The 72,089-nt window shown below is 43.0% G+C and overlaps 1 protein-coding gene across 24 annotated transcripts; it reads right to left on the bottom strand.

Annotated features, from left to right (window-relative positions):
• Positions 1 to 38,372: 38,372 nt before the first annotated feature.
• Positions 38,373 to 57,461, bottom strand: LOC310888741 (heterogeneous nuclear ribonucleoprotein K). 24 transcript variants are annotated; one of them, XM_083815749.1, is made up of 16 exons: positions 57,383 to 57,450; positions 54,125 to 54,204; positions 53,936 to 54,015; positions 52,990 to 53,087; positions 51,642 to 51,698; positions 50,188 to 50,231; positions 49,210 to 49,282; positions 48,535 to 48,648; positions 46,967 to 47,095; positions 46,274 to 46,581; positions 45,873 to 45,927; positions 42,866 to 42,916; positions 41,105 to 41,126; positions 40,945 to 41,027; positions 40,329 to 40,498; positions 38,373 to 39,557 (listed from the first exon to the last, which is right to left on the bottom strand). In XM_083815749.1, the coding sequence occupies exons 3-16, from the start codon at positions 53,982 to 53,984 to the stop codon at positions 39,524 to 39,526; spliced, it is 1,287 nt and encodes a 428-aa protein (XP_083671875.1). In that variant the 5' UTR covers positions 53,985 to 54,015; positions 54,125 to 54,204; positions 57,383 to 57,450; the 3' UTR covers positions 38,373 to 39,523. The 24 variants fall into 24 exon arrangements, 15 of the variants coding, with proteins under 15 accessions (XP_083671875.1, XP_083671882.1, XP_083671868.1 ...); XM_083815756.1 differs by lacking the exon at positions 57,383 to 57,450 and adding an exon at positions 56,742 to 56,898 and having other exon boundaries at positions 38,373 to 39,496; XM_083815742.1 differs by lacking the exon at positions 57,383 to 57,450 and adding an exon at positions 56,742 to 56,898.
• Between the last annotated feature and the right edge of the window lie 14,628 nt (positions 57,462 to 72,089).

Below are 72,089 nucleotides of genomic sequence, written 5' to 3' on the forward strand. Positions count from 1 at the left end.
GCACCCTACTGATTTCAGCAGTCCTGTCAGGGGTGGTGGGTTGTCTCGGGATGGCTGACAAAGAACCGAGACTGTTAAACTGAAGACAGGTTCTGTGAAACACTAGGGAGAAGGGAGAACTGTAGGTACAGGCACAATTATTGAAATAGACATGGTAATTCCGTGCAAGGATTAAGGTAAGACGAGCTTTACTGTATTGCCTTGGGTGGTCAAGGAGACTCTTGTGTGGAGTGTGAATGAGAAGTACTTTTAGTGCGAACTGAGTGTGAAGTCCTGATCCGCAGTTCCATAGTTCCGCGAGGGGTACAGCCGGAGATGGACGAAGCGAAGGATAGATGAGCAAAAGAGAGTCTCGGGGAATTAGGAGCCTTTAGGTGTACGGTACCCCAGGCACGGTATAGTGTTCGGCAGTACAACCCACCTCTCTCCTTATCCTAGGTACAAGCGTGTGGTACCCCTGTGGGTGGCTGTTGTGGTTTAACCCAGCTGGCAGCTAAACACCACACAGCCGTTCGCTCACCCTCACCCCTCCCTCTCTGGGATGGGGGAGAGAAACAGGAAAGTGAAGCCTGTGAGTTGAGATAAAGACAGTTAATTAAGAAAGGAAAATAATAATAACAATAATAATAATAATAATAGTATTAATAATAATAATGTGTACGAAACAAGTGATGCACAATGCAATTGCTCCCCACCCGCTGACCGATGCCCAGCCTATCCCCGAGCAGCCGGCCCCCCCACCCTGGCCAGCCACCCCTATATATTGTTTACCATGACGTCAGATGGTATGGAATACCACTTTGGCCAGTTTGGGTCAGCTGTCCTGGGTCTGTCCCCTCCCAGCTCCTGCTGCACCCCTAGCCTGCTCGCTGGCAGGACAGAGCGAGAACCTGGAAAGTCCTTGGCCTGGTGTAAACACTGCTCTGCAACAATTAAAACATCAGCATGTTATCAGCACTCCTCTCATCCTAATCCAAAACATAGCACCCTAGCAGCTACTAGGAGGAAAATTAACTCTGTCCTAACTGGAACCAGGACATATATCCACCCCTTATTCCATACCATTTATGTCATGCTCAGGTTACACTCTTTCCAATACCTAGTAATTAATCACCATTTTCATCTATGATATATAGCAATCATGGTAGTGATGACATACAGTATTATATAATAATTAACATACTACAATTCAACTCATGGGCTATTCTCACCCAGTATTAAATCCCCTTGAGGTACACACCGGACCTCCCCATTCTTTTGCATTACCCACCAAGTGCATCCAGGTCCCTGAGCAAAAGCAATTCCACGAATGGGTTTGCCTTTTCCTGAGGCAAGAGTAGCCCAGACTCTTTTACCCAGCATGTTTCTTACGTGCACTACAGGAACTTTATCCCCTTCTACAGTGCGTAACAGGTTTGATGGGGCAGGTCCAGCTCGGTTGGCAGATCCCCTAGTATTGACTAACCAGGTGGCCTTTGCCAAATGTGTATCCCAATTTTTGAATGTCCCAACACCCATTGCTTTCAGTGTAGTCTTCAACAGTCCATTGTATCGTTCAACTTTCCCAGAGGCTGGTGCATGATAGGGGATGTGATACACCCACTCAATACTGTGTTCTTTGGCCCAAGTGTCTGTAAGGTTGTTTTGGAAATGAGTCCCATTGTCTGACTCAATTCTTTCTGGGGTGCCATGTCGCAATAGGACTTGCTTTTCAAGGCCCAGGATAGTGTTCCGGGCAGTGGCATGGGGCACAGGATATGTTTCCAGCCATCCGGTGGTTGCTTCCACCATTGTAAGTATGTGGCGCTTGCCGTTGCGGGTTTGAGGGAGTGTGATGTAATCAATCTGCCAGGCCTCTCCATATTTATATTTCTGCCATCGTCCTCCACACCAAAGAGGCTTTGACCGTTTGGCTTGCTTGATTGCAGCACATGTTTCACAATCATGAATAACCTGTGCTATAGTGTCCATGATCAGGTCCACCCCTCGATCGCGAGCCCATCTGTATGTTGCATCTCTACCTTGATGGCCTGAGGTGTCATGGGCCCATCAAGCTATAAATAATTCACCCTTATGTTGCCAGTCCAGGTCCACCTGAGCCACTTCAATCTTAGCAGCCTGATCCACCTGCTGGTTGTTTTGATGTTCTTCAGTAGCCCGATTCTTGGGCACATGAGCATCTACATGGCGTACCTTTTCAACCAGGTTCTCTCCCCGGGCAGCAATATCTTGCCACAATGCAGCAGCCCAGATGGGCTTGCCCCTGCGCTCCCAGTTATTCTGCTGCCATTGCTGTAACCACCCCCACAGGGCATTTGTTACTATCCATGAATCAGTATAGAGATAGAGAACTGGCCACTTTTCTCGTTCAGCAATGTCTAAGGCCAGCTGGATGGCTTACACTTCTGCAAACTGACTCGATTCACCTTCTCCCTCAGCAGCTTCTGCAACTCGTCGTGTAGGACTCCATACAGCAGCCTTCCTTCTCTGATGCTTTCCCACAATACGACAGGACCCATCAGTGAACAGGGCATATTTCTTCTCATTTTCTGGTAGCTTGTTGTACAGTGGGGCTTCTTCAGCACGGACCACCTCCTCCTCTGGTGATATCCCAAAATATTTGCCTTCTGGCCAGTCCATAATCACTTCCAAGATTCCTGGGCGACTGAGGTTTCCTATTCGAGCCCGCTGAGTAATCAGTGCAACCCACTTGCTCCATGTAGCATCAGTTGCATGATGTGTAGAGGGGACCCTTCCTTTGAACATCCAGCCTAGTACCGGCAGTCGGGGTGCCAGGAGGAGCTGCGCTTCAGTACCGACCACTTCCGAAGCAGATCGAACTCCTTCATATGCTGCCAATATCTCCTTTTCAGTTGGAGTATAGCGGGCCTCAGATCCTCTGTATCCCCGACTCCAAAACCCCAGGGGTCGACCTCGAGTTTCCCCAGGTTCTTTCTGCCAGAGGCTCCAGGTGGGACCATTCTCCCCGGCTGCAGTGTAGAGCACATTCTTTACATCTGGCCCTGTTTGGACTGGCCCAAGGGCTACTGCATGGACTATTTCCTGCTTAATTTGTTCAAAGGCTTGTCGTTGCTCAGGGCCCCATTCAAAAGCATTCTTCTTACGGGTTACTTGGTAGAGCGGGTTTACAATCAGACTGTAATTTGGAATGTGCATTCTCCAAAACCCCACGACACCTAGGAAAGTTTGTGTTTCTTTTTTGCTAGTTGGTGGAGACATAGCTGTTATTTTGTTGATCACATCCATTGGGATTTGACGACGTCCATCTTGCCATTTTATTCCTAAAAACTGGATCTCTCGTGCAGGTCATTTGACTTTATTTTTTTTTATGGCAAAACCAGCCTTCAAAAGGATTTGGACTATTTTCTTCCCTTTTCTCCCAGCTCCTGCTGCACCCCTAGCCTGCTCGCTGGCAGGACAGAGCGAGAACCTGGAAAGTCCTTGGCCTGGTGTAAACACTGCTCTGCAACAATTAAAACATCAGCATGTTATCAGCACTCTTCTCATCCTAATCCAAAACATAGCACCCTAGCAGCTACTAGGAGGAAGATTAACTCTGCCCTAACTGGAACCAGGACAGTGGTGAAGTCCACAACAGCATGTCAGGAAGAGATGGGGAATAAGGGCTCCAAGTATAAGTAGAATGGGGATGGAGACCCCAAAACTGTGCCTAAATATAGTACTTTGCAAAGAATGATAAGGAATTGGAAACACAACCAAAAACCAGGGGAAAAGGTAAGAAAACAATGCTTAGATGTTGTGTAATTGTGTGGCCTAAAAAGCCAATAAAAGGAACTTCAGTATTTTGACCAAAATACGGGTCTGATTGAAATTCAGGCTTTAAATTTATAAGTAAACAATAAGACTCCTTTTTCAGGGGAGGAATCAAGTTATACTCCCTCTAATCTTAATATTGCACCAGTGGTGGCAGCAACCGCTCCAGGAAGGGAGACAGGGACTGCAATTGACGCTGTCCCTGGAGAAGGAGTGCACTCTAGGTTCTGGCAAGAATTAGAACAATGTAGAAGAGATATTGAGAATTTCGCCTTCCCTGATGCTAACAGTACTGACACTAACTGTGTATCCTCTTAGGGAGGTTCCAGTGGGACAAGGACAAATACATTATGTGGACTCTCCCCCTTACCAGCAGAGAGTTTAGGAGTTTTAAGAAGGAAATTAAGTCTTTAACTGAGGACCCTATAGGACTCGCAGAACAGTTAGATCAGTTTCTAAGGCCTAATTTATATTCGGGGGGGGAGGGGGATAAATCTTGAGTATGTTATTCGCTGGAGAAGAATGTTTAGGAGGGGAATGATTCAGAGGCAGCTATTCAAGAATGGGAAAAAAACTAACACCCCCCCCCCCCCCCCCCCCCCGCCAAGACCAGGAGTAATTCTGATAGAGCAGTAATACCTGCTTATCCAACTGGGATAACAACTCACAACACAGAAATCATAAGATAGACTTAGGGTCAGAATGAGTAAATACTCGGGGATGAATCCTGAGGACCCAGTAGTGCAAGGGCTTTTGAAAGTTCATTTTGTGATTAAAGCCTGGCCGGATATACAGAAAAAGCTCCAGAAGGTAGAAGGATAGAGTGAACGGTCACTGGAGGCCCTCCTGTGGGAGGCCCAGAAGGTGTATGTCAGGAGGGGAGATGAGAAGGAAAAGCAAAGAGCGAAACAAATGGTCTTCACAGTGGACCAGGTAGTGAGGCAGAGGGTTGGAGACAGAGGAAGAAAACTTTCAGGGGAAGTCAGGCCCAGGATGGGAGAGGAAGAGAGCTGAGGAATGGCAGGCAAGGAAAGCTACCTGTGCTGCAGCCTAAATTCTAGTAAGGACAGGCTTTGAGAAGATGTTTTAAGTATGGCCATGCTGGCCTCTTCAAATAGGAGTATCCGGAGAGGAAGAAGGAGGAGAGATTGTTTGCTGTTACAAATTCAGAACAGGGGAGTCAGGGCTTCTCAGAAACCTAGTCCCACTGAGAGCCCTTGAAAAATGAAAAAGGACTCAAGAGCTGAGATAAGGACATGGGGATCACTCTACGATTATCGTCGCAAGCAAAACAGACTTAGCATAAGAAGACTAATAAAATTTATTACCTATTGCTGATGGGCTGGAGTGGTGAGAAACAAAGAAACAAGCTGGGGGCACCTTCCCCCATCCACTCTCTTCCACCTCCTCCCCACCCTGAGTGGCACGGGGCGGGGGTGGGAGTGGGGGCTGCAGTCAGTCCGTGGTGTTATAAATGACTGAGTCCCAAATAGGATTACAATCAAAGTTTACAATTTATTAAACGAATAGAGGCAAGCAAACAGCGCTAGGTGCGCCGGGAGTCTCTGCTCCACCAGGACGCACACCTGTTACATAAGGCGGCTGGTTTTTGTGCTCCTAGGCTAATACATATTCATTACTACTTCTAGAAGAGGCAGGGTTATTATAATTGGTTTCCCGAATCCGAAGTCCTCCCAGGTGCGCCTGCTTATCAGTCTCTGTTAGTCTCTCCGGGGGCCGCTCGGACGGGGAGGCTCATATTCTTCCTCCTTATCTAGTGGTCTCTTGGCCGGATGTCAGAAGTTACTGCACGTCCGTGCAGAGTCAGCAGTTTTTCTCTGAAGAAATCCCTTTGTTCTCTTCTCACCTAAACCCAGGCCTCAATGTTAACCCTTCACACCCCTTAGTGGCACGAATTGCTGGACCATTCCTTACAATTCCTCCCCTTCTTTTTAATATCATCAATTCGTGTCTCTTCTTCAACCTTTGTTAGTAGCAATTGGATTTCATCAGTCAGTTCTCGGGATGTCCATTTCTTAAGCATCATTATCGACACATCACCTTTTCTCTCCCAAAGTCATCACAAATTGGGTGCTATTTATTATTCGCGATATCAACAACGTAAAGCAAGGTATCATACAAGGTATAAACAATAATGTCATTACACCACATAAAAATAAAAATAGCATCCTTTTAACCCATGGTCCACCGGGCAACCATGAAAAGAAATCCCAATCCATACCCTTCCAAGTTTGTACTGGGATGTGGGCTAGCTTTTTAATTTCCTTTGTTATCTGCTTAACCACTTTTCCATTATCATCAATTTGTAAACAACAATTAGAATCGTTCAGTTTTCCACACGCTCCCCCTTCTTCTGCTAGTAAATAGTCTAAGACCATTCTACGTTGAAAGATAGCATTCCTCATCTGAGTGGATTGATCAGCCAGAAGATCCAAGGTCGTCGCTGTTTGATTGGTTACAACTTCGAGGATAGCTTGCGACCTAATTATTCGGTTCAAATTATAAATAGGTTCTCGGGCTCCTGATACCAACTCATTTGGGTTCCAGGTAGCTGGCCCATAATGCTGTATGATTCTTTCAGGAGGCCATTCATCCTTTCCCCATTTTTGGGCACTACCCCCGGCTAAGGAAGTATCAATAGATCATTTTACTCTGTTCAGGTCATCATATAATCTTATTCCTAAATGATTTCCTTGTGTTCGTGACAATAAAAAGAACAAGGGTCTTATGTACCCCACATAGCATATTCCCGACCAGTTTCTGGGTAGCCTCTTCTAAGCATGTTTGCCACACACCCAATAATGTCCCTTTAGGGCCCACGTCCCGTTTGGAAAAGGACCATCCCATCCCTCTTTACCCTTTGGGGCGTGATAATACAGAGTGTCCTTGTTACCGAGTGGTCCTGTTACCATGTCTGCCCCGTTTGTACTCGTATATGTGCACTTCCAAGCTCCCACGTTGGGTTTCCACTTACAGTCACAATTCAGTTCTCTTTGGCGGCCTGTCATATTATAAGCTGACCAGAAATGTTTAAAGAACACTCGCCTCCCATTCTCATCCTGCCATTTCCAGCGATAGACCCGCACCACATGCTATTCCTTAGAGGTGTTATCACGCTGACAGCTCAAGATTTGACCATCGAATTGTCCCCCCGCTTGTGCTCTTGCCACAGTTTCACATCCGGATCCAAAAAATTCTCAATATGAGCATTTCAGCCAAGTCCCGTTTCTCAGCTGAACATGCGTGGTGTTCCATTTCCCACTACGTGCTGTACAGCTTACAGGACTACATCCAGGATCGGTACAATCATATCCGGGGGACAGAGTCCAATTGCAAATGCTTTTTCCCACCGCCACTGTTCCTGTTCTGTTCAAGCAGTATACACCCCGAGCTGACGAGTGCAACTGCCATGGGCCTCCTTCCTCTTTCCAAAATTGCGTCCCATTATGAACTTCGCTCAAATTACTGACCCACCACTTGGGTTCGACCGGGCCTGCTACCCAGGGCCAACTTTCACTTCCCCCCCGGTCCTCCACAAATCCAGCAGTTACTAAGGTTAAAGGCCCTAGCCACTTCCTCCCCCAAAGTGAAAAAGTTATTCCTCCATTCCTGCCCATGGCCCAAGTGACCCTGTAAAAACAATACCAGGAAGTATAGCATTTCTTATCCTTTTTCGCTGTCCAATCTTGAGAGTGTGGGAAGTGCCTTCAATCATGGGGTTGGGCCCGCTTTCAGAGCTTGTGTTACCATTCAGCCCTTCGGGGTGATCCAGCTCCTGGAAAAACTAATCACAATTTTATTATGGGTTTAAAAGGTCCTCATGTTATTTTTCTCAGGACAACCTGATCTTAGCGCGGGAGAAGTCCGGTCGAGGCCCTCTCACTCGGCGGTCAATACCCATAGGGGTTGCCTCCCTCGGTAGACCATACACACCGCAGTGGAGGGTCCTACCCCGGTCTTGCCTTCTCCCTTTCCTCCCTTCAGCCTTGTCCTCTTTATCCAGTGCCCTTAATTCATGCAGAACCTCATTGCTGGGATATCAGTTCCTCTTTAGTCTCAGTTTCAGTTCCCCAGGAGTGGACTCAACCCTCCAGGCTTCGGTAGTTATTGGTCCTTTTATTCTGGATGCGTGGGTCCAACCCCTTTCTGCTGTTCTCACAGCTGTTTCAGTAGTAAGTAAAACAAGGTACGGTCCCTCCCATCGGGGGTTCAATGATTCTTCTCTCCAGGTTTTTATTAAGACCTTGTCTCCTGGTTGTATTTTATGAATAGCAAATCCTAAAGGTGGTGTCTGAGTCATCATCCCAATTTCTCTTAGCTCCTGTAATCTCCTTCCAATGGTAATTATGTATTTCTGGATACTATGATCCTCAACTACATTGTTCCCTAGGGGCATCCCTTGAGAATAAGGCATACCATATAACGTTTCATATGATGATAATCCAGTCTCACTGTGTGGTTTAGTTCTTATGTTTAAAAGTGCCAATGGTAAGCATTTCGTCCAGGGCAGCTGTGTCTCGATCATTAACTTAGCCAATTGTTGTTTTATTGTTTGATTCATCCTTTCTACTTTCCCTGAGCTTTGTGGGTGCCACGGAGTGTGGTATTCCCACTGAATACCTTTCAAGGGGTACATCCTTCAAATCTTTGTGGCTGGCGTATGTTCGATTATTTCCACACAATTGTCTTCCAATGGTCCTTCTTCTGGAACGGTTCCTAGAAATACTGCTGGATATAACAGGTTAGTCGTTTTCAAGGTTATGTCATCTTGTTCAGTTAGTATTGCCTGATATTTCATCATCCGGCTGGGTGATAACCAGTGCCCCCCCCCCCCCCTTTTGTTCCAAAACGGTTGTTACCATATGTGGTCCAAAAACTTCAATATGTTTTCCCATTTGAAGGCAAATAATTTTCTACTATCTTTATCAAGAGGTATGCAAAAGAAGTCATCCTTTAAATCTATCACGGTAAACCATTTATATTTCTCTTTCACAGATGGTAACAATGTGTAAGGATTAGCTACTACCGGGTGAATGTCCTTTGTTATTTCATTTATTGCTCTAAGATCTTGTACAAATCTATACTCGCCATTCGGCTTTACTGGAAAAATTGGAGTGTTGTATTCCGATTTACATTCTTCCAGAATCTGATATTTGAGAAATTTGTCAATAATTTTCACTATCCCCTGCCTAGCTTCTATCTTAAGTGGATATTGTTTGATTCAAACAGGTTTGGCTCCTTCCTTTAATTCCACCTTTACCGGTTGTGCCAGTTTCGACTTCCCTGGTACATCTGTTTCCCATACTGTTGGTATAACTGCATTTTCTACTTCTCTTGGAATATTAACAAAGGGTTTATCTTTGATCATTAGGATTTGGCCTACTTTGGACTCAGGTACCTTCATTATTAATTCTCCATCCTCAAAGGTTATTGTTGCATCTAAGTTGGCTAATAGATCCCGTCCCAAGAGTGGAATCGGGCATTCTGGTACATACAAAAATTCATGGGTTAGTTCCTTACCCCCAAAACGCAAATCAAGGGGTTGTAAGAATGGCCGTTCCTCCTCTTTCCCTGTGGCTCCAATTATTGTAGTTGTCTTAGCTCCTAATCGTCCTTTTAAACTATTTAACACTGAATGTGTTGCTCCTATTACATTTACAGCCTAATTAACACAGAGAAAGAAGCTCCCATAACCAACAAAAAATTCAAGCCTCTGTCTTCGTTTCCTAGCTTTATTTCAACTAGTGGACCTGCTAGGGTAGATGCCCCAGGTCCCCGTCATTCCTGACTGTTGTAAGTTTGTCCTGCAGCCTAAGACAATTTCTTTCTGATATCAGGGGCCGATTGCCCTGGAAAGAGGCTAGCCAATTGCCTCTGTATTTATTTTTTTTTAAGCCAGGTCCATTTTTTTTTCTCATTGCATTTCAAAGTTGGTCCAAAAATTCAAAAATTCCATAAATTCCATAGGGGTTTCTTTTGGACCTTGTTGGAACAGATTCTCAATTTCCAATAGCCAATTTAACCAGTTTTTGGTATTTACATAATTTCCGGGGTGATTAGGGTCTCAGTGAGGGGGTCGGTCAGGGGAATGCAATCGTTGAAAGTTCCCTGAGCGGTCCCATTGGCAATCTGAGCTCACACATGAACTCAGGTTGTTTTAAGAGTTAGCTGCTTTTCTGTTTCCACGACAACTCTCTCGGACCCATCACGGTCCCTCTGCCCCAGAGGGCTCACACCCGCGATTTAGAGATCTCAGCCTCGGGTTGAGGCGGAACTATTAACATTCCTACATCCTCTTTCCCTGCTCATTTAGCTTCAAACAGCTCTGTTAAATACTACATGCCACACAACCTTTAACACCTTCAACAACCCTTTTAACACTTCCTTTATCTTTCTCCAGCCTGTACTTTTCTAATGCCAACACCAAAGGCTCAGTCAGGGGCCAACTTAATTCCATACCCTTTTCCCTCCAAGATGCTGAAACAACATATCAGTATACAACATTTCATCCTATTTTCCTTCTCTCCTCAAAAACAGCATTAATTGCAAGACACTGTTATAGTCGATTGATCCATAAAGTGGCCATTTAGCTTATATAGTGGCCACCATTGATTGCAATACTTAGTGAAAGTCCTCTTGCTTTCTGTGCCCCCATTTCTAACAATATCCTTCCAATGTGCCAATATGCACCCAAGGAGGCTTTTTTTTTTTTTTTTAGGACGTCTTTGTTTTGGATTTTACCCATTTCCTCGATTTCCCATTCCCTTTTATTTATTTATATTAGTTACTGTCCCTTGTTTCAATTTCCACGCAAACCTTTTTATTGAAGGTTTTTACTATCTTTTCCTAATCTTCTTCCCAAATGTCCCAGTTCTCTGGGATTAAACTCTTCTTTCCACACACAAACTTCACTATTTCAGATTATTAATGAGCCCCGTTCCAATCATAAATCCACAGGACTTCGGAAAAACACCAGAAGCACTCAGCCTTCTGTCTTCTAGACAAACAATACCACCTTTTCCACAAAATTTACATTTCAACAAGACCGAATTTCAAGCCGAATGCTAATTTTTCTCATGCACTTTGTTAGTAAGCCTACACAAAACAAGGAATCACTCCTGTGTATCCGTCAAGATGGGGGTTTAAAAGGTACTGAGGCCTAAATAAATTCGCTCTCCCCCTTCTTACCAAATTCCCAGGGCTCAGGCCCGAACCACCAAAGAAGTGACTCTCCGTTCTACCACTTTGATAATCAGTCAGCCCCCCTCCCCCGATACTTGGGAAACTGACCAAACACCACCGGGAATATACCAAAACTTCTAAACTGTTACTTAGATAATGCTCCCACCTTCCTCCTTGACACAGTCAAAACATTTAAGAACAAAATAGGATTACAAGATGCACCACCGGGGGTGGATTGTTAGGATATAGAGGTGGTAGGTTATCCAATGACTCCCATTCATCATCTTTTTCTTTTTCCTTTGTTTTTATTTTTTATTTTTTTGTTCTCTTCTTCTTCAAACTTCTCGTCTGCTTTTAGTGTAAATATTGAGGCTGGAAAAGGACGTGAAGTCCTGATCCATAATCCTGCATAATCACTTTCCTCCTGGCTAAAGGGTTCCTTTGGATTAACATGTATATTTAAGGCCTGGCAAACCCAGTCTTCAAAGGATCCGAAAACGGGCCAAAAGACATGTGGTCTTAAAGGCTCCTTTGGCCATTCTCTCATACAATACCGAACCATTTTTAATTTACTTTTTTCCTTTTCTGGGGCCCCTATCATTCCAATTTCTAATCATTATCCCTAATGGACTTTCTGGTGGTATGTCTGGTAATTTGCTCCCTTTTCTCTGGTCCCGGGTCTTCAATTTTGTCTGACCCATCTAGGAATTTTACTGTGGCAATTCCTACAGCCCTTGGTTGCCTTAGTGAGAGTGTCTTGCAGGGGGTTTAGGACCTATCACCCACCCACCAATCCTATAGGAATCGCTTCGGTCCTTCACCGGCCAAGTCCCTCGCGGGAGATTGGAACCGCGGTTAGAAGACCTCCACAATCGCTTCGGAACTACGTTCCGTCTCAGTCACACTCACACACACACAGGCAACCGAATCCCACCCAACCAAACGGTATATGGTTAAATACTTATGACTCCGTCGTCTTCGTTCGGATCTTCGCGCGCAGAATTACGGGCAAAATATAGTGCTGCAGCCGGCAAAGGGAGCTCATAAAAAAATCTAAATCTTTGCTTGCCCTTATTCAGGTTCAAGATGGTGTTAGTCCCGACCTGACTCGAACAGGAGCCACCAAATGGTGGGGGCGCCCCTCCTAGATCAAGTCAGAATTCAGGAAGCAAGACCATCCCGGACGAGCCCCCAATTGTTATAAATGACTGAGTCCCAAATAGGATTACAATCAAAGTTTACAATTTATTAAACGAATAGAGGCAAGCAAACAGCTCTGGGTGTGCCGGGAGTCTCTGCTCCACCAGGACGCACACCTGTTACATAAGGCGGCTGGTTTTTGTGCTCCTAGGCTAATACATATTCATTACTACTTCTAGAAGAGGCAGGGTTATTATAATTGGTTTCCCGAATCCGAAGTCCTCCCAGGTGCGCCTGCTTATCAGTCTCTGTTAGTCTCTCCGGGGGCCGCTCGGACGGGGAGGCTCATATTCTTCCTCCTTATCTAGTGGTCTCTTGGCCGGATGTCAGAAGTTACTGCACGTCCGTGCAGAGTCAGCAGTTTTTCTCTGAAGAAATCCCTTTGTTCTCTTCTCACCTAAACCCAGGCCTCAATGTTAACCCTTCAAATCCCTTAGTGGCACGAATTGCTGGACCATTCCTTACAGTGGTGCTTCATTTCCACTGCTCCTTCACGGTCGCTCTCTCCCCTGCTCTGGTGTGGGGTCCCCCCTGCAGGGTGCCGACCTTCCAGGGCTGCTCCCGTGTGGGTTTCTCCATGAGCAGCAGCTCTTCGGGAGCTGCTCCTGGTGTAGGTCTGTGCCACAGGGTCCATCCATCAGGAGCGGGTTGCTCCTGCTTGGGACCCCCATGGGCAGCAGATCCCCCCACAGGCTACAGTGCGGATATCTGCTCCGCTGTGGTACACCATGAGCCTCTCCACAGGCCGCGGAGGACGGGGGGGAGGCGGTTCGGCTCCAGCAACTGGAGCACCTCCTCCCCCTCCTTCTTCACTGACCTTGGTGTCTGCAAGGCTGTTTCTCACTCCTCGCTCTCCCACCTGCTGTTGTGCAGCAGGTGTTTGTTTGTTGTTGGGTTTTTTTCCCTTTTCTTGGATGTGCTCTCACACAGTGTTGTGGTTTAACCCGACCGGCAGCTAAGCACCACACAGCCGTTCGCTCACCCTCCCCCCTCCCTCTCTGGGATAGGGGAGAGAAACAGGAAAGTGAAGCCTGTGGGTTGAGATAAAGACAGTTTATTAAGACAGTAAAATAATAATAACAATAATAATAATGATAATAGTACTACTAATAATAATGTGTATGAAACAAGTGATGCACAATGCAATTGCTCACCACCCACTGACCGATGCCCAGCCTATCCCTGAGCAGCTGGTCCCCCCACCCCGGCTAGCCACCCCTATATATTGTTTAGCATGACGTCAGATGGTATGGAATACCCCTTTGGCCAGTTTGGGTCAGCTGTCCTGGGTCTGTCCCCTCCCAGCTCCTGCTGCACCCCCAGCCTGCCCGCTGGCAGGACAGCGTGAGAATCTGAAAAGTCCTTGGCCTGGTGTAAGCACTGCTCTGCAACAATTAAAACATCGGCATGTTATCAGCACTCTTCTCATCCTAATCCAAAACATAGCACCCTACCAGATAACAGGAGGAAAATTAACTCTGTCCTGACTGAAACCAGGACACAGAGGCACAAACAGCATCGCTCATGGCTCGGGTCTGGGCAGTGGTGGAGCTGGCTGAAACTGGGCCTTATCTAACATGGGGCAGCTGCTGGATTCTTCTCACAGGGGCCACCCCTGCAGCCTCCCCTCTACCAGAACCTTACCACATAAACCTAATTCACTGGGGCAACTAGGTCATTACTGGCCTGTAAAGTATCAGGGATTAAATTAACTAATGAAACCCCTAAATGGAATTGGGGTAGAAGGGGCTGGGATAACAGTGCCACTTTTTGGGGACACCAAGCTGAGACTAGGTGATAAAACGATCACTGGGCAATTATTGTATGTACCCAAGGCAGGGACTAACTTGTTGGCAAGGGATTTGATGATGAAATTGGGCATTCAAATAGTAAATTGTTAGACTGGAATAACGGTGTTATTAATGGGATGCTCTCAGACCCCGAAAGCAAAGACATATTTGCCTTTGAGTGGCAAGACCCTGAAATGGGGCGGAAGCAACAATACAGATGGACAGTTTTACCTCAGGGGTTTACAGGGCCACCAATTTATTTGGGCAAGTTCTAGAAGAAATTTTGGAGCAATTCCAACCTCCAAAGGAGATGTTACTGTCACAATATGTGGATGATCGTTTATTGTCAGGACAGGAGAAAACAGTTGTGAAGGAAGCCACTAACAAGCTATTCGACTTTCTGGGAAAACAGGGCTTGAAAGTAATTACAATACGTAGAAAGAGAAGTCAAGTATTTAGGGCATCTAGTGTCTGAGGGGGAATGAAGAATAAACACAGAGAGGGTTCAGGGAATTGTTGAGCTATCCCTACCCAAAACTAAAAAGAACTAAAAGGTTTTAAGAGAAAAAGTTTTTTAAGGAATTAGGAGTCACGAAGTTCAAAGGAAAACAGATACTCCCTGAGGGGAGAGAAATGCTGAGTAAAGTGCTAATGAGGTAAATATTAACTGTTTTACATCAAGAGGGTCATTGGGGAATTCAAGCAATGTGTGATGCTGTGCTATGGAAATATGTATGTGTAGGAATATATATTCTCTGGCTAAACAAGTATGCAGGAGTTGTGTAGTATGTCAAAAGGTAAATAGGAAAATTATCCGCAGTCAGCACAAAGGGGGGGGCGAGAACCAGGAATTCAACGCTTCCAAAATGTATGGGTAGATTTTACAGAACTCCCTAGAGTAGATAGATTTAAATACTTATTAGTCTTGGTCGATCACTTGTCAGGGTGGGTGGAAGCTTTCCCTTCAGTATCTGCTACTGCGAACATAGTAACTAAAGTAATTCTAGAACAAATAACTCCCAGGTATGGAATTGTTGAAAATATTGACTCTGATCAAGGAAGTCACTTTACCTCACAAATATTGCAAGGGCTAATGCGGACTCTAGGAATTAAATGGGAATTTCACACTCCTTGGCATCCTTCCTCTTCTGGAAGGGTGGAGCAGATCAGAGAGTAAAGAAGCAATTGACTACATTAGTTCTGGAAACTCAGCTCCCCTGGACAAAGTGCTTACCTTTGGCACTTCTCCGAATTCAAACTGCACCAAGAAAAGATGTGGGAGTTTCACCATATGAAATATTATTTTTATTGCCGTACCTGGGCAAAGGGAATGAATTACCTCAATTCAAGACAAAAGATGCTTTTCTTAAAAACTATATATTTGGGCTGCCATCCTCTTTGTCATCTCTCAGGACGTGTGGATTGTTAGCCCAGACCCCACCCTTGGTAGCCCCAATCCATCAATTTCAAGCAGGAGATTGGATTCTGATATGAACGTGGAGGGAATCGAAGCTACAACCTGAGTAGGACGGACCATTCCAGGTACTCCTGACAACTGAGATGACAGTAAGAACAGCTGAGAAATGGTGGACTCGTTACACTCATTACAGCCAGGTGAAGGCATCAGTTGACATTGAGACCTGAGAGACTGTTCCTGCAGGAGAACCTTTAAAATTAAAATTAGGAGGAGGTGTGAATCATAGCTGTAAAATAACCTTTAACTTCTCCTTAGGAAAAAATAATGAATACCATGTGTAATTGGGGAAAAGAGTTGGATTACACAGAATTAGAGTGTCCCCAGGGGATTCTGTTTTTTATATTAGTATGTATATCATTCTTCACACTGATGGAAATTCAGGGGGCAATAATACTGACCCTGGGTGTGGAAATGTTACCTGTGAGGTAAGGAATTACCTATACTGTACTAAATATTGTAATTATGGCAGTGCTAATATATATAATGCACACCAAACACAGTACGGGAATCATTTGGTAACCGGGTGGCCAGTCCCAAATGGCAAAGGGTGGTATTGGCTATGTGGCAATAGGGCCAGGAAAGTGTTGCCCCTAGGATGGAAGGGAGCATGTGCCCTGAGGGCAATAATTCCAAACATAACCATTATTGAGGATATGCAAAACCAAAGCCCAGGCCTCCTTGAGACCCACCTATGCAGAATCAAGAGGACTTCAATTAATCCTCTAGTGGAGAGAGGAACAAGATTTCACGGGTTCACAAGGTGGTTTATCCCTTGGTTAGGGGTGAGTGAATAAGAAAAAGCTATTGTGAATATCTCAGATATAGTTGAAAAATTAGAAAATAACACTCTAAATGTGATCTGGGCACTGCAAGAGGAGGTGACAAGTCTGTCAAAGATGGTGTTCTAGAATCTAATGGTACTGGATTTATTACTAGCCTTGCAAGGAGGGGGTTGCACTATAATTAATGCCAGTTGCTCTATGTATGTAGAGCAAACGGGGCGAACTGAGACTGATCTCAGAAATATTTGGGAGAAAACCAAGATCTTACGTGAGGTGGCCCAAGACAATACTTCCTGGAGATTTAGAGACATTTGGGAAAAATTGACCTCATGGTTGCCTGGATGGCACTGGTTCAAGCAACTATTTGTTAGTATTCTAGTATTAATGGCATTGTGTATCTGTCATCCCCCATGACATCTGAAGAAAAATATTGCACCCTAGTGTTGGAAAAACTCAAGAGTGGGGGATATGAAGAGGTACAGAAACAACCATAGTAATAAGAAAAGAAGAGGGGGGAACTGTGAGAAACAAAGCTGTGTTTTTGCAGTAGAATGTGTTTTTGCAGTGGAAAATTCCACTAACCTTGTGTATTCAAAAGTGATTGTGCAGGCATGACAGTGGCGTAGCAGTGGGGAGTATGTTAAGCAGATAAGGGGAAGGTCCCACTGTCCCAAAATAAGAAGGATAGCTAAGAAAAACAGGATGAGCAGTGCAAAATCAGTAAAAAACAAAAAAAATCACAGGCCCTCTAGTCACAAGAGAAGACGGAAAAATAAAAAAGGAAAATTAGAAATTAAAGGTTGGTCAAATACAATTGTACATATATGGTACAGTAATAAGCATTGAGTAGTTTGTGAACCTGTAGTGCTCAGCCAGTGAGGAAACAGGGAAGGAATCAAGCATCAGGTAATAGGAGATATAAGGTTATAATATACTTGTGCTAGGCACTCCTGCTTGCAGGATGCCCGTCATTGCAATCGCGAATAAAATAACTTCACAAAAGACCCTGTCTGAGAAAATTATTAAGGTATTTCTCAGACTTGTTAAATAATTTACACTACAGATTACTTATCCCGTCGTATTTATTAACAATTCTAGAGTGCTTTATATAACTGCATTTGAAATTTACATTGTGGTTTTGAAAAGTGTGCAGTACACAATCACCTCTCTCTTTTTACAAAGGAAGAGCTAGTCACCTACTCTTTTGCTGAGAAGCAGTTCTCCCTGAAACACAGCAAAAAATTTCAAACCTCATTCACCTGAATAATCTTAAAACAACATATTAATGACTTGATACTAGAGTTGCTAAAATAGGCCAGGAATATACTTGCACTGCAAGAAGATACTTTGATAGCAAGGACTATTAAGAATCATATACACTGAGATTAACAGGACTATTAAGAATCATATACACTGAGATTAACAGTATGTTTTACTTAAAAGAGAAAAATATTATATTACAAATAGGGTATGGAATTGCCACTCAGTACAAAAAGGACATTGAGGCCCTGGAGCATGTCCAGAGAAGGGCTACAAAGCTGGTGAAGGGTCTGGAACACAAGTCTTCTGAGGAACGGCTGAGGGAACTGGGGTTGTTTAGTCTGGAGAAGAGGAGGCTCAGGGGAGACCTTATTGCTCTCTACAACTACCTGAAAGGCAGTCGTGGGGAGCTGGGGGGTCGGCCCTTTCTCACAGATAAGTAGCGATAGGACTAGAGGGAATGGCTTCAAGTTGCGCCAGGGGAGGTTTAGGTTGGAAATTAGGAGACATTTCTTCTCAGAAAGAGTAGTCAGGCATTGGAACGGGTTGCCCAGGGAGGTGGTGGCATCACCATCCCTGGAGGTGTTTAAGGAGAGATTGGACTTGGTGCTTAGGGACATAGTCTAGTGGATGATATTGGTGGTACGGATATGGTTGGACCAGATGATCTTGGAGGTCTTTTCCAACCTTAATGATTCTATGATTCTATGATTTAACAATGCTTATATATCAATTTTATTCTCACCATTCTTGCTCCTTAGTGCTCAGTTTGAGCTTCATTGGCTTATTTTTTAATTCCTCACTTTGGAGTTCAGTTTATCTCTAATAACATCAATACTACAAAACAATTATTATGATTAAGCTGTTATGATAAACAACTTTAGCATGGGCACATGCTTTCCAGACTGAGACCAGCACGTCACTGCCCTTCAGCAACAGAACAAAAATCCAATATTATTAGAGGCACAGGTTTTGAAAATCTATCTTTTACATATCAGAATAGAAAACTGCAAGAACAACTAAGAAGGGAAAGTGAGGAAGATGACTAAGAAAATCATCAGGCAGAAGTACTCCTATGTCCTCCCATACAATGTTTCAGCAGCTGAGGCTCACAGCGCTCATGAAAAAGTGCTCTGCAGATCTTTCTGCTGATTTCAGTATATTTGGACAGTGATCCAAGTAGGAATAAAGCAATACCTGGAGTGGGAAGGGAGTGATTATTAAGCGCTTAGGTGCCATTTATTTATGGGCCAATATAGCGCCAAGGCACCTAGGTACCAAGTGGTGGAGGCTGTTCAATGTATGGTGTACTGCAGCTCTGTTACTCAGTACTCTGTTAAACAGTACCACCCCAGCTTTCTCTCACACTGCTTGGAGCCAAGTGGAAACGCTGCCCACCCATGCCCTGCCTGCTCAGTGTCATCCACCCAGCCCACAGCCAGACCTTTGCACCACCATGGGTTTCACCATGCCTGGGGGGAGAATGGATTGAGAGCAGCCCTGAGGAGAAGGACCTGGGGGTGTTGGATGATGAAAAGTTCAACATGAGCCTGCAATGTGCACTTGCAGCCCAGAAAGCCAATCGTATCCCGGGCTGCATCAAAAGAAGCGTGGCCATCAGGTTGAGGGAGGTGATTCTTCTTCTCTTCTCTGCTCTCGTGAGACCCCACCTGGAATACTGCATTCAGCTCTGGGGACCCCAACATAAGAAGGACATGAACCTATTAGAGCAAGTCCAGAGGAGGGCCACAAGGATGATCAGAGGGCTAGAGCACCTCTCCTACGAAAACAGGCTGAGAGAGTTGGGGTTGTTCAGCCTGGAGAAGAGAAAGCTCTGGGAGACCTCATTGCAGCCTTACAGTGCCTAAAGGGGGGCCTACAGGACAGCTGGAGAGGATCTCTTTATCAAGGAATGTAATGATAGGAAAAGAGGTAGCGGTTTTAAACTAAAAGAGGGTAGACTTAGATTAGACATTAGGAAGAAATTCTTTACTGTGAGGGTGGTGAGGCACCGGAACAGGTTGCTCAGAGAAGTTGTGGATGCCCCGTCCCTGGAAGTGTTCAAGGCCAGGTTGGATGGGGCTTTGAGCAACCTGGTCTAGTGGAAGGTGTCCCTGCCCATGGCAGGGGTTTTGGAACCAGATGATCATTAAAATCCCTTCCAATCCAAACTATTCTATGATTCTATGCCTGACCTAACCATGCAGTATCCCACCTGCAAAATTCCCAGTGCACATGGTCTTCTTCCTAGATGAGAATCTTTACTCAGGCAACATTCCCAAGGAGTCAGTGGATGTTTTGCCTAGGACTGCATGACACACTCCAATCAAGAGCAGGACATAAGCAGTAAGTGAAGGATTGGTCTCAAAAAACATTCAGAAAATACAAATTACTAAAAATTAAGTCCCTTATGCTCTTCTCATTCGTACCAGGAGTAATTTCACCAGAGATCAATGGAATTGTGCTCCTGTAGCTACAGAGAATGTTTTCACATTCTGTATCTACCATATTAGAATGCTTCCTTACATATTTATTATTTGCTGTGTTCCCACAATGAAATAATGTGGCAGCTACAGGAGTCCAATTTTTAATTTATTTCTACAATTTAATTAAAGGGCCTTCATGCTTTATGTTAAAAAAAGACCATCTTAAATACATGCAAGAGCATCTCCTGAGAAATCCAGTACTAAACATTATTTTTAGATCATCAAACAAAACATGCAATGTCACAGTATAATACAGTAAAAAATGAAAAAGAAATGTAAAGATAAACAATGATGCTGAAAAAAATAAATAAATAAAAGAAGAAAACCTAAAAGCATCAATGCAAAATGGCTGGATATGTTTTAAGTTTATTGTGTCTGTCATACATGTTTACATATGCATTTTTTTCTCTGGTCTTTTAAATAGAGCTTAAGTTCTAGGGTGAAATTGCTAAGTTACTTCTAAATTAAACATACCGGATAACAAGGCTAGCAAAACTTAGCAGTGCTTGAAGCTTTTTTTTTTTAAAAGAAATAATCTACGGAATATTAAGCAAACATCTGAAAAGATAACTGTGGTAACATCTTTAAAAGATTGCTTCATTCTCTTAAGTCCTAAAAATCTATGAGCACTAGAAATGAATGTCTCCAGCTTTTTCCTCACAAATAGATGGGGAAATGCAGCAAACTGACTATAAGAAAATGCAGAAAGGTAGCTCAACACTAGAATTAATCTGAAATCACACCAAATTTAATGGCATTTTAACATTGATTCTAAAGGAAACTGAAAAAGAGGATAAAGAAGAAGAAGGGAGAGAGTTAGAAATCTATAGATTTGGGAGAAAATATTCTGGTATCTTTTATATTTAAAATGTCATGGGAAACTGCAGAAACAGCAAGGGCTGGGGAAGATGGAAACAGACAAAACAACTTTAGAGGGATTTTTTTCCCATATCTATCATCTACAAATCCAGTATGCAAAATTTTTGCTCAGCAAGTGTTTTCAGCTTTTCTCAGGCAAAGTATGTGGATTCGACAGAGCTGCTAAAGGATGCAGGACTGAACACAAAAAGTTACTGAATTCCTTTACTGAAATCATTTGCAGTCAAACAAGGTTGGAAATGACACTTGGGTAAAAAAGAAAAACAAAAACAACTTCTTCCACTTTCCTCTCTATTAATGAGAGTTTCCTAATGCTTTAACACTTGCTGAGAGACAGCACAATGCTCATTCTCCTACACACTCAGTGTTTTCTCCTTCCAGCCACCTTATAGGGAATGGCAAAGAAAGTTTGCATGCCTATGGTCAAAGCAGGGAAGCTAGTTTGTTCTCCTTTCTATCAGAATGTGCTGCATCCCTTCCTTTATTCCCACCCCCTCCCTTTTTTAAATAGAAAAGAATATAAGGTGGAGAGACCTGAGAGATGGGACAGCCACCCACCAAAGCTCTCCATTCACAGAAATAAATGGAGGGAGCAAAAGTAAAAAGTAAACGAATTTAAAATATATATAAAAATTCCAAATCTGCTGCTGACACAGAAGTGAGATTTGGGTACTGTGCACCCCACCCCCGGCAGATGCAGGGGCTGGAGGCAGCAGCTCAGCTGAGTGCTTCTGCAGTCCCAAGTATTTCCGTGGTCCCATGACCTCTGCACCACTTCACTGCCTACTCTGCTCCCAGGAAATCACATCGTGATCAACTAGGATTTATCATCTAAATGGGTTTGAAATTATATGTCGGGGAAGTCAAGTCCAAATGAAATCACACCGGACTTTCAGGCTTCTAGCCATAACATCCACCTGTGGAACAAGTGCATTTCGGCGCTGCCCCCCCATCGCTCCGGTGGCTCCATCACCACAACCCCCCATGTCCAGGGCTGGGGCCGGGTCATACTCACATCTCAATGACAGTGTCACCTTTGACACTCCGCTGCGGCACAGGGAAGGAAGCTATGCCTGGTGCTGGCTCTGCACACCAGATCCTCCAGGAGCCGTCGGCACAGCACATCACAGTACAGCGCAGCCCGGCCCCGGTACCTGCCCTGGCCCCACGGGAGGGCAGCAACGCTGCCTGCTCCCGCAGCGGCTCCTAATGATGCTGCAAAATGCGCAAAGCGGCCGACACAGGTGGCAGAGGCTCCAACCTGCGGGGGCTTAGCCAACCACTGCCTGACTGACCACTGCAGAGGAGGAATGGGGGAAACAAGAGTACAGGTCCCGGTGGAAGCTGAATGCAGGGCGCCGTGTTTGTCGCTTTACACACCTTATCCTCCTCCCTCCAGCTGATAATAAAGCCTCGGCTCTTGCTCCAGCCCAAGCCCGGGAGCTGCTGGCAAAGTGATGTGAGGCTGATGAAAAGATGGGCAAAACTTTACAAAATTGGCCTGAAATCTTTTTTAAAAAAATAATAAATGACCATGGAAAAAAAAAGCGATAACACAGGGAGGAGGGATAAACAGAGAAAGGGAGAGAAAGAAAATGGATAAAGGGGAGAGATGGGGGGGGGAGGAGGATGGTGAAGGAGACAGAAAACCAGTGACAGGGTGACAGAGAGAGGGATGGGGGAGAGAGAGGAAGTGGAAGAGCGAGATGGAGGCAGAAAGGGAGGAGGGAGAGAGACCCGAAGAGAGGGAGAAGGAAGGGGAGAGAGAGAGAGAGAGAGAGAGAGAGAGAGAGAGAGAGAGAGAGAGAGAGAGAGAGAGAGAGAGGATGCAGGAGAGAGATGAGAGCTGGGATGAATTAGAGGAAGGGACAGAGATGGGGAGAGAGAGGGGTTGAGATAGAGAGGGAAAGAGGAGGGGGGAGAGGCAGAGAGATGGAAAGAGGGGAGAGATGGGAGAAAGATGGAGGGGAGGAAGCATGTAGAGGGGGAGAAAGCAAGAGAGAAACACAAGTGGGGAGAGACAGGGATAGATGAAGAGATGGAGAGACAAATGGGGAGCAAGTGAGAGCAGGAGGGAGAGAGAGAGAGAGGGAGAAGCAGGAGGGGCAGAGGCAGAATGAGAAGGGAGAGACAGAAAGGATGGGGAGACAGAGGGAGATTTAAAGAGGGGGGAATGGGGAAATTTAAAGAGGGGAGATGGAGAGAGGTGGGGGGAGATGGAGAGACACTGAAGTGTAGCGAGACAGAGGGGAGGGGGAGGAGAAAGAGGGAGGGGGAGTGATGGGGAGAGGGGCAATGATGCATGGTGGGGGCTGGGAGTTGGGGAAAAAGACAGATGGAGTCACAGAAGCAGAGGGGGAGAGAAGTAGAGAGAGAAAGACCATGCAAGAGACACGATTAAACCTAGCAACAATACCATTCACCCTTGATTCCATTCAAGAAATACTAAAGGCAAAAATCCTCCAGACAGTGCGTTTGAGGAGTTTAGTTGTGTTTGGAAAAAATGCTTAGATAAAGGATTAATGAGGTGGCAACTGCATAGTCTTCTAACTGCAGTGCTAAAACAATTATTAGGAGAAACTCAGGAACAGCTAGCAAGACACACGAGCTCCCCATGTGTCTGAAGTTAGAGAATATCACTCAATACTTTTAACAAAGCATTCAAATGAATAGGGGAACTGGCTCAGCTCCGCTATCTGTGTTACAACCACCAAGACAGCTACATGGAACCAGAGTCTGGAAATGTTGATTGCTATAAATGATAAGAATACCACAACATATTTGATTGATAAAGGAGCACACATTTCAGTGATAGATCAACGTACTTATGAAGGTAAAGCTCCTTTAAAGAAAGAAGCAGTTTCAGTAGTAGATTTTAATAGTACAAATAACACTTATTCAGATGTATGGACTAAATATTGTCTAATGGATGTACCTTATGACCCTTGTTATTGTGAAAAATGAATATTGTAGGAATGGATATTCTGGAAGGACAGTCTTCGATAGATAGCTGGGGTAAATATGAAAAATTGGTAGTCCTCCAATTACAGGAAAACTAATCTTGATATGATTAAGCCTGTAAATCTGCTACAAATAGCCCCCCTCCTGCCTAAGAGTAAACCAGTTAGCATTCCACAGTATAAACTACCTGCCATAAAACCTGTGACAGAATTAGTCAAACAATTAGACCAACAGGGCATTATAGGGAAAAAAAATCATTCACCATATAATAACCCTATATGGCCTGTTTAAAAAAAAAAAAAAAAGAACAAACAGATGGGACATGGCCCATGACTTGACTACAGGGCTTTATTTAAAGTAACTAACCCTTTAACAACCACTGTTCCTAACATGATAATTATAGTTAATACAATAAATGAACATGATTTTTCATGGATGGGAGTGTTAGATATAAAAAAAGATGTTCTTTATGATCCCAATACAAAAGCAAGACAAACCAAACTTTACTTTTACTTGGGATGGAATACAATACACCTTTAATCGCCTACGCTAATGTTTTAAACACAGCCCCAACACTGACCATACTACATTAACCAAAGAGCTAGAATCAATCATCCTTCTACCTGAAGTCACAACTATAATATATAAATGATATTCTCATCGGAGGACCAAATGAGGAAATGGTTCTCCAAAGTATGAATCATCATCTAGCATTTACAGGAATTAACATTCCCAACCCAACAGCAAGGGCAAGTCAAGAGGTTACATTTTTAGATACCTGATGGACAGGAGGATGGAAAACTGTGACAGAATCTGTCAGATCTGTCTTCATGACAGAGTAATTGTCTTTATCTCAACCCACGAGTTTTTACTTTCTTTTCTTTTTTTTTGTGATTCTCTCCCCCTTCCCACTGTGGAGGGTAGGGAGCAAGCAAATGGCTGAGTGGTCCTTAGCTACCTGCAGGGTTAAACAACAACAGTCCCTTAAAGCAAACACCTGAAGACTGGAAATATATCCTCATAGGAGTAGAACTAATTAGTTGTAAAAGTACACCCCACCTGAGCTGCAACTAGTCTAGCAACTATTCCTGGTTTAAATCAGTGGTTTGATACTTTTCCCTTGCCCAGAAAAACACAACCTAATAATGGATCACATTTTAAGAATAAAGAAGAGCAAACCTGGTGTGCTTCAAATGGAGCACAATGGGCTTTTCACCGACCATATCAACCTCAAAGTAACAGGATAGTAGAAAGGTGGAGTGGACTACTAAAACAACTATACAAGAGTGAATCTATTAATACCTCTAAGGTGGGGATCCCATTTGTGGGACTAGACGATCTTTGTGGACTAGATGATCTTTGAAGGTCCCTTCCAAGTGAACTATTCTATTCTATTATCTACTTTATCACTGTGGGAACAGTGATAACTGGAATGAATAAGCGAAACCTGTCTCTTGCAGGTTCTGCCTTTCACGTTGCCCATGGGACAACTAGGGTATTGAAGATAGTCACAACCCATCTTTGGAACTACAGTTACAGGGTGAATTATCAGAAGAAATAGCAGGAGGTCAAGGACTGATAACAGGCAATAATGTTGCCCAAACCCTAAAATCTGAAGTTAATCTAAATTTAACTATTTGTAAAAACACTGGATGAGAAGCTGCACGTGGTTTTGAGAGTAGAGTGAAATGGGCACCTACAGTGCCAGGGGATTGTTTGCATTGTAATACTAATGACACATGAAATTAGTAATCATTGTACCTACTGATGTCCTGTTAGTACTCCGGAGCTGGACTTCTGAGTCCCTTCCAACTCAGGATATTTTATGAGTCACATAAATGACTTATGAAAAACACCTGAAAGACAATGCAGGCATTGGTCACAGTCAACATGGATTCACAAGGGAAAAGTCCTGTTTAATGAACTTAATTTGCTTTTATGACAAGGTCACCCACCTAGTGGATGAAGAGAATGCAGTTGATGTGTCCTGGTTTCAGCTAGGATAGAGTTAATTTTCCTCCTAGTAGCTGGTAGGGTGCTATGTTTTGGATTAGGATGAGAAGAGTGCTGATAACATGCTGATGTTTTAATTGTTGCAGAGCAGTGCTTATACCAGGCCAAGGACTTTTCAGATTCTCACGCTGTCCTGCCAGCGGGCAGGCTGGGGGTGCAGCAGGAGCTGGGAGGGAACAGACCCAGGACAGCTGACCCAAACTGGCCAAAGGGGTATTCCATACCATCTGACGTCATGCTAAACAATATATAGGGGTGGCTAGCCGGGGTGGAGGGGCCGGCTGCTCAGAGACAGACTGGGCATCGGTCAGTGGGTGGTGAGCAATTGTACTGTGCATCATTTGTTTTGTACACATTATTATTAGTAGTACTATTATCATTATCATTATTATTATTTTCATTTCTTTTCTGTCCTAATATACTGTTTTTATCTCAACCCACAGGCTTTCATTTCTTTCTAATTTTCTCCCCCCATCCCAGAGAGGGAGGGGGAGCAAACAGCTGTGTGGTGCTTAGCTGCCAGCTGGGTTAAACCACAACATGATGTAATCTTTTTGTATTTCAGCAAAGCTTTCAGTACCGTTTCTCACAGTATCCTGGACAAAATGTCCAGCATACAGCTAGATAAAAACATAATGCAATGGGCAAACAGTTGGCTGATGGGTTGGGCTCAAAGGGTTATAGCAAATTGGGTAACATCAGGCTGGCTGCCAGTCACTAGTGGGGTTCTGCGGGCTCCGTTTTGGGGCCAGTTCTCTTTAATGTTTTCATAAATTACTTGGATGCAGGACTTGAATGCATACTAAGTAAGTTTGCAGATGACACTAAACTGGGAGGAGCTGTTGATTCCCTCAAGGGTGGAGGGGCCTTGCGGAGAGATTTTGACAAATGGGAGGGCTGGGAAATCACCAGCCATATGAAGTTTAACAAGAGCAAGTGCTGGATTCTGCACCTGGGGCAGGGCAACCCTGAATATATGTTCAGACTGGGGGACGAAAGGCTAGAGAGCAGCCCTGCAGAAAGGGATCTAGGGGTTTTGGTTGATGGTAAACTCAGTATGAGTCAACAATGTGCCCTGGTGACCAAAAGGGCCAACTGTATCCTGGGGTGCATCTGGCAGGGAAGTGATTGCCCCACTCTACTCTCCGCTGGTGTGGCTTCACCTCAAGTACTGTGTGCAGTTTGGGATACCACATTATAAAAAAGACAAAACTATTAAAGAGTGCCCAAAGGAGGGCGACACAGATGGTGAAGGGTCTAGAGGGCAAGATGTATGGGGAGTGGCTGAAGTCACTTGGTTTGTTCAGCCTAGAGAAGAGGAGACTGAGCGGAGACCTCAGCATGGCCTACAGCTTCCTCATGAGGGGGAGTGGAGGGGCAGGCAGTGATCTCTTCTCTCTGGTGACCAATGATCGGACACGAGAGAATGGCATGAAGCTGCATCAGGGGAGGTTCAGGTTGGATATTAGGAAAGGGTTCTTCACTGAGAGGATGGTTTGGCACTGGAACAGGCTCCCCAGGGAAGCGGTCACAGCACAGAACCTGTTGGAGTTCAAGAAGTGTTTGGACAACTCTCTTAGACATATTGTCTGATTTAGGGTGGTCCTGTTAGGACTCAGGAGTTGGACTTGATGATCCTTGTAAGTCCCTTCCAACTCAGGATATTTTATGATTCTATGATCCTATGATATTAGGAAAAAGTTCTTCACTGAGTGTGTGGTCAAGCACTGGAACAGGCTCCTCAGAGAAGCAGTCATGGCAGCAAGCCTGCTGTTGTTCAAGAAGCATTTAGAAAACACATTCAGATATATGGTTTAAGTCTTAGTTTGCCCTGTGTGGAGCCAGGAGTTGGACTCGATGATCCTCATGGGTCCCTTCCAATTCAGGATATTCTATGAATCCATGTTTTAAAATTCTATATAAGAATAGACTACACAAACAGGAGATTCGGGGCTAGATTCTGGATGAGGATTTCATAACTGGCTTTGCTTCCTGAGGATATATTATGTCTTCAGCCTTGGATCAGGAGAAGGTGAAGGAGGAAAAAGTCCAATCAGTTAGTCTAAAAGCACCAAAGTTTTGAAGATGAGATTGAGGAGAGGCATGTTCAGATATCATCAGCAGTTTTAAAAAAGAATTACTGTGTCCTGCCTTTGCCATCAACAATAAACACAACCACATGTGCTGTCACGTTAAAAGGGGACTTATCAAAGTCCAACGTTTGCATGTTTCAGAGCCCTGCTAAGGACTTTCACTGAGACAGTCTCACAAAATTAAAAGTATTTAAATAAGGCAACAGACATAACAGATTTGGAATTGCCAATGATAAATACACTTACTACAATAATGCTAATATATGATAATAGTGCTAGCAAAATGCTATCCAGAGTATTCTTCACCAAAGGGTGAAGGCACAGATCTTACCAAGAAGGTGTTCCTGTCTTGGTGGGGAGAAGAACAGCCTGTTGACTGCCTCTTCTAGGTTTCCAGTTTCATAGAATCATAGAATATCCCGAGTTGGAAGGGACCCATAAGGATCATCGAGTCCAATTCCTGGCTCCACACAGGTCTACCCAAAAATTCAGACCATGTGACTAAGTGCACAATTCAAATGCTTCTTAAACTCTGGCAGGCTTGGTGCCGTGACTACATCCCTGGGGAGCCTGTTCCAGTGCACGACAACCCTCTCAGTGAAGAACCTCCTCCTGATACCTCCCCTGTCACAGCTTGACTCCATTCCCGTGGGTCCTATCACTGGTCACTAAACAGAACAGATCGGTGCCTGCCCCTCCACTCCCCTCGTGAGGAAGCTGTAGACCGCAATGAGGTCTCCCCTCAGCCTCCTCTTCTCCAGGCTGAACGGGCCAAGTGAACTCAGTCGCTCCTCGTACATCTTCCCCTCTAGGCCCTTCACCATCTTAGTAGCCCTCCTCTGGACACTCTCCAACAGTTTCATGTCCATTTTGTACTGTAGTGCCCAGAACTGCACACAGTACTCGAGGTGAGTCCACAACTCTCCCCCAACTCTTCCTTATTCCTCACTCTAACTTTTTTTCCTAACACTAACTTTCTCTTAACTTTTTTACCTTTTTTTTTTTTTTTACACTGACTCCTAACACACTTTTATACACTAACCTTATCCATTCCCTCCCTGAGGTGGCATTTAGCATGATTTGGGTGAAGAGTTCATAGAATCATAGAATGGTTTGGGTTGGAAGGGACCTTAAAGATCACCTAGTTCCATCCCCCATATCCCAGCACCCAATGCTCATAACATAGTCTTTAACAGTCCATTGTCTCTCTCAACCTTTCCAGAGGCTTGTGGGTGATAGGGGATGTGATACACCCACTTAATGCCATGCCTCTTGGCCCAGGAGGCGACAAAATTGTTTTGGAAGTGACTCCCATTGTCTTACTCAATTCTCTCTGGTCTACCATGACACCACAGCACTTGCCTTTCCAGGCCCGAGATGGTGTTTTGGGCAGTGGCATGGCTGACAGGATATGTTTCCAGCCACCCAGTAGTTGCTTCTACCATGGTGAGTATGTATTGCTTGTCCTAGTGTATTCAAGGTCATGGTCCGATATAGTCAATTTGCCAGGCAACTGAAATCCTAGCCACCGCCCCCTATTCCAGGGAGATTTTACCTTCATGGCTCGCTTGATCGCAGCAGAGGATTCACATTCATGGGCAACCTGTGTGATAGCCTCAATGGTCAGGTCCACCCCTCGATCACGAGCCTATCTGTATGTGGCATCCATCCCCAGATGTCCTTGTTGTCCATAGGTTTGTGCCCGGTGCACCGTGCCAATAAGTACACAGAGTCAGAATCCACACAAAGGTCTTTTAATTAAATAATTAATTATATAACTCTGCAGAGTCAGGTGCTTGGTGATCTTTCGCAAAGCAAGCACACCTCTGACTCGAATCACCGTCATTTATACACAGCAAACTTGTGAAAACTATCTCTTTGGCTACTTTTGATTGGCTATTACAGCTCACCTAACTTATCTCCACTGAGGAACGAGGGGGGGCATCAAATCCCACATTAGCGTACATTAGTATTTTGATGGGTGTGGATTTTAAAATGTTAATGAGCCTTAATGAGCAAAAGGTTACTATAGGTCAGTCTGGAGCTGTTTTTCTACTTCTTGTTTTTTACCTTTTATTCCTTATCTTCCTTGCTTCTGTTAGCTCAAGGTTACCTGTCTCTCTCTTTCCTTATTTTCTCAGCTAAAAGACTACACAAGCTATTGAAAGACTACACAAGCTACAGGCCTTGGGACTACAATTTCCCCCCTTTGAGACTATTCACCTCACTTTTAGGCTTCATAGTTCTCACTACATAGTTCTTGTCCATTTCTGCTAACTCGAAATACTCTATATTATCTATATCTTGTTTCACTAACATTACTTGGTGAAGTTTGCGTTTGCAAAGCGGGTTAAATTTAAAGCTAACTGAACTATAGAGTTCTGTGTCCAAGCATCGGAACTATAAGTCAACCCTGTTAAGGAAATTCTAATCAGAACAGAAATCATTTTGTCCTTTTAAACAGCAATTTCAAGTCCTCGGTCGGTTCTACTTGCCACAAAGTCTCTTTTGCTTCTTTTGATGGTAGGTCTCGCTTCTCTTCTGGTGGTGGTGCTGCCTTCACACAAGCGTAGTGAATCCACGATTTGATCCCTTCCACCTTGACTGCAGTGTAGGTGTGGAGCAAGACAGTGTAGGGTCCTTTCCACTTCTTTAGAGGCTCATCTTTCCAGATTTGAATCAGCACCTGATGTCCAGGTCAAAATGGGTGTACCGGAACATCCAATGGAATTGGTAATCATTCCTGTACGTATCTATGGAGAGAGGACAACACGGCAGACAAAGACAGCAAATATTGTCTGACCCAACCCTCCCCTCTGACATGCATTTGACTCCCTTCTGTCACCAATTCATTTACTGGATATGGTTTGTTATATAATAATTCAAATGGGCTAACTTTTTCTTTAGCTTTGGGAGCTATCCTAATTCTCATCAGAGCTATTGGTAGGGCTTCTGGCCATTTTAGCTGAGCTTCCTGGCAAATTTTAGTCAACTGTCTTTTTAGTGTTTGATTCATTCTTTCTACCTGCCCACTCGATTGTGGTCTCCAAGTGGTATGCAAATCCCACAATCTGTAATGCCCTGATATTTCTTGAACTACTTGTGATATAAAATGAGGTCCATCGTCTGAGGGAAATCCCTCTGGCATTCCAAAGCATGGGATTGTTTCTTTCAATAAAGCCTATACGACTTCCTTAGCTTTATTAGTTCGGCAGGGGAAGGCCTCTGGCCATCCAGTGAATGTGTCCACCAGTACTAGAAGATATCGATATAGTCCTTGTCTAGGCAGTTCAGAAAAGTCCACTTGCGAATACTCCCCAGGTTTCATTCCTTTTCTTGTCTCCCCTGGTGGTGGTTTTGGCTGAATCTTGGGGTTGTTACAACAGCATACAGGACATTTTCGTACTAATTGGTTTGCTATAGTTTGCATTTTTGGTCCAATTGAAAAGCCCTTCAGACTACCCTGCCCATACAGAAGGAATCACTGCATTTAACACATCCTCAGGGGTCTGTAACCTTTCCTCTGCCTTTGGTTCTGTCAATAAACAAATTTGTGCTTTCTATGCATTCTCAAATAGAATTTTAACTGTTATCCCATTTGTGGAGAAGGTTACCTTTGCACGCAGTTTGCACAGCAGATCTCTTCCCAACAAAGGGAGAAGACATTTAGGCATATATAAGAACTGGCCTGTCAAAACCTTCCCTCCAATCTCACAATCCCATGGGTGGATTGTGAGTGATGGGTGTGATTTCTAATGTGTTAATGACCCTTAATGAGCAAAAGGTTACTATAGGTCAGTCCGAAGCTGTTTTCCTCCTCCTTGTTTTTTACCTTTTATTCCTTATCTTCCTTGCTTTTGTTAGCTCAAGGCTACCTGTCTCTCCTTATTTTCTCAGCTAAAAGACTACACAAGCTATTGAAAGACTATGCAAGCTACAGGCCTCCCTATTTTCTTCAAGGTTTCCTTGTTTTTTCCCAGCGTTGGGACTACATTAGCAGTAAAGACTGAAACAAAAAAGGCATTCAGCAACTCTGCCTTCTCCATATTCTTTGTCACCAGGGCACTCGCCCCATTCAGCAGCAGGCCGACATTTTCCCCAGTCTCCCTCTTTTTTGCCGATGTATTTAAAAAAGCCCTTCTTGTTCTCCTTGACATCCCTTGCCAGATTTAATTGCAAATGGGCTTCCTTGTTGCATCCCTGCATACTCTGAGAGCATCTCTATATTCCTCATAAGTGGCCTGTCCCTTTTTCCACATGCTGTAAACTTCCTTCTTCTGTCTGAGCTTCGCCAGGAGCTCCCTGCTCATCCATGCAGGTCTCCTGCCCCCTTCGCTTGCCTTCTTGCTCATAAGGATGCACTGATCTTGAGCTTGAAGGAAGTGATACTTGAATACTGACCAATCACACAGCATATGCGGGACAACCAGGGGATCAGGCCCAGCCAGCATGGGTTCATGAAAGGCAAGTCCTACCTGACCAACCTCATCTCCTTCTATGACCAGGTGACCCACCTGGTGGATGAGGGAAACGCTGTTGATGTAGTCTACCTAGACTTCAGCAAAGCCTTTGACACAGTCTCCCACAGTACTCTCCTGGAGAAGCTGGAGACCTATGGCTTCAACAGGTATACGCTTTGCTGGGTTAAAAACTGGCTGGACAGACGGGCCAAGAGAGCAGTGGTGAATGGAATGAAATCCAGCTGGCAACCGGTCATGAGTGGTGTTCCCCAGGGGTTTTGGTGGTAGGGCTCACCCTCTTTAAAATCTTTATTGATGATTTGGATGAGGGAATTGAGTGCACCCTCAGTAAATTTGAAGACAACACCAACTTGGGGAGGGAGTGTCAGTCGGCTGGAGAGTAAGAAGGCCCTGCAGAGGGACCTAGACTGTTTGCATCAATGAACAGAGGCCAATGAGATGAGGTTCAACATGGCTAAGTGCCGGGTCCTGAACTTTGGTCACAACCCCATGCAACACTACAGGGCTTGGGGCAGAGTGGCTGGAAAGCTGTGCAGAGGAAAAGGATCTGAGGGCATTGGTCAATGCTCACCTGAACATGAGCTGGCAGTGTGCCCAGGTGGCCAAGAAGGCCAATGGCATCCTGGCTTGTATCAGGAACAGTGTAGCCAGCAGGACCAGGGAGGTGATTGTCCCCCTGTACTCTGCTCTCCTGAGGCCACACCTCAAGTCCTGTGTTCGCTTTTGGGCCCCTCACTACAAGAAGGACATCGAGGCCCTGGAGCGTGTCCAGAGAAGGGCTACGAAGCTGGTGAAGGGTCTGGAACACAAGTCTTCTGAGGAACGGCTGAGTGAACTGGGGTTGTTTAGTCTGGAGAAGAGGAGGCTCAGGGGAGACCTTATTGCTCTCTACAACTACCTGAAAGGAAGTTGTGGGGAGAGGGGGGTCGGCCCTTTCTCACAGATAAGTAGCGATAGGACTGGAGGGAATGGCCTCAAGTTGCGCCAGGGGAGGTTTAGGTTGGAAATTAGGAGACATTTCTTGTCGGAAAGAGTAGTTAGGCATTGGAACAGGTTGCCCAGGGAGGTGGAGTTACCATCCCTGGGGGTGCTTAAGGAAAGGTTGGATGTGGTTCTTAGGGACATGGTCTAGTTGGTAGTATTGGTGGTAGGGGTATGGTTGGACCAGATGATTTTGGAGGACTTTTCCAACCTTAATGATTCTAGGATTCTATGATTTTATGATCTTGCCAGGCACAGAGGTGAGACTGACTGGCCTGTAGTTGGCCTGTAGTTCCCCAGATCTTCCTTTTTTCCCTTTTTAAAAAGGGGGGTTATGTTTCCCTTCTCCCAGTCAGTGGGAACTTTACCGGACTGCCATGACTTCTCAGATATGATGGATAGTGGCTCAGGAACTATGTCTGCCAGTTCCCTCAAGACCCACAGATGTATCTCATCAGGTCCCATGGACTTGTACATTTCAGGTTCCTTAGATGGTTTTGAAGCTGATCATCTCCTACACTGGGCAGTTCATCTTTCTCCCACTCCCTGACTTTGCCTTCAGGACCCAAGCCACATGGCTGGAGCTCTTATCAGTGAAGACTGAGGCAAAAGAAGTGTTGAGTACCTCAGCCTTCTCCATATCCCAGGTGACCAGCTCTCCCCTTTCCTTCTGGAGAGGGCACACAGTCTCTCTAATCTTCCTTTTATCACTGATGTACCTATAGAAGCCTTTCTTGTTGCCCTTGATGTCCCTGGCCAAATTTGATTCTAACAGGGCTTTGGCTTTCCTAACCTGATCCCTGGCTGCTCAGACAATTTCTTTGCATTCCTCCCAGATTACCTGTCCTTGCTTCCACCATCTTTAGGTCTCCTTTTTCTGCTTGAGATTGTCCAGGAGCTCCTTGTTCATCCATGCAGGCCTCCTGGCGTTTTTGGCTGACTTCCTGTTTGTTGAGATGTGTGGCACCTGAGTTTGGAGGAGGTGATCCTTGAATATTAACCAGCTTTCTTGGGCCCCTCTTCCCTCCAGGACTTTTTCCCCATGGGGCTCTACCAAGCAGATCCCTGAAGAGGCCAAAGTCTGTTCTCCCAAAATCCAGGGTAGCGAGCTTGCCATGCTCCCTCCTCGCTGCCCTAAGTATCCTGAACTCCACCATTTCATGGTCACTGTGGACAAAGCCGCCCTTGAGCTTCACATTCCCCACCAGCCTCTCCTCGTTGTCTCCTCTATCACTTAGAGAAGGAAGTTGTCATCAATGCATTCCAACTGCCTCCTGGACTGTCTACACTGCTGTGCTGTCCCTCTGACAAATATCAGGGTGGTTGCAGTGGGTTTACGTGGCAAGCTTGGGGTAGCAGGGGACTGCAGGGGTGGCTTCTGTGAGAAGAATCTGTAAGCTGCCTCATGTTAGGTAAAAGGCCAGTTTCAGACAGCTCCGAAGGGACCCACCTCTGCCCAGAGTCAAGCCAATAAGCGATGGTGTTTGTGCCTCTGTGAGAGGATATTTAAGAAAGGGAAAAAAAATACTGTGCAACAGCAGCTAGGGAAGAGAGGAGTGAGAAACAACCTTGCAGATACCAAGGTCAGTGAACAAGGAGGAGGTGGTGGTGCTCCAGGCACCAGAGCAAAAGTTCCCCTGCAGCCTGTGGAGAGGATCCCCGGTGGAGCAAGTTGCCCCCCTGCAGCCCATGGTGTACCACAGCAGAGCATATTTCCACACTGCAGCTGTGGGAGGAGACCATGGTGGAACAGGTGGATCTGCCCTGAAGGAGGCTGCAGCCTGTGGAGAACCCCTGAAGGAGCTGACTCTGCACCAGACCTGTAGCCCATGGAAAGGACACGCAAGAGCAGGTGATTTGGCAGGAACTGCTGCCCATGGGGGACCCATGCTAAGGGAGAAACTGCTACACAAGAACAGCAATCCTGCAGCCACCACGGTCAGTGAAGAAAGAGGGGGAGTGAGAGAATGGTTGTGGTGTTCAGCTGCCTAGCTGGGTAAAACCACCGCAGCCCTATATGTCAATGAGCAGCTGGAGTGCATGGAGCTCTGTCTGAGGATGGATGAGGCACTGACAGAGGGCTGATGGGTCAGTATTAAAGGGAGGGCAGGGACAGGTGACACTGTAGCAGGGAGTCTGCTACAGGCCCCCCAATCAAGAAGGCCAAGCATGTAAGGCCCTCTATAGACAGACAGAAGCAACTTTAAGTTCACAAGGCTTGGTCCTCATGGGGCACTTTGACCACTGTGGTGGTTTTACTCAGGTGGGCAGCCAAGCTCCACCACTACTGCTCTCTCACTCCCCCTCCTCAAAGGGAAAGGGGGAGAAAATAAAATGAAAATGGCTCAAGGATTGAGATAAGGACAGAGATATCACTATCATCACAAGCAAAACAGACTCAGCAGAGAGAGATTAGAGAAATGTATTGCCTATTACTAACAAGCTAAAGAAGTGAGAAACAAGGTAAACTAACACCACCTTCCCCCCCCCATCTCCCCCCCATCCACCCTCTTCTACCTCCTCCTCCTGTGGGGCACAGGGGAATGGGGGTTGTGGTCAGTCTATGAGGCTTTGCCTCTGCCACTTCTTCATGGTCACTCTCTGACCCTGCTCCAACCTGGGGTCCCTCCTATAGGATGTCATCCTTCCTGAATTGAACCTGCACAGCCTTCCCACAGGCAGCAGCTCTTCAAGAACTGCTCCAATATGGGTCCATCTGTCAGGAGCAAACTGCTCCAACATGGGTTCCCCACAGGCAGCAGATTCTGCCAGGTCACCTGCTTCTGCATGGGCTCCTCTCCACAGGCTACAGCCCCCCTGCTACCAAGCCCTTCCCATGTAAACCCAATACATTCCATTCCTCACCTCTGTGGGAAGCATATTTATCAATTATTACAATCATAGAATGGTTTGAGTTGGAAGGGACTTCATTAGGTTCACGTGGGCCCACTTCCCAAGCTAGTCCAGGTCCTTAAGGATGGCATCCCTTCCTTCTATTGTATCAGCCACACCACTCAGCTTCACGTCACCTGCAAGTTCACTGAGACTGCACTCAACCCCCCTATGTCATTGATGAAGATATTAAACAGTACCAGTCTCATCAGGAGAGACCCCTGAGATACACCACTCATCACCAGCCTCCATCTGGACATAGAACCAACCATTGACCACCCCTCTGGGGTGTGACCTTCAAGCCAATTCCTTACCCACTGAATGCTCCACCCATCAAATCCATTTCTCTTCCATGTGGAGATCTGGATGTCATGTGGGACTGTGTCCAAGGCCTTACAGAAGTCCAGGTAGATGACATCAGTTGGTCTTCCCTTGTCAACCCTGTTTTGGTGGCAGAACATAATCTTGAAGGCTAAAGTGCCGAAGTGTAACCTTTTGCTTCATTGTGTGTAAAATTAATATTTAATTTCACACCCCTGAAAGAAGTACATGCTAAACATATATGGCTATAGTACACAACTTTTTATCATGCTAAATGTCACCCCAGGGAGGGAACAACAGGTAAGGTTAGGATATTCAAGTGCAAATAGTTAGTGTAAACTTAGAGCAGAAGAAAAAAAGATCTAGTGAAGTTAGAGCAAGCAAAAAAGAGCAGGGGAGGGGAGATTGGAAACCTAGAAGAGGCTGTGCCTTTTCTCCTCCACCAAGACAGGGACACCATCTTAGTAAGTTCTGCACCCTCACCCTTTGGTGAAGAATACTCTGGATAGTTTTTTGCTAGCACTATTATCATATATTAGTGTTATTGCAGTAAGTGTATTCATCAATGGCAATTCCTAATCTGTTACATCTATCACCTTATTAAATACTTTCAACTTTGTGAGACTGTCTCAGTGAAAGCCCTTAGCAGGGCTCTGAAACAGGCAAATGCTGAACTTTAAGTCCCCTTTAACATGACACCTATATCATGCACCAAACAGCCAAGAAAATCATGATTTCCAGATATCTTAATTTCAGACATAATATACAGAAACACCTAGCAGTGAAAGCTGCTGCAGAACCCATGCCATGAGTGCTACATTTTAAAGCCAGCAGTCTCTATGCAGAAGTCAGCCTTTAAAAAAGGCCTCTATAAATGGTTGCTTTTTGTTTTTTCTAAACAATCTGTATTACTAAACTACTTTTGAAGTACAAGTGTAAGTACTATGAGTACTCCCCCACACTCCTCCCCTAACAGAACTCTGGCACAGTACTCCTCAGGAGAAAGGCAGCTTTTTACCATCAGGTTAGTTTTCATCATCAGGTTAGCAAGGGAAACAGGTGGGGAGGAAAGAAGCAGAGAAATAAAACCCACCAACAAGCTCCAGCTGTAAAAAGAACCCAAAACTTACAGGTCCTTTTACAACAGGAAAGCCTTAAGCTCATCTCAAATCATACATGGTTGGTTCGAATGAAACCTTAAAAATACCTACCGAAGCTAGAGCAGCGCTCAACTTCATTAGACTAGGCTAGCTTCTCAAAAGATGCCAATCATTAAGGAAAACCAGAATATGTTGACATTCATGCAGCTTCCCTCCCCCCAATCTATTTAAAATAAAAAAAACACACCAACAACCTCCACATAAACAATTTGAAAGTATATAGAGAAAATCCTGTACCTCAATTCCTTTACATTGCCTGACACCTTTTTCTTAGGTTGATTTCTCCATATAACTTATGTTCATCCTTTCCAATGGAAATGCCAATTCCTACACGCATATTTACTGGAAAAACTGTCACACTCATTCCCCTAGACAAAAGGGGTGAGTTTGTTTTTCCTATGATTGATTAGAGCTCTGCTAAGGAGGTCACCTCTTACCTCCTTGCTCTTTCCCATTAAATTTTAAGCGTAGCTCCTTGTTATCACAGCAATTACCCCACATAGTTCAAAAAGCAGTAAGTTCTAGAACCACATACCCCCTTCTCCAAGGGAAAGAATCCACTCAGACTGGATGCATCGCATTCATATTTACCAAGTTCTTATGCATTTTTAAAAGTTTTTATTTAGGAAGTGAAACCAAAACTTGTAAGCTATAAATAAAAATGTCAAGATATTACATGAAATACCCAGAGGTTTTTTTTTTTTTTTAATTCCTCACAAGTACTTCCTATGGAATTCAACATACAACAGGGAAACCAAACAAGTTCTGTAAACAATGGAAAAGTTAGATACTGCCAATTCGTAAGAGTTTCTACACCTCACACAGATTAAAGTTCTGAAAACAACTATGATTCATTCATTAATGGTACACCAACCACCATTTCTAACACTTATTTGCATTAAGAAAACTGTCTAGAACCAGATGTATTTAACCCACTTAACTCAGTGGCATCACAAACTTATACTGTCACCAACATTTTAAAATATGTACTGTACACAGGGCTAAACACTCAAAAAAGGCAGATTTTACACAATGCCTGCATGAATATTTTTGCACTTTTCTCCCAAATAATAAAGATGAACCACTGTTTTCAGTTTCTTTAATTTGAATGAAACAAAACATGCAACTTTATCTATATCAAAGAAACAGAAGAAAAAGCTTAAAAGCAACTATCATTTATGCATTCTCTGGGGGGTGGGTGGAAGAGTGCATCCATTTTAGGTATTACATTATGTACATAAAAATGTCCACCAAGAATAGGTTCACTAAATTTATTTAAAAAACATTTCTTACAAAAGAGCATTACATTCTGCACACTGCTCTCAAAAGGATGCCAGGGACATGTTGACTACCAGTCTTCTCCCCCCTTCAAAAACAACCAAAACAAAGTAGTCTACATAAAGCAGGGCATTCACAACAGTTACAGAAAAGAGCTTTACATTTTACCACCAACAATGAACAAAAAAATCCACTCTGCTGCTGTTTCAAAATTTCAAAGTTAATCTCATGTGCCCTTTCCCTCCCCCCAAATATTTGCAAGGAACTAAAACATATTTGGTGAACAGCAGATTCCATTACACCTCAAATGCAGAACACCTATGAAGCAGAGGAATGTTGGCTTTTTAAACAGAAGCAGGTATTTAAAAAAAAAATTTAAAAAGGTGCAGGACTCCTTCAGTTCTTCAATAGTCTTAGAAAAACTTTCCAGAATACTGCTTCACACTATAAAAAAGAAAAAATAATCTTGCATTAGAATCCTTCAACATCTGCATACTGCTTCACACTATAAAAGAAAAAGAAAAAAGCATGTATTAGAATGATGGACCATACATCTTGCATTGATATTCACAATGATATTCTTAAAGATTAAACTACAAACTTGTAATGCATTTTGAAGTAAACAATTTAATAAGATTAATGACTAATAATTATAGGTCTATGATTAAACACATTTAAATACTAATCTAAAGCCAAACATTCAAGTTGAACATTAATAAATGCTATGATAACCAACATGTTAATAAAGCAAGATTAAGCAAATTAAATCTGAAGCTGTTAATATTTGCCAGAGAAGACAAAGTAATGCTAATAAGGTGTGAAATGCTGCATAACAGCACCAATTAATTTCAACTTGTCCTGTAGAGGCATAGTCTGTGCCATATGGTAGACTGTGATTTGTTGTCAGTTTAGTTATCTAAAAACAACAAAATCACTAGTCTTCCACACAGAACTAGACCAATGTCCACTGAAGCCTTCTGTGTTTTCTACAGGTTGTATACAATTTATTACAAGTAGGCTTTTTTTTTTGCAGCAATTTCCACCAGAGAAATTAAATGAGTGCTTGGTTAAGGAATTTTCCATCAATATTAGTTTTGAGGGAGTCTTCATTTTAGTTAGAAGAACAGAAAAGAAAGGCAAAACTACCACTAGAAAAAAGTTTAGTTATTTAAATCCTGCCCTTCCAAAAACTATAGCACAGAAGAAGAGCTTTAGAGCAGTAGGATGTAAGTCATCATAAAATTGACAGTAAGGACAGCATTAAGCTTCAACTTGCCTGTTTTGCAGTAAATACTGTGCATTTTGTATCTGGTCCTGTGTTCCTGTAATAGTTATTATTCGATCTTCTGAACCTTCTAGTGGTTCATCAATTTTGATTGAAGCTCCTGACTCATGACGTATTTGTTTGATTCTCTGGCCTCCCTTTCCAATAATAGATCCTGCCAACTAGGAGACAAAAAGCATTCATTTCTTTGTCTAAATTTCTCTGCAAAAACACAGTACTATTATTTGAGTAGCTTCCATCAATTTAGTTTTAAGAGTTGCAATAGAAGCTTACTTTTTTTTTTTTTACAGCCTGAAGACATCCTCTGCAACATTTATTATATAAACACAGGTGAGAAAGTTGGAAGAACCAGATATCTGTTTGCAAAAACAAGTTATGTAGACTGTCTCTATTACTGGCTATCCATAAGTCAAAATAGTTCAGTGCATCTCTGAAGTGAAGATAAAACAAACATCCTTAAGAATAGGCTTTTGGTGATTTAGGAACAGTTGCTTTATATTAACAAGTACTCATCAAGGATCCCAAATACTTCTGACTTACTTAGTCTGAGAAAAGGCTGTGACTTAAAAAAAAACACACAAGTGGAAAGCAAGTCAACTTCACTCACATCTTTTGGAATTGTTACTTGTGTTGTGATGATGGGTCCGCCAAGATCTCCATATGAACCACGGCCCCCTGCATAAGAGTAGTCTAATTTAAACAAATGCATCAAGCCTTTTACTGACTAAATAATGAAGTGCATGTTAAAGTTCTCTATAAAAACTTACCATATCCAGAGCCACCCTCAAACTGTGAAAAAAAAGAGAAAGCAAACCCTTAAATAGCAAATAACCATACTTCATTAATATGCTTTCATCTTAAGTTTTATACCGTTAACTTTGAGCCTATTTTATGCAAAAATCCTAACCTACATCTTTAATCTAAATATCATTGAAGACAAACTGGGGAAGAGGGCAGACCAGAAACAAAAGGGGGGGGTAGGAAGAAGAGAGAAGGATATCTCATGAGAACATCTTAAGCTTACCCTGTCAGCTAAGGAGCTCAGGAGAAATGAAAATCTCCATTTGTGACAAGTTTACCTGATAACTGTCAACCATCCTATTCCATCTACATCTTGAAGAAAAAACAAGTCAACTCTAGAATAGCTTTATAATTGGTCCCTCCATTCAGACTATGCTACAATCTTTTGGTTATTAGAAAGGACAGTCATGACACTAACTACTTCTGTTCTGCTAAAACTACTATATACCAAATCCAAATCATTGCAATGCAGCACTCCTGACTGCTTTTATTTTTGAGAATTTGTAGACTGGTACTTGATATCAAATGCTTATTTGACCAAATGCTTTCTAAATGCACAAACCTCTATTTTAATATCTTCCTGTAAAAGCAGAGTACAGATATGCATGCTTCTCTAGAATTCAACTTATATCACTGAACTACAGAAATGTAGGAAACTTGTGTGAATTACTTGTTTAGAAAGAGTTCTTGCATTACAACTTCAGGAAAAAAAAGACAACACCCAAACAAAGTTATTTACTTACTACCTTTTTGGAGCTACATCAAAATGTAAGCATTCAGAAAAAAACTGTTCATCTGAACAACTGTTTCTAAGCAACTTATGTTGTCTAATCATGTTGCTTAGCAATACGAATCATAATAAAGCATAAAAGAGCTTGTAGGGGAATGCAAAATAGAAAAAAATACAGAAAAGAACGAAGGACACCTTTCTGAGGCTGATCAGAGCTGCATATTTCCTCTCCCCACCACCCCTATTTCTGCTGATATTTTGCACAGGGAACCCCCTTCTTTGGGTTAAGTCGTTTTAATGACTAATCCTTTCTGCCTCTCCTTTCCTCTCCAGACTACAGAACAGCAAATGAATTTGACAGATGAGCAATTCCATCTGCAGTGTTTATGTAAGCTAGGAACTAACATTTAATATTTGACAGCACCACCATCTTCTAGACAGCATAAACACTTACTGACCCCCCTTTTGAACTCTCCTTTCCAAAACCCCTTCTAAAGCCCCTGAGAGCAAGAAGTTGTTTGATAAACACAAATCAAATGTAATTTTAAGATGTACAGATAGATAATGCCTATAGTTGTGGATAAACTATTAAACAAAGAACTATTCCTTGTTTGAAACAGAAAAAAACAAAAAACAGTTAACACACAACATATCCCTAAATACATGCATTTACAGGGTGTTAAAAAGCAGGAGTTACAGTGAAAGCTAGAATTTAACACACTAAAATAGGGTACAAAGCAGCAACACAACAGAAAAGCTCTTTTGACTGTGCTGCTGCACACTTCTATTGTGGAACACTGACTGTACAGAACAAATTGTTAAGAACAAACTGCCAATAACCTGTTAGAAAGACAGCTTTAGAGATTTTCAATATGGGCAAGCTGCCACTGACTACATTCACACTCAAGAAATCGCAGTTATCACTTAACCACTTTATTTAATTGGTTTTCTCAAAAAAATCAACTATTAAACCAGTCAAAAGCACAAATGCACTCACCAGCTCTGGTGGCTGCATGTCCTCACAGGCATCCACATGACACTGCATCATCTTCCAGACAGAAGGAAAAGAATAAATTATTCCAAATTAAGTCCATGTCATAGAGGCTTACGAGTAACTTTGCAAGCAAATACATACATACTGATAGAGAAACATTTTTATGAACCACTTTACTACAAAGATTCAAAAATACATGATACAGACCAGTTACAAAACTCACTCAGTTTTTCTTTCGCTAAAAGGGAACTGTAACTGGTCACACTTGTTTCTTCCCTGTTTTTGTGGTGTAAACAGATTTTGCTCTTACAAAATGTCAGACACCTAAGGGGAGAGTAAAACTACTTTGAACATTTTTTGTTTGCTTTAAAAACACTTGAGTGTTACAGCTGTACTATATACTACAAGATGTTACTCTCAAATACCAAAACCTTCTATTCATCTCATGCATTTCAAAAAGCATTTAATAAGACTAAAACAATTAACTGTCATTGATATGTCAATAGCAGGTCAAGTAGGAAGGACATGGCTTCTAATATTTTAATTCATTTCCATGTATCTCATATAGCCACTAACTAAACTAACAATCTACTGCTACTTAACTTAAAGAAATGTAATTGCCGATATCAGTGATATATAGCATTTATGTGAGAATTTTACAACAAATGCTGAAAAAATAGCAATCAGCAAAATTATGAGAATGTATAGAATTTAGTTTAAATGAACAGCAGATTAAAACAAACATTTGTGCAAGTATTAGGTGCAGTATGTCATATACATAATTACACGTAACATGTATAATTGTATATATACACACAACATACACATATATACACACACACATATACATGTATTGCTATGTTACACAATTTTCTTCTCTACAGACTCATTTGTGCTAGCTATTACTTTTAACCAATAGGAATTAAATAGAAACCAAATGAAACACTGGCTGGAGAAGACAAAGAACATAGCATTAACAGGAATTTATTTACTTTTGCATATGTATTGTCATTTAGATGTAAATCTTAACCAATGGCAAATTATTCTACCTTTCCCTCACTTTTAAAGGATTGGCCCAGAAAAAAAGTGAAATGCCATTAGTTTCTTTTGGTATTTATATAGATAAATGAGGATTGTCAACCTCTTCACCAATTTTTCCATATGTTCCTTAATGTCAAATCTCTTAAACATGACGTACCTCCATTTTTTTTGTAAGCATATGTACCTTTATTGAAACGCTTACACAAACATGTATGTAACACATACATATCTAAAACATTTTAAAAAATAAAAATCAAGAAGTAGGAATCATTTGAGTGAACAAAACCGGATTAGATGTCTGAACATATAGATCACTTTTAAAGAAATACGTTCTGATTTACTTCTCAATTAATTCCAATTTAAAAATACTTTAGGAATTAGGAAATAATTTAGGAAAAGGTAAGAAGTGACTGGGGGGGATTAAATGACTTTATATATGCTTACCCACCTTATTTGAGGGTGGTCAAACACTAGAGAAGCGGTTGATGCCCCATTCTTATCAGTGTTCAAGAGACATTTGGACAATGCATTCAATAACATGCTTTTAACTTTTCACTAGCCCTGAAGAGGTCAGTCAGTTGGACTAGATGATTTCTGATGGTCCCTTCCAACTGAACTATTCTAAGTACTGACAAATATTTTTGATAGGCTTCTGGTGCCCCAATTTTGACGTTCTTGTAATACATACTTCCAGTTTGTATTACTGGAAGTAACTGCCTCTTCCTCCCAGGAGGAGGCAATGCTTAAAAAGCACCTTTAGGTAGGAGTGGAGAGGAGACGTGAAATAGGCTCTATTCCATTCATTTAAATGAAGGAAAACAAAAAATTAAGAAACTTATCTTAAGAAGGTGCCAAACATATCCAATTTGATTTAAAATTCAACTTAGCAGTAGTCCTGGCTCCCAAGCATTTGAAATTACAGTAGACTTTTCCCCCTCCGATATAGAAATCGGCAGGTTGACAAAGTGATTTGAAAAAGCAATCATCTGCCAGACCAACTAGAGCCCTTTATAAATATTATTTATATTTCCCAACAGACGTGTTAAAATCTGTTAACAAAAGTCTGATTCATACAAACATTAAGAACATTTTTCTGACATTTCCTGTTCTGAATTACAGCCTACAATTCCTATTTCTGACATCCCAATAAAAAAAATCTAAAAGGTTAGTGTAATAAAACCTGCAGGGACTGTGCTCTACTGACTTTCTATACCACTGTTAACAATAGGTAGGAAAACAAAAAGCAAACAAAAAAACATGAAAAATAAACAAGCAGTCAGCAGATCACGCAAGATACCCCTCACACTCCAAAACTTATTCTGGAGGGACCATTTGTATAGACAAAACATTTAGTTAATAACAAAGTTTCAGAAGTATGCATGCCCTGTAAAAATTAAAGTCGTGTTTTTGCAGTGGAAAATTCCACTAACCTTGCATATTCAAAAGTGATTGCACAGGCATAACAGTGGGGGGTATGTTAAGCAGATAAGGGGAGAGTAGAAGATCCCACTGTCATGTCCCCCCCCCAAAAAAGAATAGCTAAGGAAAGTGAGACAAGCAGTTACAGAATCAGCAAAAACAAGAAGCTAAGAAATCACAGGCCCCTCCAGCTCAAAAAAAAAATTAAAGGTTGGTCAAATAGAGCTGTATATACAGGACATAGTAACAAGTGTCAGGTAGGTTGCGTACCTATAGTACTCAGCCAATGAGGAAATTGGAGGAATCAAGCATTGGGTAATAGAGGATATAGGGCTACAATACACTTCCGCTGTGTGCTCATGCTTGCGGGACACCCACCATTGCAATCACAAATAAAGTTACTTCACTGAGATCCTCACCTGAGCCTGTGTTATTGGCTACAGATTGTTTCTCACAGCTCCACACTTACATTTATGGATTCAAGAACAGTTTCTTCAGATAGTGTTAACTATTTACACTTCACAGAACAATATTAATTTTAAACTCCTACCATTCCATCATAACGGTCTCCAGGTCTACCCCTTCTGTCATAAGACATAAGATCTCTAAAATGAGAAAAGCAGAGGCACATAAACTAGTTTATTACATGAGTTATAACATTCTCAAATCTTCATTTTCATTATTTGCACACAACTCAGTTTCACTGCTTTAGCCAAGTTCCAAATGACAAACTAAAGTTATAGAAATACCAACTACAGTCCTGATAGACTGCTCTATTAGGAAAATAATTCAATCCAAATGCTTAATAAATAAAAAAAATTTTAGTGCAATATACTAAATCCTACATAGTCATTACCAACATGGAAGTGTGAAACAATTCCTGGAAACATTAACATAATTCAGCAAATTGTACTCAACCTGAGTTTTTTAGAATGTATTTATACAACTCACCCGCCACGAGGAGGTGGTGGAGGAGGAAGAGGAAGATTACGAGCTCTGCTGCCACCTCTGCCACCACGACCTGGTGGAGGTGGTGGAGGTCCTCTGCGAGGGCTCATATCATCATAGTCTCTTCTTGATGGAGGCATAGGTCGTCCACCACGACCAGGAGGCATTCGATCAAAGCCTCCTCTTCCACGCATTGGAAAGCCAACTGGACGCCCCCTTCTATCATCAAACATCATTGTGAAGCCACCGTAGTCATATGTTTCATCATAGAAATTGGGATCATAAGGCTGGGCCCGTCCTTTAATTGGAGACTAAGACAAACACACACACCAGTTAGCACTGACTGTTACATTTATACATTCTGAATGTATTGTTGATTGCACAATGCTGAAGAGAAAGGCAGAGAAATTGCTGTTAACGATAGGTAGCACATACATTTGTCTCCCTTCCTCCCCAAATTAAAATTTCTTTTAATAATATGCAAATCATGACAAATAGTCCATTGGTATCAAAATTGCTTCTTTCTCCCATAAGATACACCCTAAGTCTAAAAAACAGGAATAATTTCCAACTGTGCTAACAGTCCAACACTTTCTTTACTAATGGAAAAAAGGTACTGAACTCAAAATAAATGGGAAGATAGTTTTCCATCCTAACTTTCATGAATACCAGTGTAAGAATAAAACAAAACATCACCTCAGAAATAAGATCCAAGATAATCTTGATACATTCCACAACCCTATCAGGTTTTCCACCAATAAGCACCACTCTATCAGTGGAATGAGGACAACACTCTTGGAAGAGCTTAATGGTGGTCTGAGTATTCTGTTGAAGAGAAGAAAAAATCTTCAAATGGAAGCATTTTGAACAATTTTATGAACCTATTGAAAAAATGGGTAAGACACTAAAACAGTTTTAAAGAAAGACTCAAACCAGAATATTAGATTTCCAGTAATTAAGTGCATGCTTGCTTCCAAGTTCTTACAACAAATTTAATCTTAGAATATTAATCTTTGGGTTGACAGCTGGAGATGTTCAGCCTGGAGAAGAGGCGGCTTCAGGGAGACCTCATTGCAGCCTTTCAATACTTAAATGGATCTTATAAAAAAGATTGAGAAGGACTCTTTACTCGGGTAGATAATGATAGGAGACAAGAGGGAATGGTCTTAAACTAAAAGAGACATTAGGAGGAAATTCTTCACTGTAAGGGTAGTGAGGCACTGGAACAGGTTGCCCAGAGAAGTAGTAGATGCCCCATTCCTGGAGATGTTCAAGACCAGGCTTGATGGGGCCTCGGCCAGCCTGATCTAGTGGATGGCATCCCTCTCTGTGGCATTGGGGTTGGAGTTACATGATCTTTAAGGTCCCTTCCAACCCAAGCCATTCTATGATATATTTTATTATTTTTTTTTTTTAAGACCTGCAATGACGACATTTTGTATGAAATTCTAGTGAAGAGGAAAACAGTTTAAATCTTTCAATTATAGCTCATCCACACAGTCATTTAATTGAATATTAGCAAAATGACCATATATCTATTGTAAGCTTACAGGTTATAATAACCATCAAAACAAAAACATGCTTTGGACACCAGACAGCGTTGTTGCCAGGATTACGTCTAGTTATCTTGCTGTCCTCAATCCACACAAACAGATAGCAGCTTACTATTGAACTGACCTGGAATTGCCTTTGACACAATGCCAGGAAAGGACAGAAAACAATTCTCTAGGTTCATAGGGACCACTAGCTTTTTAGAACAAAGCCCCATTCCTTCACAAGGTATGGTCCTTCACAAAGGAAGTAGCAGTCTTCAAGGAAGTAGAACTTAAACCACACCTCATACTGTCCTTTTATAGTAATACTCAAACAACATAATTTTTTTTGTGGAGATGCATCTACAATAAGCCATTTTGCATGTCCAACACCACCAATAAATATAGTCTATCCAACAATTCATTCCAGAAAGGAGTGATGAATGCTATTTTTACTTTAAAATATTCTTTATTTATAAAGGTTACTCTACTGCTAACATGCCTAAAAGCTTGATAAGAAGTCCTATGCTCTATCACCAACAGCTACTTCATTTCTGATGGTTTGCAAGAAATTTCCAGAAGTTACCCAGATTGATCTTGGAACACAGAAATCACGTATTGAATGCGTTTGAATGAATTACTGCACAAAAGATACTTTCTCTGTTTATGAGCATAAAACACTATTTTGTTTTTAGAATAAAAACAGAATCTGAAAAGAATAGATAACAGTACCTCTCTGAGTTCTTTGATTTTAGCACCCTTGACACCAATGATTCCTCCTGCCAGACTTTGGTGAATTAGAAGTCTTAATTCACAGTCAAAGTCGCTACCTTTGTAGTGTTGATACTGTAAGAAAGACACATACAAGGAAAGAATAAAATATTAGTCATGGGGGAAAATAACGACAAAAATACATATTTTTTGGTTTTCTCCTACAAATACCATATGACTTAATTTGTTGCTCAACTGTGATGTTGTATTTGCTATGATAGAATCACACCTATGTTGAGGCAAAGCAGAATAAGGAAAGTGGATGAGGAAGACTTATTTGACATCACTTTATGTTTTTTATTACACTTTTATAAAATTTTAAGATATCTATCAAACAGCACGACACACTTACAAAGCCAAGGCAGGATGGAAATTACAATACAACTACTTGAAACTAGGGGCTAAACAAATCAGGAGACAGGTGTTTTGAAGGGGAGGAGGCTGTTCTAAATATTAATTTTGTAAGAGACTGTCCTCTACAAAAAAAGCCAACATAGCTTGAGAGCTATAGATCTCCTCTCAAAAAAAGGCTTTTTAAATTTTAATTTAATAAAAACTAGCACAATTATCTAGAATCATATTGTTTTAAAATCTAAACTTATACCTATGAAGAAGAAACAAATTTAAGAGACATACCTCTTCTAAAGTAGGGATAATCTTCTTCAAGATTTCTCCAATTGTTTCTGTATCTGCACTTATACTCAAGATGCTGTCAGAAGCCAGTGTTAGAAAATATGGAGAGTGTGTAAAAACAAGTAGTAGACATAAGTTTCATACTCATAATTATACAAAACTAAAAAGACTGACTACACAGAAGAACATACAATTAATATTTCCCATTTAAAGTAAACCTGTTCACTGAATTTACAGCACAAGCATTTTGGTTTATGCCCAATATATATGCATAATAAATTTAAGAGTAGGTAGGTCTTAGAGTAAGTGAGAATGAGCAAGTGAAAACTTTTGGCAGGACTCAAATTAAGCAGGCAAGAAATCCCCGCAGAACTTAGAAGTAAAAGTGAACGCTCATGTTCCCCACCACCACTAATTTAGGTTACCCTCGCTATTACATTGTTAAAACTGGCACACCTTCTTGTAGAAAAAGTGTGGATGTGCAAGTGGTCAATGTTATATCTGGAGTGAGGTTGTGAGACCAGTTAGAAGTTAGATTACTAATGAGCTCTGCAAGAATAGAAATACAAATAAAAGACAAAACCAAAACAAACAAAAATGTAACACAAACGAGAATTGAAGAAAAGTGAACCGGAGTTAGCATTTCATTGTAAGTAATTATAAACAGACAATGTTGGGGGGAGCAAGGTAGGCCACAAAGACAGAGCAAGAGACTCTTGAAGCATTTTGATTTATAATGCAGTGATTATGCAACACTTGAAACTATGCTCCTTCCATCAAAATAAAATTAGTATATTGCTTGGGTGGGCAACTCATGTAAAAGTTCAGTGACAAAAAGACTTAATGGGGAAAATAAGACAGAAAGCTTGAAAACAATACACCATCTCTAAGGGGATACTATTTAATTATATAAAAGGCAAGTAATAAAATACATTTCTCTCTTTCTAATCAGGCAGTGAGGCATAAACTGTTGGGACATACCGCTCAGGGCCACTGCTGTCTGGGACTGAAACACTTGCATTGTACTGCATTGGTCATTGGCGTTCGTGGACGTTGGCATTGGGCACGGGTATTCAATCAGGAGTTGTCAAGTATAGTACCCGTTTGGCAACGAGCACATTTTTGGGCATAGCCAACCAGGGTTTTCACATGGGCGTTCAGGGGCGGATGGGCCAATGTCATGGTGGGCAACGCAGGGGCAAGACGATCCAGTACATGGGCAACGGAGATATATGGCCAAAAAAACAAGGAGAGGGAAAAGGGGGAAAAGCAATACATTTTAATTTAATACAAACTATACTTATTCTCAATTAATGAAACAAATTTAAGTTGTTCTGAAGACTAACACAATAACGGATTGCTACACTGACTGCAGCTTAACAGCATGGATCTTAATGAGCTATCTTACCTGACTAAACTACTTTTTACATATAAGGTTTCAGTAGCAGGCTGGCTCATGAGGGTAGACAAAACTTGAGCTCCATATTACTAAAACCATGGGCAAATGGGGAAAGTTAACTTAGATTGGTCTGAAATGCTATCTTGACTTATTTGATGTAATTATCTACTTTGAAGCAAAGAAATAAGAACACCAGCTGCTAAAGTTACTGAGTGTGTGTATAATGCCTGACCACTTCAACTTAATCCTCAATTCTCGTTGCTATAGGTCATGAACTTAGTTGAAACTGATTCTGCAATGATATATTACCAAATATTGTGTTGAACACAGTCTTGCTTGAAAAAAATTGCTGGAATTGTAGCTTATGCTAAGTACAGGAGCATAAACAGAATTCAAGAAACATTGCCAAGTCTTATAAATACATTAACACTAAACATATATTTAGTCACAAATCACCCCACTATAAAATGTGAATAGGTAAATAAGTCATGACCATTTAAAAATGCTTCAAACAGTATGAAGTGTTTCTTTACTATCTTATTCCCATATTTAAATCATGCAACTTTAACATTCATGTTTTTGTGCTTCACATCCAAGCTGTTAAAATAAGAACAGATGGACCATTACTTTTTCCCCCTCCCCAAAGTAAGTTAAAGCATTCCTCTATCATTGGGTTAAGCCAGCCACCTGCAATGGTTTTCCATAGTTTTACAATTTATTCGCACATGGAAAAGGTAAAGTTAAGGGTTTTAACATCTTTAACTGGAAATTATGATTAATTCACTTGAAATGCATAACTTAGAGGAAACCTGACTGAAAGCAGAGTTTAATATAAACCTCTCTTCCCACATGACTCAAGCTGGGTTTTAATGACAATGCAAACCAAAGAGCTTGTTATCTCCTCTAACATTCAAACAGCTTATAATTAGCCTATCGATGACTAGAGCTCAATTTCTAAAAATGCAAATAATCAAGTTTTCAGTGTAGTGCTCTGAAAGAATTGGTGCTAAATTAATTCAAACTCATACATACTCACGTCTGTACGAAGTGCCTTAATATTTTTGCCACCTTTTCCAATCACTGCTCCAGCATTCTGGAAAGTAGTTTTCAGAAATTATGTTATGCCAGTACTGCATAGGGTATGTTTTTGAACCAACACTAACAACAGTGCATCTATTCCTGCATTACCCTGTGGGATAGGGCTTGTTTTGCTTTTGATAAATTCAAATTAAATTGAAACATACTGACAGTTTGTGTGCATGCATGAGAACAGCCCTGATGACTGAACTTAGGAAAGAAAAATATTCAAATTTTGCAAGTAATATTGTTTTAACACAAGCAGAACTGCTTAAATCTTTAAGTTTGTAATTAAAATCATCTCATAGTTAGAGTACGACTGAAAAAGATACCTTATGGTGTTCTATGCATCTTATGCAAGTTCGTGATTTTCCTATTTTATTCAAATTTTTTAAAAGAAGCGTTTACAAATTTCACTTTCACACTCCAAATGCATGATTATTTACCTAACTCAGACAGCTCGCACAAGTATGGTGTGAAGAACGTAAAACCAATAGAAACAATTGTTAACCTCCAGTTGCTAAAAATCAACAACAGGAATAAACTGGCATGTAATCAAGGGTAGTTGCAAAACCTGCCATTTTTTTTTTAAAAAACAGTTCATACACAATGCTAACAGCACACAAATATTTTGCAAGTTGCATGGAGTGCTATCATAAATGCCATGCAGAGTTAAGGTAACATTCCCTCAAGCCAACACGAGAGACTGAGTTACTTCAGACTATGCAAACATCTGTAATGACTGGAAACACTAGAGGAGTTTCATAAATAGCAACTTTAGTGTCACAATTTATACTAGCCAATGAAGCAACTGCAATCCCTGAAGCATTACTCTCATCTTTTTTCCTATTGATATATACAGATTTACTAAGTCTGTTTGAATGAATTACTAAAATCCTGACAAAGTCCTCGCCTTGCCTCATTTGGTTGATTTACAGTCATTAGCTGATCATTCTCTAAACCGCTTGCTTTCTGAAGTCTACTGAACAGTCATTCCCCTCAAAACAATGGTATTCCCTTTAACATAAGAAAAAATGGCTTATAATTTCTATTGCCCTATTTTTCAATTTTTTTTAATTCAAAATAAGTCCCATAGATTAAAAAACTTATCCTTGAAAAAAATGTATTGAAGGTAATTCCATTGCAATAGCCTTCTGCTATCATTTGTGCACACTTACAAATATTCCTAATAAGTTACATTAAATGAATCACACATTCTTACTAAACATACACCACAAAATACACTGTGACACCACTGTCTTAAGCAATGCTATAAACATGAACACAGCAATACTGAAAAAACATACTTTGCTTTGAAGCAGGATGCGTAATTCAACCATCTCATCTGTATTCCGAGATCTTTTGAAGGCCTGTTCTTCTTCCATATCTTCTGCAGGACGTTTGCCTATAGACAGGTCCGGGAACACCACAAACATATTTAACTTTCTAAGTCACAATACCATGGTACGTACATCAAGCTTATACACTATATTCCTAATGAAGCATTCTTTTCCTATTAGCCCAATGCTAACTTCAAACATCTACACTCAAAGAAACAGGTTTTTACTTCATCAGACTATATATGAATTAATTACTGAAGACCCATTCCAGATCTATGAACTACAGTTGAAATGAGAATTTCAGTCTTAGTGACAAATTTACAGCACTTTGTTTAAAGCAGTACCGCATCAACTACCAAGTATTTCTTTTAAAATTTACAATTGTGAAAATCTTAAAGGAAGAAAGTTAGAAGCAGTTTGTCCAATACTGAAATATTGGTATAACAATAGAAAAGCAGTATTTAAAATATTTTAGAGTTGGCATGAATCAACTCAATGCTAATGCCCTAACTTCTTCACTAATCAAGTCCAAAAAGTTTTTCATAAAGCTAATACTCAGGTATTACACATTTTTATATATTCACACATTTGTTCAATATAATAAATAAAATGTAAAATATGGTAATAGATGTCTGACGTGATCATGCTGTCCAAAGATTACTGAATATTTAGCTGTTTTCAACTCTTTAGCTATAACTTTTAGTTACTTATGCCATGCCTAAAGAAACCCCATGCTTTCATGATACAAAAACTATGTATAGCCATATTGAATACTTAAAAGATTAAACGCAAAAATACTACTGATACAAACATATTCAATACAGTTAAAACATTCCAAAATAACTGGAAACACAGACTTAAGAAGTTTCTCTTTCTCCAAAATAAATAAGTAAACAGCCCATTACAAAATTACCATTTGTCTCTGTGTTGGTAAAGGTCTCTTCCTGCTGTTCAGTCTCCATTACCTTTTATTCTTAGATGGTCAAATAAAACCTGTTGTAGAATAAAAAAACTAGTACATCTATTTCGTAAAAAAGCAAACCAAACCATACATTGTATTAAAAGGAAAAACTAAAAAAAGATACCTGCTTTTAGAACTTACTGGTTTTTATATATGTTTGTAGAGCAAAATACAAGCGTTCTGGACAGGATCAAAACCCAACAGCCTACTGCTTCAAAAGCCTATGAAAAAAGCATAGATCAGCCATGGCTCTGTTCACTTACAGCTCTGATTCCCACTACAACCAAAAGCAGGGGTTTGACCTGAGTTTTTTGGTGCAAAGCTTTTCTTTATGAGTAAGGAAAACATAACGAGGGCAAACACATCACTAAGAAAAGAAACAATACTAAAGTCTGTAAACTCAGACTGAACAACTCTGGACTTGCTCAGTTTCCAGACATTTGCTAGTTTTAAGAAATCACATTTACTGATAATGATTTTCAGATATCTAAAGTGATTAAGTATTCAGTTGCTATTGTCAGTATATTATAATACATACTTTTTAAAAAAAAACACTGCAGTTACGTACAAGACTCTGCAAGCATGCACCAAGAATCTCAAAGTAGCTAAACTCTTTTGATTTTGTGAAACAGGTACTTCATTTGTGATTTATTTTTGTTAAGTCCACATGAGAATACTTGTAAGACACATCAGAAGCCCATGCAGAACAATTTGACAACATATTCTCTTTAAAAAGGCATTCGTGCAGCCAAACAAAAAATGCTATTTTTTCCCCCTCTGGATTTTAGTTATCAATTTCCATGGCCTGAACAAATAGTTGACACTCACATATCCACAAAGAAAAAACGATCCATTTCACTTAAAAACATCCTTGTAACAGTTACCCTGTTTATGCAGGTTAACAGCAGACATGCACTCTTCTACAACCAACCAGGGCTGAGACCACCTTCCCAGCACATACTAGTATTTCCAGGCACCTAATGTTAACTATCTGGACAAGTGTTGCTTTCTTTAAGAAAAAAAAGTCAAGTCTCAAACAAATGCTGCCAAACAGCCAGGAGGGGATTTCACCAGGTTCAAATAAGCTAGCCCTTTCAGACACTGGTTATTCCATCACCAACCATCACAAAAATTTTAGGGCTGCAGGGGAATAAGCATAATATGTTGTTCAAGGTAACGTGCTTTCAACTAGTTACTGTGCTCTGCTGTCTAAATCGAGTTTGCAGGATTAAATTGACCAATGTAAATTTATTTATTTATTTTTAAGATATCGAGAGGATAAAATGGTTACTAAAGGAGAAAGACGTCACCATCGCCCACAGACACGAGAAAAGAGCTGGAAGATGCCAGTGCGTCTCTACCCCACTCCCTCCGGGAGGGACGGCCTTGCCGGACCCTCCCCCCTCCCTTCTGTAGTCCGGGAGGGAACCGCGCTATGGACTGCTCTACTGCCTGTTCGGGCCAATGTTCGCCTTCGCACAGCCCGCCCGCCGCCATGGAACGCTCACGAGCCCAACTTGCTCCCAGGCGGGGGGAAGAGGCGGCGTTACATAACCCCCGCAGCCCGAATCCCACCTCCCCAGGAGCGGCGATAAGCAGAAATGGCGGCCACTGTAATGGCGTCTAGCCGGTGCTAGGCGGAGCCAGAACCCGATAAACCATCACCACGCGGTCACAAGACTTCTACCATTCTGCCCAGGGAGATGCACAAAGGAGGCGCCCAGAGGCCCGAACCCAAGCGGGACCGACAGAGCGTAGCAGTTCCACCACGAGAAAAGCTCCACCACTGCCGTGATCACACCCGAAGGAAGCCGCCCCCGCTGCAGAGCACCCCCCAATCGATCTCGCACAGTCGCTTCCATACAGGCCGCAGTCGAGAACGCCCTCCCCACCTCTTCCCATCTGCCCACCATAATCCCCAACAATTTGCCCCAGGCACAGAGCTACCCAAGGTAGGCGTAGGAAGACGACAGCCGCTCCGCTGGCCTTAGCACGCACCCGCTAGCGCTGCCGGCCTCCACCGTACAGGCACTCCGGGAGCCGCGCCTGCTAGGCCACTGTGCCTACACCAAGGCCACTGAAGCGCGGCGGCTGCCTGCAGCGATAGAGATCACCTTTCTCGCCCTTCCCTCAGAATAGGTGGATCCCTGTGGGTCCACAGGTAGCCCAAGCCACTCCTTATTTCCTAAGGAAGCATAACCCCCGACTCCCTCCTTGTTCATACAGCAGTCCCCAGGCCTACCCAAATCCACTGCCCTGCCAAAAGGAAATAGCACTGCCTTGTCTCTCTCCTTACAGGAACGGACAAAAATTCCGAGGCTCGGCGGAGACTTAGACCTCCCACATCGTTGCGTCACATAGCAGCGTTGAGGTGAGCGATCACAGCCCCACTCCGCTCAGCCACCCCTCTCCCTAGCACGCGCAATACCCCCTCCCCACCTTCATCAGCTACCTACACGAGTCCCGCATATTTGTGCCCACCACGTACGTGAAAGATGAACAACCTTCACCACTAACACGCACACATCCACCAGCACTGCGCAGACGACTAACCCAGTCGCCTTCCCCCCCCCCCCCCCCCCCCATCGCTGAGGACTCTCCGCGGCCCCATTAGGTAAGACAATTGTCTGTCAGGGTGAATGGTGGCCTCCACTTGGCCCCACCCTCCGTGTGGACCACAGCGACACAGGCCTGGGTATCATGAGGAGATAGGCGCACTTCAGCCCGTACCGCTGCGGCATGCCTAGGTTGTTATTACCTGCCTGACAGGAACCACAATAAAAGCAGCAACAATGGCGGAGACAACAGAAAGCGGTAAAGAAGAGCGAGAGCAATCTCAGTTGTGGGGGGAAAAATGGCGTCCGTGAAAACTCCACCTTGTGGTCGTCCCCTACCGCCGGGAGAGGGGATTGGCTTCTTGCGACTATTTAAAGGCGCGCGTGGCTCCACGCTTCCTATTGGCTGTCGAGGCGCGCGGGCTTTTTGGGGGTTGTGCACAAAGGGCAGATATATTCTCTTCTCTCCTCTTTCGCCCACCCGTAACTTGAGAAGTTGGGTTGCCTTGCTAGTACTGCCTGCTCGTTAGGCTCTACCCCTGCCCTGGATAATTCAATTGAGTGGCTCAGTTGAGGGTAGGGTGAAGGGGGGATGGGCTTAGCCTCTCTCGGGACCAGGGAGTTATCTTTCCAATCTGTTGCGGTTTAACCCGGCAAACAGCTAAGTATCACACAGTTGTTCGTTCACCCCGCCCCCTCACAGTGGGATGGGGAAGAGAATCGGAGGAAAAAAGTAGAACTCGTGGGTTGAGATAAAGATAGTTTAATAGGACAGAAAAGGAAGGTAAAATAATAATAATTATATATACATACAAAGCAAGTGATACACAATGCAATTGCTCACCAACCACTGATAGATGCCCATCCCATTCCCGAGCAGCGGCCGCTTCCCCGGTCAGCCCTCCCAGTTTTTATTGTTCCGTGTGATGTCATTATGTTGTGGACTATCCCTTTGGCCAGTTCGGGTCAGCTGTCCTGGGTCTGTCCCCTCCCAACTTCTTGTGCACCCCCAGCCTCCTCGCTAGCAGGACAGCATGAGAAGCTGAAAAGTCCTTGGCTTAGTGTAAGCACTGCTCTGCAACAACTAAAACATCAGCGTGCTATCAGCCTTATTTTTCTCCTAAATCCAAAACATGGCACATACCAGCCCCTATGAAGAAAATTAATTCTGTCCCAGCCAAAACCAGGACACTGTGCCTGATGTACTGAGGATGGGAAAGATGAAGACAGTACACTTAATTTTCACAGTGTGAGAAAAATCTCAATAATTTTCTTCAGACAGTATCTTCTGTGAAGCTATTTTATTCGCGATTGCAATGGCGGGCGTCCTGCCAATTAGGAGCGCATTTTAGTAAACATATCATAACCTTTTACTCCCTATTACCCGACGCCTGATCACCTCCCCTGTTTCCTCATTGGCTGAGTACTACAGGTTCACAAGCTACTCGATGCTCCTCTATACCATATATGTATTTTTTTTTGATCAACCCTTTAATTTCTCCTTTTTCCTTTTTTTTCCTCCTTTTGTATGTTTAGAGAACTTGTGATCTTTGTTTTTTTTACTGTTCTCACACTGCTCATCCTGTTATTCTCAAGCTTCTACCTTATTTTGGAACAGTGAGGCCTTCTACTGTCCACTTATCTACTTAGCATTTCTCCTTATTATGACTACACAACTACCTTGGAATACAGAAAAGTAATTCTCTACTGCAAAAACACAACTTCGTTTCTCACAGTATGATCCGTCATTTTTAGAAATCTAGAGAATCCAGACACAGTTGCTGCTGGAAATAGCAATCAGGGACAAGGCCTTTTCAGTCTTTCTAGGCATCTGGGTGCAAATCCAACAATTATTTCAAGATAGAACTCGAGAGATGTTCTGGATTAACTGGAAATGCTGATTTTTCCCTCCATCCTATCACTAATCCATTGAGAACAGGTATTACTAAGATAAACTTAAAATACATCATTTCTATATATATATATATACACCCCTATAATAATTAAGAAATAATAATTAAGAAAAACAATAAAAATCACAAACTAATAAGGATTCTTCTGGTGGAGATTAAATACCCCCCTTTCTCCCACTTCCAGGGAGTGTTCCCTGGAAACACTCCGGTTCTGTGTAATTCAATCCCTTTTACTCATTAATTCATTAAGAATTCTTCTAAGGAGAAGTTAAAGGTTTACAATAGATAGTTTTAACAGTATTAACCTTAAAAGTCTTTGTTAATGCAGTCTCTCTGGTATCAGGGTTAACTGATGCTTTTACCCAGGTATGACTCCACCCTTTCTCAGCCGTTCTTCCTGCCGTCTCAGTAGTCAGGAGCACTTGGAACGGTCAGTCCCACTCAGGTTGCAGCTTCGATTTTCTCCATGTTTGCATCAGAACCCAAACTCCTGCTTGGAATGGATAGATCAGGGCTTCCAATGGTGGGATATGAGCTAATGATCCACGGGTCCTGAGAGATGACAAAGAGTATGACAGCCCGAGTATATAGTTGTTAAGTGTCCTGGTTTCACCTAGGATAGATTTATTTTTCCTCCTGGTAGCTGGTAGGGGGCTGGTAGGTAGCTGGTAGGGTAGTAGCTGGTAGCTGGCTAGGGGGGATGGTGAACGAACGGCTGTGTGGTGCTTAGCTGCCGGTCGGGTTAAACCACAACAGTCCTTTTGGCTCCCAACATGGGGCCTCGAAGGGTTGAGATAACGACAGATCTGACCAGAGTGTGTTAAACGAAAAATTGGTATCAGTATTGGACCTGCTTAATAGTTCCTTGTCACGAAGTTAATTGCTTTCATCTCAGGTCTGCTGTGCCTTGAACGATAGTTCTTCAAGATTTTGAATATCCTTGGGATGCTCAGACCAGCATGTTGTTATTGTTATATCTCCTGAATGTGCTTCATATTTTGTTTAAGGTTAAACAACTACTTAGGAATCTCATCCAGAGATCTGTCCTGAGGCAGGATGGTTATGAGTGGCAGGGACTGTGGGAGGGTATGGGCAGGTATCTAGAGCAGTGGGCACCTCCAGTGCTTTGGAAATTCACCCCTGAACAACTGCAAAATCCTAAAAAACTGGTAGAATGCTTGAAAAAGGTGTGTCATCACTCTGGCAATTCCAAAGAGACGCAAATCACTGAAGCATGCTGGGGTCTGGCCTATGCCTATTGAGCTGCAATCGATGCTACTATAAACCTAGTGACATACCCTGCGGCCACTCCAAGTCCTGTGACAGGCCCAATGGTAACTCTAACCCCTGCAGCCACTCCAACCCCTACGCTGGACCCTGCAGCCTCTCCAGCCCCTGCAGCCTCTCCAGCTCCTGTGGCCACTCCAGCCCCTGCGGCCATTCCAACCCCTGTGATGGGCCCAGTGGTCATTCCAGCTCCTGTGACGGGCCCAGCGGTTGTTCCAACACCTATGACAGGCCCAGCGGTCGTTCCAGCTCCTGTGACAGGCCCAGCAGTTGTTCCAACCCCTGTGGCAGGCCCTGTGGCTGGGTCAGAGAAACGAGCTGTAGCAGTGTAAGTTGCCCCTGTAGGCAAGGTGAAAAAAGGTTTAGGGAGTCAGATCGTTTAGAACACAGAGAAGCTCCTGCTAAGACTAAGCATGGAGAAGACGAGGCCGGCCCATCAGAGGAACAGGAGGATGAAGATGAAGATGTCACAAAACCAGCAGTAACTACCCAAACCCTATACCAGCGTGAGCTACGAGATGTGCGAAAAGATTTTGGTCGCTGCATAGGTGAGCAGCTTGTCACCTGGCTGCTCTGGTGCTGGGATGCCGGAGCCAATTGTCTGGAATTAGAGGGCAGTGAAGCCAGGCGCCTGGGATCCCTTGCTAGAGATGCAGGCATTGACAAAGCAATTGGAGATGGAGCAAGATCTCACAGCCTCTGGAGGCGTCTCCTGTCAGCTGTGAAGGAAATGCATCCCTTCAAGGAAGAACTTGTATGTCTACCAGGCAAGAGGACCACTATAGAGAAGGGAATCCAGTACCTGAGGGAATTAGCCGTACGGGAGGTGACTTACAGAGACCTAGACAACGAACAAATATCCACAGATCCAGATGAAGTCCAGTGTACACGACCCATGTGGCGGAAGTTTGTACGGAGTGCACCATCATCATATGCCAGCTCATTGGCAGTAATGACCTGGAAAGAGGATGAGGAACCCACAGTGGATGAAGTGGCTAAACAACTCCGGCAGTACGAAGAAAGTCTCTCCTCTTCCCTACAGGCCTGCATCTCGGCTGTGGAGAAACTTTCTGAAGAGTTCTACCAACCTAAAGAGAGTTTATTTTCCTCCCCACCTGTACAAACCAGTGTCTCAGCTATTAGGGGTAAGCGTCCATCTGTGCAAGGAAGATAATATGGTGGGTACACACCCCGTGCCACCCTGTGGTTTCACCTACGTGACCATGGAGAGGACATGAGAAAATGGGATGGAAAATCTACTGCGACCCTAGAGGCACGGGTACGTGAGTTGCAAAAGAAAAACAATCAGGATAAAGGGGTTCTCTGAGAAGCTTGCTGCTCCAACTTCCGTCAGGCAGTCCTTCAGACAGAGAAATGAAGATTCTGACCAGGATTAGAGGGGCCCTGCCTCCAGCCAAGGGGAGGAAAGGGACAATTGAGTTTATTGGACTGTGTGGATTTGATGGCCTGGCACATCAGACGCACAGAAGTATAAGGCTTTAGTAGACACCGGTGCACAGTGTACTGTAATGCCATCAAGGTAAAAAGGGCCAGAACCCATCTGTATTTATGGGGTGACGGGGGGATCCCAGCAGTTGCCTGTATTGGAGGCTGAAGTGAGTCTAACTGGGAATGAGTGGCAAAAGCACCGTATTGTGACTGGCCCGGATGCTCCATCCATCCTTGGCATAGACTACCTAAGGAGAGGGTACTTTGAGGACCAAAAAGAGTTCCGGTGGGCTTTTGGCATAGCTGCCTTAGAGACAGAGGACATTAAACAGTTGTCTACCTTGCCCAGTCTCTCGGAGGACCCTTCTGTTGTGGGGCTGCTGAGGGTTGAAGAACAGCAAGTGCCAATCGCTACCACAACTATGCACCAGCAGCAATATCGCACCAACCGAGATTCCCATCCTGATTGTGAAACATGTGCTGCAATCAAGCAAGCCAAATGGTCAAAGCCTCTTTGGTATGGAGGACAATGGCTGAAATATAAATATGGAGAGGCCTGGCAGATTGATTACATCACACTCCCTCAAACCCGCAACGGCAAGCGCCACATACTTACAATGGTGGAAGCAACCACCGGATGGCTGGAAACATATCCTGTGCCCCATGCCACCGCCCGGAACACTATCCTGGGCCTTGAAAAGCAAGTCCTATTGCGACATGGCACCCCAGAAAGAATTGAGTCAGACAACGGGACTCATTTCCGAAACAACCTTATAGACACTTGGGCCAAAGAACATGGTATTGAGTGGGTGTATCACATCCCCTATCATGCACCAGCCTCTGGGAAAGTTGAGCGATACAATGGACTGTTAAAGACTACACTGAAAGCAATGGGTGCTGGGACATTCAAAAATTGGGATACGCATTTGGCAAAGGCCACCTGGTTAGTCAATACTAGGGGATCTGCCAACCGAGCTGGACCTGCCCCATCAAACCTGTTACGTACTGTAGAAGGGGATAAAGTTCCTGTAGTGCACGTAAGAAACATGCTGGGTAAGACAGTCGGGGCTACTCCTGCCTCAGGAAAAGGCAAACCCATTCGTGGGATTGCTTTTGCTCAGGGACCTGGATAATGCATGGTGGGTAATGCAAAAGGATGGGGAGGTCCGGTGTGTACCTCAAGGGGATTTAATACTGGGTGAGAATAGCCCATGAGTTGAATTGTATTATGTTAATTATTATATAATACTGTATGTCATCACTACCATGATTGCTATATATCATAGATGAAAACGGTGATTAATTACAAGGTATTGGAAAGAGTGTAACCTGAGCATGACATAAATGGTATGGAATAAGGGGTGGATATCTGTCCTGGTTCCAGTTAGGATAGAGTTAATTTTCCTCCTGGTAGCTGGTAGGGTGCTATGTTTTGGATTAGGATGAGAGGAGTGCTGATAACATGCTGATGTTTTAATTGTTGCAGAGCAGTGTTTACACCAAGCCAAGGACTTTTCAGCTTCTCCCTTTGTCCTGCCAGCGGGCAGGCTGAGGGTGCAGCAGGAGCTGGGAGGGGACAGACCCAGGACAGCTGACCCAAACTGGCCAAAGGGGTATTCCATACCATCTGACGTCATGCTAAACAATATATAGGGGTGGTTAGCCAGGGTGGGGGGGCCGGCTGCTCGGGGATAGGCTGGGCATCGGTCAGTGGGTGGTGAGCAATTGCACTGTGCATCACTTGTTTTGTACACATTATTTATAGTAGTACTATTATCATTCTTTTTTTTTCTGTCTTAATAAACTGTCTCTGTCTCAACCCAGAGGCTTCATTTTCCTGTTTCTCTCCCCCATCCCAGGGAGGGAAGGGGGAGGGTGAGCCAACGGCTGTGTGGTGCTTAGGTGCCGGACGGGTTAAACCACAACATTAAGAAAAGCATCTTTTGTCTCATTTTGAGGTAATTCATTCCCTTTGTCCATGTACAGCAATCCAAATAATATTTCATATGGTGAAACTCCCACATCTTTTCTTGGTGCAGTTTGAATTCGGAGAAGTGCCAAAGGTAAGCACTTTGTCCAGGGGAGCTGAGTTTCCAGAACTTAGTCAATTACTTCCGTACTGTCTGATCCGATCTACCCTTCCAGAAGAGGAAGGATGCCAAGGAGTGTGAAATTCCCATTTAATTCCTAGAGTCCGCATTAGCCCTTGCAATATTTGTGAGGTAAAGTGACTTCCTTGATCAGAGTCAATATTTTCAACAATTCCATACCTGGGAGTTATTTGTTCTAGAATTACTTTAGTTACTATGTTCGCAGTAGCAGATACTGAAGGGAAAGCTTCCACCCACCCTGACAAGTGATCGACCAAGACTAATAAGTATTTAAATCTATCTACTCTAGGGAGTTCTGTAAAATCTACCCATACATTTTGGAAGTGTTGAATTCCTGGTTCTCGCCCCCCCCTTTGTGCTGACTGCGGATAATTTTCCTATTTACCTTTTGACATACTACACAACTCCTGCATACTTGTTTAGCCAGAGAATATATATTCCTACACATACATATTTCCATAGCACAGCATCACACATTGCTTGAATTCCCCAATGACCCTCTTGATGTAAAACAGTTAATATTTACCTCATTAGCACTTTACTCAGCATTTCTCTCCCCTCAGGGAGTATCTGTTTTCCTTTGAACTTCGTGACTCCTAATTCCTTAAAAAACTTTTTCTCTTAAAACCTTTTAGTTCTTTTTAGTTTTGGGTAGGGATAGCTCAACAGTTCCCTGAACCCTCTCTGTGTTTATTCTTCATTCCCCCTCAGACACTAGATGCCCTAAATACTTGACTTCTCTTTCTACGAATTTTAATTTATTTTCCAATACTTTCAAGCCCTGTTTTCCCAGAAAGTCGAGTAGCTTGTTAGTGGCTTCCTTCACAACTGTTTTCTCCTGTCCTATGTGTGACCCGTTCGGTGACAAACTGGAGCTGATTGACACGGTGGTGCACTAAGGGTTAAGAAGAAGGTTACTCAGAGGCATGGAGTGGTAACTAGGCTAGAATAAGAGAAAGTGGGAACCAATAAGAAGTTGTTAGGCTCGGACGGGCCTATAGAGGGCTACGCGTGATCAAAAGGAATGCACCAATCACAAGTCTGTAACTATGTTTGCCAGCCACGTGCAGCGCGTGTAGGGGCTCAGAAAAACTATATAAGATCGGGCATTGGGACAATAAAGGGTCTCCATTTCTCGACTATCTTGGAGTCCGTGTCGTCATTCCCTTCAAATGGTGACCCCGACGCGATAAGGGGTAGAGCAACGCTGCACGAGCGTCCAGAGGGAACCCAGCCGAGCGAATCAAGCTTGCAGCTGGACTGCAGCTTCAACCCCGGGACATCGCCTGAAGGATAGGTGAGCGGCTGGGCATTCACAATGGGAGACAATTTCTCAGGAGAAGCAGCAGCAATAGTAACATTATTAACGCAATTATTAACAAAAAGGGGTGTAAAATATGACCCATTTAAGATAAAGCTACTATTAAACTTTTTGCAAAAACAAGGGGTCCCCTCGACGGCCTCAGCTATATTCGATGTAGAGACTTGGGAACAAGCGGGGGAGAAAGTGTGGGAGGCAGCATTAAGCGGGGATGCGACCGCCGCTGAGGTTATGACCACGTGGCGCCTGGTAATGGAGGCTTTAAGAGCGTGGCAGGCGGAAAAGAAGGTACAGAGCGCCACCGCCCGGGCGATCCTGATAGCAGCTCCGGGATCGGAGTCTGATGAGTGTTATAAATGACTGAGTCCCAAATAGGATTACAATCAGAGTTTACAATTTATTAAACGAATAGAGGCAAGCAAACAGCGCTGGGTGCGCCGGGAGTCTCTGCTCCACCGGGACGCACACCTGTTACGTAAGGCGGCTGGTTTTTATGCTCCTAGGCTAATACATATTCATTACTACTTCTAGAAGAGGCAGGGTTATTATAATTGGTTTCCCGAATCCGAAGTCCTCCCAGGTGCGCCTGCTTATCAGTCTCTGTTAGTTTCTCGGGGGCCGCTCGGACAGGGAGGCTCATATTCTTCCTCCTTATCTAGTGGTCTCTTGGCCGGCTGTCAGAAGTTACTGCACATTCGTGCAAAGTCAGCAGTTTTTCTCCGAAGAAATCCCTTTGTTCTCTTCTCGCCTAAACCCAGGCCTCAATGTTAACCCTTCAAATCCCTTAGTGGCACGAATTGCTGGACCATTTCTTACAATTCCTCCCTTTTTTTTTTTTAATCATCAATTCGTGTCTCTCCTTCAACCTTTGTCAGTAACAATTGGATTTCATCAGTCAGTTCTCGGGGTGTCCACTTCTTAAGCATCATTATCGACACGTCACCTTTTCTCTCCACTGAAGTCATCACAAATTGGGTGCTATTTATTACTCGCCGTATCAACAACGTAAAGCAAGGTATCATACAAGGTATAAACAATAATGTCACTATACCACATAAAAATAAAAACAGCATCCTTTTAACCCATGGTTCACCAGGCAACCATGAAAAGAAATCCCAATCCATACCCTTCCAAGTTTGTACTGGGACGTGGGCTAGCTTTCTAATTTCCTTTGTTATCTGCTTGACCACTTTTCCATTATCATCAATCTGTAGACAACAATTAGAATCGTTCAGTTTTCCACATACTCCCCCTTCTTCTGCTAGTAAATAGTCTAAGACCATTCTATGTTGGAATATAGCATTTCTCATTTGAGTGGATTGGTCAGCCAAAAGATCCAAGGCTGTCGCTGTTTGATTTGTTACAACTTCGAGGATAGCTTGCAACCTAATTATTCGGTTCAAATTATAAATAGGTTCTCGGGCTCCTGATATCAACTCATTTGGGTTCCAGGTGGCTGGCCCATAATGCTGTATGATTCTTTCAGGAGGCCATTCATCCTTTCCCCATTTTTGGGCACTATCCCCGGATAAGGAAGTATCAATAGATCGTTTTACTCTGTTCAGGTCATCATATAATCTTATTCCTAAATGATTTCCTTGTGTTTGTGACAATAAAAAGAACAAGGGTCTTATGTACCCCCCATAGCATATTCCTGACTAGTTTCCAGGTAGCCTCTTGTAAGCATGTTTGCTACACACCCAATAATGTCCCTTTAGGGCCCACGTCCCGTTTGGAAAATGACCATCCCATCCATCTTTACCCTTTGGGGCGTGATAATACAGAGTGTCCTTGTTACCGAGTGGTCCTGTTACAATGTCTGCCCCGTTTGTACTCGTATATGCACGCTTCCAAGCTCCCACGTTGGGTTTCCACTTACAGTCACAATTCAGTTCTCTTTGGCGACCTGTCATATTATAAGCCTTTTTCGCCGTCCAATCTTGAGAGTGTGGGAAGCGCCTTCAATCATGGGGTTGGGCCCGCTTTCAGAGCTTGTGTTACCATTCAGCCCTTCAGGGTGATCCAGCTCCTGGAAAAACTAATCACAATTTTATTATGGGTTTAAAAGGTTCTCATGTTATTTTTCTCAGGACAAACTGATCTTGGTGTGGGAGAAGTCCGGTCGAGGCACTCTCACTCGGCGGTCAATACCCATAGGGGTTGCCTCCCTCGGTAGACCATACACGCCGCAGTGGAGGGTCCTACCCCGGTCTTGCCTTCTCCCTTTCCTCCCTTCAGCCTTGTCCTCTTTATCCAGTGCCCTTAATTCATGCAGAACCTCATTGCTGGGATATCAGTTCCTCTTTAGTCTCAGTTTCAGTTCCCCAGGAGTGGACTCAACCCTCCAGGCTTCGGTAGTTATTGGTCCTTTTATTCTGGATGCGTGGGTCCAACCCCTTCTTGCTGTTCTCACAGCTGTTTCAGTAGTAAGTAAAACAAGGTACAGTCCCTCCCATCGGGGGTTCAATGATTCTTCTCTCCAGGTTTTTATTAAGACCTTGTCTCCTGGTTGTATTTTATGAATAGCAAATCCTAAAGGTGGTGTCTGAGTCATCATCCCAATTTCTCTTATCTCCTGTAATCTCCTTCCAATGGTAATTATGTATTTCTGGATACTATGATCCTCAACTACATTGTTCCCTAGGGGCATCCCTTGAGAATAAGGCATACCATATAACATTTCATATGATGATAATCCAGTCTCACTGTGTGGTTTGGTTCTTATGTTTAAAAGTGCCAATGGTAAGCATTTCGTCCAGGGCAGCTGTGTCTCGATCATTAACTTAGCCAATTGTTGTTTTATTGTTTGATTCATCCTTTCTACTTTCCCTGAGCTTTGTGGGTGCCACGGAGTGTGGTATTCCCACTGAATACCTTTCAAGGGGTACATCCTTCAAATCTTTGTGGCTGGCGTATGTTCGATTATTTCCACACAATTGTGTTCCAACGGTCCTTCTTCTGGAACGGTTCCTAGAAATACTGCTGGATATAACAGGTTAGTCGTTTTCAAGGTTATGTCATCTTGTTCAGTTAGGATTGCCTGATATTTCATCATCCGGCTGGGTGATAACCAGTGCCCCCCCTCTTTGTTCCAAAACGGTTGTTACCATATGTGGTCCAAAAACTTCAATACGTTTTCCCATTTGAAGGCAAATAATTTTCTACTATCTTTATCAAGAGGTATGCAAAAGAAGGCATCCTTTAAATCTATCACGGTAAACCATTTATATTTCTCTTTCACAGATGTTAACAATGTGTAAGGATTAGCTACTACCGGGTGAATATCCTTTGTTATTTCATTTATTGCTCTAAGATCTTGTACAGATCTATACTCGCCATTCGGCTTCTTTACTGGAAAAATTGGAGTATTGTATTCCGATTTACATTCTTCCAGAATCTGATATTTGAGAAATTTGTCAATAATTTTCACTATTCCCGTGCCTAGCTTCTATCTTAAGTGGATATTGTTTGATTCAAACAGGTTTGGCTCCTTCCTTTAATTCCACCTTTACCAGTTGTGCCAGTTTCGACTTCCCTGGTACATCTGTTTCCCGTACTGTTGCTATAACTGCATTTTCTACTTCTCTTGGAATATTAACAAAGGGTTTATCTTTGATCATTAGGATTTGGCCTACTTTGGACTCAGGTACCTTCATTATTAATTCTCCATCCTCAAAGGTTATTGTTGCATCTAATTTGGCTAATAGATCCCGTCCCAAGAGTGGCATCGGGCATTCTGGTACATACTAAAATTTATGGGTTAGTTCCTCACCCCCAAAACGCAAATCAAGGGGTCGTAAGAATGACCATTCTTCCTCTTTCCCTGTGGCTCCAATTATTGTAGTTGTCTTAGTTCCTAATCGTCCTTTTAAACTATTTAACACTGAATATGTTGCTCCTATTACATTTACAGCCTAATTAACACAGAGAAAGAAGCTCCCATAACCAACAAAAAATTCAAGCCTGTCTTCGTTTCCTAGCTTTATTTCAACTAGTGGACCTGCTAGGGTAGATGCCCCAGGTCCCCATCATTCCTGACTGTTGTTTGTCCTGCAGCCTAAGACAATTTCTTTCTGATATCAGGGGCTGATTGCCCTGGAAAGAGGTTAGCCAGTTGCCTCTCTTTTTTTTTTTTTTTAAGCCAGGTCCATTTTTTTTTTTCATTGCATTTCAAAGTTGGTCCAGAAATTCAAAAATTCCATAAATTCCATAGGGGTTTCTTTTGGACCTTGTTGGAACAGATTCTCAATTCCCAATAGCCAATTTAACCAGATTTTAGTATTTACATAATTTCCGGGGTGATTAGGGTCTCAGTGAGGGGGTCGGTCAGGGGAATGCAATCGTTGAAAGTTCCCTGAGCGGTCCCATTGGCAATCTGAGCTCACACAGGAACTCAGGTTGTTTCAAAAGTTAGCTGCTTTTCTGTTTCCACGACAACTCTCTCGGACCCATCACGGTCCCCCTGCCCCAGAGGGCTCACACCCGCGATTTAGAGATCTCAGCCTCGGGTTGAGACGGAACTATTAGCATTCCTACATCCTCTTCCCCTGCTCATTCAACTTCAAACAGCTCTGTTAAATACTACATGCCACACAACCTTTAACACCTTCAACAACCCTTTTAACACTTCCTTTATCTTTCTCCAGCCCGTACTTTTCTAATGCCAACACCAAAGGCTCAGTCAGGGGCCAACTTAATTCCAAACCTTTTCCCTCCAACATGCTGAAACAACATATCACTATACAACATTTCATCCTATTTTCCTTCTCTCCTCAAAAACATTAATTGCAAGACACTGTTATAGTCGATTGATCCATAAAGTGGCCATTTAGTTTATATAGTGGCCACCATTGATTGCAATACTTAGTGAAAGTCCTCTTGCTTTCTGTGCCCCCATTTCTAACAATATCCTTCCAATGTGCCAATATGCACCCAAGGAGGCTTTTTCTTTTTTAGGACGTCTTTTTTTTTTTTTGGATTTTCCCCTTTTCCTTGATTTCCCATTCCCTTTTATTTATTTATATCAGTTACTGTCCCTTGTTTCAATTTCCACGCAAACCTTTTTATTGCAGGTTTTTACTATCTTTTCCTAATCTTCTTCCCAAATGTCCCAATTCTCTGGGTTTAAACTCTTCTTTCCACATACAAACTTTACTATTTCAGATTATTAATGAGCCCCATTCCAATCATAAATCCGCAGGACTTCGGAAAAACACCTGAAGCACTCAGCCTTCTGTCTTCTAGACAAACAATAACACCTTTTCCACAAAATTTACATTTCAATAAGACCGAATTTCAAGCCAAATGCTAATTTTTCTCATGCACTTTGTTAGTAAGCCTACACAAAACAAGGAATCACTCCTGTGTATCCGTCAAGATGGGGGTTTAAAAAGGTATTGAGGCCTAAATAAATTCGCTCTCCCCCTTCTTACCAAATTCCCAGGGCTCAGGCCCGAACCACCAAAGAAGTGACTCTCCGTTCTACCACTTTGATAATCAGTCAGCCCCGCTCCCCCGATACTTGGGAAACTGACCGAACACCACCGCGAATATACCCAAACTTCTAAACTGTTACTTAGATAATGCTCCCACCTTCCTCCTTGACACAGTCAAAACATTTAAGAACAAAACAGGATTACAAGATGCACCACCGGGGGTGGATTGTTAGGATATAGAGGTGGTAGGTTATCCAATGACTCCCATTCATCATCTTTTTCTTTTTCCTTTTTTTTTATTTTTTATTTTTTTGTTCTCTTCTTCGTCAAACTTCTCGTCTGCTTTTAGTGTAAATATTGAGGCTGGAAAAGGACGTGAGATCCTGATCCATAATCCTGCATAATCACTTTCCTCCTGGCTAAAAGGTTCCTTTGAATTAACATGTATATTTAAGACCTGGCAAACCCAGTCTTCAAAGGATCCGAAAACGGGCCAAAAGACATTTGGTCTTAAAGGCTCCTTTGGCCATTCTGTCATACAATACTGAACCATTTTTAATTTACTTTTTCCCTTTTCTGGGGCCCCTATCGTTCCAATTTCTAATCATTATCCCTAATGGACTTTCTGGTGGTATGTCTGGTAATTTGCTCCCTTTTCTCTGGTCCCGGGTCTTCAATTTTGTCTGACCCATCTAGGAATTTTACTGTGGCAATTCCTACAGCCCTTGGTTGCCTTAGTGAGAGTGTCTTGCAGGGGGTTTAGGACCTATCACCCACCCACGAATCCTATAGGAATCGCTTCGGTCCTTCACCGGCCAAGTCCCTCGCGGGAGATTGGAACCGCGGTTAGAAGACCTCCACAATCGCTTCGGAACTACGTTCCGTCTCAGTCACACTCTCACACACACAGGCAACCGAAACCCACCCAACCGAACGGTATACGCCTTAAATACTTACGACTCCGTCGTCTTCGTTCGGATCTTTGCGCGCAGAATTACGGGCAGAATATAGTGCTGCAGCCGGCAAAGGGAGCTCATAAAAAAATCTAAATCTTTGCTTGCCCTTATTCAGGTTCAAGATGGCATTAGCCCTGACCTGACTCGAACAGGAGCCACCAAATGGTGGGGGCGCCCCTCCTAGATCAAGTCAGAATTCAGGAACCAAGACCATCCCGGACGAGCCCCCAATTGTTATAAATGACTGAGTCCCAAATAGGATTACAATCAGAGTTTACAATTTATTAAACGAATAGAGGCAAGCAAACAGCGCTGGGTGCGCCGGGAGTCTCTGCTCCACCGGGACGCACACCTGTTACGTAAGGCGGCTGGTTTTTATGCTCCTAGGCTAATACATATTCATTACTACTTCTAGAAGAGGCAGGGTTATTATAATTGGTTTCCCGAATCCAAAGTCCTCCCAGGTGCGCCTGCTTATCAGTCTCTGTTAGTTTCTCGGGGGCCGCTCGGACAGGGAGGCTCATATTCTTCCTCCTTATCTAGTGGTCTCTTGGCCGGCTGTCAGAAGTTACTGCACATTCGTGCAAAGTCAGCAGTTTTTCTCCGAAGAAATCCCTTTGTTCTCTTCTCGCCTAAACCCAGGCCTCAATGTTAACCCTTCAAATCCCTTAGTGGCACGAATTGCTGGACCATTTCTTACATGAGCCACCAGAGCAGGACAATTTAATAGACCTGGGGGACGATCAAGAAGAGGGTCGCGAACCCGCACTGCTTAGCCCTACTCCGCGAGCCCCCTCGTCTCCCACATTGCCCCCCCCTTAACAATGCCTCCCTGGGAGTTCGAGTTTTTGATCCACGGGAGCGATGGCAGCAGCTATGCTGGGAAGCATTAAAGGATGGGGACCTAATAGGAATGGCTTTCCCGGTAGGAGTGCGTGCCAACGGTCCAAATGAGTATCACGCTTTTCAATGGGATTTAATTGGCTAAACAGAGAGTTGTGGTTCGAGCTTAGGAGAAAAAAAGAGGGTTTATAATCTTTGCAAAAGAGGGCGAGCCACTATCGAGGACTATAAGGCTG

The sequence above is a fragment of the Anser anser genome (assembly GCF_964211835.1).
Source record: "Anser anser genome assembly, chromosome: W".
Taxonomy (NCBI): Eukaryota; Metazoa; Chordata; class Aves; order Anseriformes; family Anatidae; genus Anser; species Anser anser.

Coding starts and splice junctions, on each gene's coding strand:
- LOC310888741 (XM_083815752.1), bottom strand. CDS start 53,984: ATGGAGACTGAACAGCAGGAAGAGACCTTTACCAACACAGAGACAAAT. Junction 49,283..50,187: donor GACAGCAGTGGCCCTGAGCG/GTATGTCCCAAC, acceptor GGCTTCTGACAG/CATCTTGAGTATAAGTGCAG. Junction 46,582..46,966: donor TCTTGGATCTTATTTCTGAG/GTGATGTTTTGT, acceptor TGTTTGTCTTAG/TCTCCAATTAAAGGACGGGC.